We start from the raw sequence: 67877 nt of genomic DNA, 5'->3' as shown, positions 1-67877 counted from the left end.
TCAAAGCTTGATAATGAATGCTTTCAACACTTAGCGTTTCTCAACGCATCAATTTTTTATTGACTTTCTTTTAGCTGAAATTTTCAATCTAACACCATTTTTACCTAATTTCTTTAATTTGGCCAATTTCTTGTAATAGAATCAAAGGATATATTGGATATGTCTGAACAATTATCATGTACTCTAGAGTCTTCTTTATAATTATAAATTTTTATCTACTAATTTTATTCGCAAAAATTGAAAACACTTAAATATTCTGTTGTTCTAACTTTTTACATCAATAGGATAGAAATCAGTAATTAAGCATGCACTTGGTCTCTGAGGTTTGACAATCTATTATAATATTTTGTATTGTCGTATGTTTGCGGTTGTTTCAGGGATTCAAAGTCCACCGTAGATTTAGTGTTAATGTTAGAAAATTGTAACGGAGATCTCAGTGTGAGACTTATACAAAGATCTAACATAGCGGAAAATCCTTCAAAGTGAAAAGAGACTAGATGTACCCTTGATTTAAAAGAGGAACTAGGATAATCTTGTGTCTATTTATTTACTAGCATTTTAATTTTCTGCAATATAACACTTTATATTGCTAAGAACGTTTCTTTTTCATATCCGAAAAAAATTAAAAACATAATGCTAAATCGAAAAAAAGCGGACAACCTTAATTCAACCACCCCTCATCTTAGGTTGCATCTCATAGTTCCAATAAAACTATACAAAACATATATATCAAATTTTTGATGACCAAACCTCTATTTATAGATTTCCAAAGTTGTCTTCATTCATTGGACCAGTTGTCATTCACCTAGTGAATTTCCTTTAGGGTTAATTAGCATTAAAGATTTACATACTGACTTGTTTTTACAAGCAACTATGTAAAAATTACAATCTGATGTACATATTTGATTTAGTAGGCTTTTACAAGCATAATAATATACTAGTAGGAAACCCGTGCTATCGCACGAGTCTGACGGGACTTCACATTACATGTATCTAATTATGACTTGAAAAGTTCCTTTATATATATCAAACATATATATTTAACTAAAATGCAACCCAAATTTAGTCATGTTAATCCCAAAAACTTAATAGTTAAAAACAAAAGTGCTAATAATACATCTAAACTTTTAGCTCTTTAAATAAAACAATAAAACATATAGATGGTACAATCTTCAAATGCTATATTCTTAAATTATCATAACCAATCAGTAACAAAGCCTGCAACATATAGTTGCATAGTAAAATGCATAAAATAAGATGTATATTTATCAAAACTTTGGAAAAAAATAAATAAAGTGTAACATATATAGATACAAAGAATGGGTAACATTAATATATTTATAACTTATAATCATTTATCAAATTTTAATTCACGTGTTAGGAATATCAAACATAATATAACTTGTTATGTCTTCATAAATATTCACATAATTTCAATTATATATTAATAATATGTACCAACTTCATATTTATAATAAATGGTACAATTATTTTTATAACTTCAATTTTATAAAACAATAACAAAAGAAACAGTTAAAAGATAGACATTAATATGATCAATCAATAACTGGTATCTCATAGATACGTTCACATCTACCCGTCAATTATTTTTATAACTTCAATTTTATAAAACAATAACAAAAGAAATAGTTAAAATATAGATATTAAAATGATCTGTCAATAACTGTATCTCATAGATACTTTCACATCTACCGTCAATTCAAATGAGTTTAAGAAACCACATTTGAATCCAAATGAGTTGATTCTTAAAAAATTTAAACCTATTTAAGATATTAGCCTATTTTCCCAAATATAAAATGTATGACAGCTCCTGTCAAATGCTTAAAATTTCTATATTTAATGCATATTATTATAATATAAAAAAATATAATTTATAAGTTAAAAAATATATAATTTTAATTAAGAAATTAGACATAGTTAGAGAATAAAATTTATTAAACCTATTTGAGATATTAGCTCGTTTTTTCAAACCAATTATAATAAAAACTCTACTTCAGCCTACATTTTAGGAATTAAAATAATAAAAAATAAAAACACATAAAAAAATTAGAAAAAACTATAATCCAATTATCCCATTCACCCCAATAAAACTCGCGTAGAGAAAATCTCCAAAATAATCTCCAATTTTGGGAGTTTCCCCTCCTTCACCTTTCTCTCTCCAATTTTGGGAGTTTCCCATCCTTCACCTTGTTATGGCTTCATAGAGCTTCAAACCCTAAAACAAATAACAAAATCAATAGATTTAGAAAAAAAATTGTAAAACGAACAACCAATAGATTAAAATTGAAAAAAAAAAAAAAAACAAAGAACTCATTAGTGGCGAGTCACGCGAAGAGATGGAAGAGGGAACAAATTCAATTTTGGAATTACAAAAAAATTGCAGCAACAAAAAAACAGATTTTCAGATAGGAAGAAGTGATACAGTTGCTTTTGGCTGCAAGAACAAAACAAAATTCACTTGATTTTTTAAATCAAAATCAAAACCAAAAATAAAAATTGTACATCTTGTAAAACAGATAGGCAGAACAATGAGAACCTGAAAAAAAATGGAGTGAAGAGTGGATTTTCATTGGTTTAGTAGTAGATATATAACCTAAGAAATGTATAGAAATTTGGAAGACCAAAAGTTATTGTATTTTTCGGTAAAAGAGGATTTTATGTTTTCAACGAAGAACGTAAAAACTGTTGATCAAAATCATGGGAAAAGTATATGTATTTAACATTAACATTTAATAGCAACATTAACATTTAATAGCTAATAGTGTTTTGTAATATATATTTTAGAAAATAAAAATAAATATAAAATACCAACAAAAATTAAGAGGGTGACACATCACCCGTAATTAATGTCAAATCAATAATATTGAGTCTTTTCTATCCATGGAATAAGAAAAGTTTTAGTAGTTTTTTCAGAAGGCTTTTAGTGTAATTTCCAGGCACTTTTGTTTTTATATATTAATAATAGAAGATGTATATTTATCAAAACTTTGGAAAAAAATAAATAAAGTGTAACATATATAGATACAAAGAATGGGTAACATTAATATATTTATAACTTATAATCATTTATCAAATTTTAATTCACGTGTTAGGAATATCAAACATAATATAACTTGTTATGTCTTCATAAATATTCACATAATTTCAATTATATATTAATAATATGTACGAACTTCATATTTATAATAAATGGTACAATTATTTTTATAACTTCAATTTTATAAAACAATAACAAAAGAAACAGTTAAAAGATAGACATTAATATGATCAATCAATAACTGGTATCTCATAGATACGTTCACATCTACCCGTCAATTATTTTTATAACTTCAATTTTATAAAACAATAACAAAAGAAATAGTTAAAATATAGATATTAAAATGATCTGTCAATAACTGTATCTCATAGATACTTTCACATCTACCGTCAATTCAAATGAGTTTAAGAAACCACATTTGAATCCAAATGAGTTGATTCTTAAAAAATTTAAACCTATTTAAGATATTAGCCTATTTTCCCAAATATAAAATGTATGACAGCTCCTGTCAAATGCTTAAAATTTCTATATTTAATGCATATTATTATAATATAAAAAAATATAATTTATAAGTTAAAAAATATATAATTTTAATTAAGAAATTAGACATAGTTAGAGAATAAAATTTATTAAACCTATTTGAGATATTAGCTCGTTTTTTCAAACCAATTATAATAAAAACTCTACTTCAGCCTACATTTTAGGAATTAAAATAATAAAAAATAAAAACACATAAAAAAATAGAAAAAACTATAATCCAATTATCCCATTCACCCCAATAAAACTCGCGTAGAGAAAATCTCCAAAATAATCTCCAATTTTGGGAGTTTCCCCTCCTTCACCTTTCTCTCTCCAATTTTGGGAGTTTCCCATCCTTCACCTTGTTATGGCTTCATAGAGCTTCAAACCCTAAAACAAATAACAAAATCAATAGATTTAGAAAAAAAACTGTAAAACGAACAACCAATAGATTAAAATTGAAAAAAAAAAAAAACAAAGAACTCATTAGTGGCGAGTCACGCGAAGAGATGGAAGAGGGAACAAATTCAATTTTGGAATTACAAAAAAATTGCAGCAACAAAAAAACAGATTTTCAGATAGGAAGAAGTGATACAGTTGCTTTTGGCTGCAAGAACAAAACAAAATTCACTTGATTTTTTAAATCAAAATCAAAACCAAAAATAAAAAGTGTACATCTTGTAAAACAGATAGGCAGAACAATGAGAACCTGAAAAAAAGATGGAGTGAAGAGTGGATTTTCATTGGTTTAGTAGTAGATATATAACCTAAGAAATGTATAGAAATTTGGAAGACCAAAAGTTATTGTATTTTTCGGTAAAAGAGGATTTTATGTTTTCAACGAAGAACGTAAAAACTGTTGATCAAAATCATGGGAAAAGTATATGTATTTAACATTAACATTTAATAGCAACATTAACATTTAATAGCTAATAGTGTTTTGTAATATATATTTTAGAAAATAAAAATAAATATAAAATACCAACAAAAATTAAGAGGGTGACACATCACCCGTAATTAATGTCAAATCAATAATATTGAGTCTTTTCTATCCATGGAATAAGAAAAGTTTTAGTAGTTTTTTCAGAAGGCTTTTAGTGTAATTTCCAGGCACTTTTGTTTTTATATATTAATAATAGAAGATGTATATTTATCAAAACTTTGGAAAAAAATAAATAAAGTGTAACATATATAGATACAAAGAATGGGTAACATTAATATATTTATAACTTATAATCATTTATCAAATTTTAATTCACGTGTTAGGAATATCAAACATAATATAACTTGTTATGTCTTCATAAATATTCACATAATTTCAATTATATATTAATAATATGTACCAACTTCATATTTATAATAAATGGTACAATTATTTTTATAACTTCAATTTTATAAAACAATAACAAAAGAAACAGTTAAAAGATAGACATTAATATGATCAATCAATAACTGGTATCTCATAGATACGTTCACATCTACCCGTCAATTATTTTTATAACTTCAATTTTATAAAACAATAACAAAAGAAATAGTTAAAATATAGATATTAAAATGATCTGTCAATAACTGTATCTCATAGATACTTTCACATCTACCGTCAATTCAAATGAGTTTAAGAAACCACATTTGAATCCAAATGAGTTGATTCTTAAAAAATTTAAACCTATTTAAGATATTAGCCTATTTTCCCAAATATAAAATGTATGACAGCTCCTGTCAAATGCTTAAAATTTCTATATTTAATGCATATTATTATAATATAAAAAAATATAATTTATAAGTTAAAAAATATATAATTTTAATTAAGAAATTAGACATAGTTAGAGAATAAAATTTATTAAACCTATTTGAGATATTAGCTCGTTTTTTCAAACCAATTATAATAAAAACTCTACTTCAGCCTACATTTTAGGAATTAAAATAATAAAAAATAAAAACACATAAAAAAATTAGAAAAAACTATAATCCAATTATCCCATTCACCCCAATAAAACTCGCGTAGAGAAAATCTCCAAAATAATCTCCAATTTTGGGAGTTTCCCCTCCTTCACCTTTCTCTCTCCAATTTTGGGAGTTTCCCATCCTTCATGGCTTCATAGAGCTTCAAACCCTAAAACAAATAACAAAATCAATAGATTTAGAAAAAAAATTGTAAAACGAACAACCAATAGATTAAAATTGAAAAAAAAAACAAAGAACTCATTAGTGGCGAGTCACGCGAAGAGATGGAAGAGGGAACAAATTCAATTTTGGAATTACAAAAAAATTGCAGCAACAAAAAAACAGATTTTCAGATAGGAAGAAGTGATACCGTTGCTTTTGGCTGCAAGAACAAAACAAAATTCACTTGATTTTTTAAATCAAAATCAAAACCAAAAATAAAAATTGTACATCTTGTAAAACAGATAGGCAGAACAATGAGAACCTGAAAAAAAAAATGGAGTGAAGAGTGGATTTTCATTGGTTTAGTAGTAGATATATAACCTAAGAAATGTATAGAAATTTGGAAGACCAAAAGTTATTGTATTTTTCGGTAAAAGAGGATTTTATGTTTTCAACGAAGAACGTAAAAACTGTTGATCAAAATCATGGGAAAAGTATATGTATTTAACATTAACATTTAATAGCAACATTAACATTTAATAGCTAATAGTGTTTTGTAATATATATTTTAGAAAATAAAAATAAATATAAAATACCAACAAAAATTAAGAGGGTGACACATCACCCGTAATTAATGTCAAATCAATAATATTGAGTCTTTTCTATCCATGGAATAAGAAAAGTTTTAGTAGTTTTTTCATAAGGCTTTTAGTGTAATTTCCAGGCACTTTTGTTTTTATATATTAATAATAGAAGATGTATATTTATCAAAACTTTGGAAAAAAATAAATAAAGTGTAACATATATAGATACAAAGAATGGGTAACATTAATATATTTATAACTTATAATCATTTATCAAATTTTAATTCACGTGTTAGGAATATCAAACATAATATAACTTGTTATGTCTTCATAAATATTCACATAATTTCAATTATATATTAATAATATGTACCAACTTCATATTTATAATAAATGGTACAATTATTTTTATAACTTCAATTTTATAAAACAATAACAAAAGAAACAGTTAAAAGATAGACATTAATATGATCAATCAATAACTGGTATCTCATAGATACGTTCACATCTACCCGTCAATTATTTTTATAACTTCAATTTTATAAAACAATAACAAAAGAAATAGTTAAAATATAGATATTAAAATGATCTGTCAATAACTGTATCTCATAGATACTTTCACATCTACCGTCAATTCAAATGAGTTTAAGAAACCACATTTGAATCCAAATGAGTTGATTCTTAAAAAATTTAAACCTATTTAAGATATTAGCCTATTTTCCCAAATATAAAATGTATGACAGCTCCTGTCAAATGCTTAAAATTTCTATATTTAATGCATATTATTATAATATAAAAAAATATAATTTATAAGTTAAAAAATATATAATTTTAATTAAGAAATTAGACATAGTTAGAGAATAAAATTTATTAAACCTATTTGAGATATTAGCTCGTTTTTTCAAACCAATTATAATAAAAACTCTACTTCAGCCTACATTTTAGGAATTAAAATAATAAAAAATAAAAACACATAAAAAAATTAGAAAAAACTATAATCCAATTATCCCATTCACCCCAATAAAACTCGCGTAGAGAAAATCTCCAAAATAATCTCCAATTTTGGGAGTTTCCCCTCCTTCACCTTTCTCTCTCCAATTTTGGGAGTTTCCCATCCTTCACCTTGTTATGGCTTCATAGAGCTTCAAACCCTAAAACAAATAACAAAATCAATAGATTTAGAAAAAAAATTGTAAAACGAACAACCAATAGATTAAAATTGAAAAAAAAAAAAAAAACAAAGAACTCATTAGTGGCGAGTCACGCGAAGAGATGGAAGAGGGAACAAATTCAATTTTGGAATTACAAAAAAATTGCAGCAACAAAAAAACAGATTTTCAGATAGGAAGAAGTGATACAGTTGCTTTTGGCTGCAAGAACAAAACAAAATTCACTTGATTTTTTAAATCAAAATCAAAACCAAAAATAAAAATTGTACATCTTGTAAAACAGATAGGCAGAACAATGAGAACCTGAAAAAAAATGGAGTGAAGAGTGGATTTTCATTGGTTTAGTAGTAGATATATAACCTAAGAAATGTATAGAAATTTGGAAGACCAAAAGTTATTGTATTTTTCGGTAAAAGAGGATTTTATGTTTTCAACGAAGAACGTAAAAACTGTTGATCAAAATCATGGGAAAAGTATATGTATTTAACATTAACATTTAATAGCAACATTAACATTTAATAGCTAATAGTGTTTTGTAATATATATTTTAGAAAATAAAAATAAATATAAAATACCAACAAAAATTAAGAGGGTGACACATCACCCGTAATTAATGTCAAATCAATAATATTGAGTCTTTTCTATCCATGGAATAAGAAAAGTTTTAGTAGTTTTTTCAGAAGGCTTTTAGTGTAATTTCCAGGCACTTTTGTTTTTATATATTAATAATAGAAGATGTATATTTATCAAAACTTTGGAAAAAAATAAATAAAGTGTAACATATATAGATACAAAGAATGGGTAACATTAATATATTTATAACTTATAATCATTTATCAAATTTTAATTCACGTGTTAGGAATATCAAACATAATATAACTTGTTATGTCTTCATAAATATTCACATAATTTCAATTATATATTAATAATATGTACCAACTTCATATTTATAATAAATGGTACAATTATTTTTATAACTTCAATTTTATAAAACAATAACAAAAGAAACAGTTAAAAGATAGACATTAATATGATCAATCAATAACTGGTATCTCATAGATACGTTCACATCTACCCGTCAATTATTTTTATAACTTCAATTTTATAAAACAATAACAAAAGAAATAGTTAAAATATAGATATTAAAATGATCTGTCAATAACTGTATCTCATAGATACTTTCACATCTACCGTCAATTCAAATGAGTTTAAGAAACCACATTTGAATCCAAATGAGTTGATTCTTAAAAAATTTAAACCTATTTAAGATATTAGCCTATTTTCCCAAATATAAAATGTATGACAGCTCCTGTCAAATGCTTAAAATTTCTATATTTAATGCATATTATTATAATATAAAAAAATATAATTTATAAGTTAAAAAATATATAATTTTAATTAAGAAATTAGACATAGTTAGAGAATAAAATTTATTAAACCTATTTGAGATATTAGCTCGTTTTTTCAAACCAATTATAATAAAAACTCTACTTCAGCCTACATTTTAGGAATTAAAATAATAAAAAATAAAAACACATAAAAAAATTAGAAAAAACTATAATCCAATTATCCCATTCACCCCAATAAAACTCGCGTAGAGAAAATCTCCAAAATAATCTCCAATTTTGGGAGTTTCCCCTCCTTCACCTTTCTCTCTCCAATTTTGGGAGTTTCCCATCCTTCATGGCTTCATAGAGCTTCAAACCCTAAAACAAATAACAAAATCAATAGATTTAGAAAAAAAATTGTAAAACGAACAACCAATAGATTAAAATTGAAAAAAAAAAACAAAGAACTCATTAGTGGCGAGTCACGCGAAGAGATGGAAGAGGGAACAAATTCAATTTTGGAATTACAAAAAAATTGCAGCAACAAAAAAACAGATTTTCAGATAGGAAGAAGTGATACAGTTGCTTTTGGCTGCAAGAACAAAACAAAATTCACTTGATTTTTTAAATCAAAATCAAAACCAAAAATAAAAATTGTACATCTTGTAAAACAGATAGGCAGAACAATGAGAACCTGAAAAAAAGATGGAGTGAAGAGTGGATTTTCATTGGTTTAGTAGTAGATATATAACCTAAGAAATGTATAGAAATTTGGAAGACCAAAAGTTATTGTATTTTTCGGTAAAAGAGGATTTTATGTTTTCAACGAAGAACGTAAAAACTGTTGATCAAAATCATGGGAAAAGTATATGTATTTAACATTAACATTTAATAGCAACATTAACATTTAATAGCTAATAGTGTTTTGTAATATATATTTTAGAAAATAAAAATAAATATAAAATACCAACAAAAATTAAGAGGGTGACACATCACCCGTAATTAATGTCAAATCAATAATATTGAGTCTTTTCTATCCATGGAATAAGAAAAGTTTTAGTAGTTTTTTCAGAAGGCTTTTAGTGTAATTTCCAGGCACTTTTGTTTTTATATATTAATAATAGAAGATGTATATTTATCAAAACTTTGGAAAAAAATAAATAAAGTGTAACATATATAGATACAAAGAATGGGTAACATTAATATATTTATAACTTATAATCATTTATCAAATTTTAATTCACGTGTTAGGAATATCAAACATAATATAACTTGTTATGTCTTCATAAATATTCACATAATTTCAATTATATATTAATAATATGTACCAACTTCATATTTATAATAAATGGTACAATTATTTTTATAACTTCAATTTTATAAAACAATAACAAAAGAAACAGTTAAAAGATAGACATTAATATGATCAATCAATAACTGGTATCTCATAGATACGTTCACATCTACCCGTCAATTATTTTTATAACTTCAATTTTATAAAACAATAACAAAAGAAATAGTTAAAATATAGATATTAAAATGATCTGTCAATAACTGTATCTCATAGATACTTTCACATCTACCGTCAATTCAAATGAGTTTAAGAAACCACATTTGAATCCAAATGAGTTGATTCTTAAAAAATTTAAACCTATTTAAGATATTAGCCTATTTTCCCAAATATAAAATGTATGACAGCTCCTGTCAAATGCTTAAAATTTCTATATTTAATGCATATTATTATAATATAAAAAAATATAATTTATAAGTTAAAAAATATATAATTTTAATTAAGAAATTAGACATAGTTAGAGAATAAAATTTATTAAACCTATTTGAGATATTAGCTCGTTTTTTCAAACCAATTATAATAAAAACTCTACTTCAGCCTACATTTTAGGAATTAAAATAATAAAAAATAAAAACACATAAAAAAATTAGAAAAAACTATAATCCAATTATCCCATTCACCCCAATAAAACTCGCGTAGAGAAAATCTCCAAAATAATCTCCAATTTTGGGAGTTTCCCCTCCTTCACCTTTCTCTCTCCAATTTTGGGAGTTTCCCATCCTTCATGGCTTCATAGAGCTTCAAACCCTAAAACAAATAACAAAATCAATAGATTTAGAAAAAAAATTGTAAAACGAACAACCAATAGATTAAAATTGAAAAAAAAAACAAAGAACTCATTAGTGGCGAGTCACGCGAAGAGATGGAAGAGGGAACAAATTCAATTTTGGAATTACAAAAAAATTGCAGCAACAAAAAAACAGATTTTCAGATAGGAAGAAGTGATACCGTTGCTTTTGGCTGCAAGAACAAAACAAAATTCACTTGATTTTTTAAATCAAAATCAAAACCAAAAATAAAAATTGTACATCTTGTAAAACAGATAGGCAGAACAATGAGAACCTGAAAAAAAAATGGAGTGAAGAGTGGATTTTCATTGGTTTAGTAGTAGATATATAACCTAAGAAATGTATAGAAATTTGGAAGACCAAAAGTTATTGTATTTTTCGGTAAAAGAGGATTTTATGTTTTCAACGAAGAACGTAAAAACTGTTGATCAAAATCATGGGAAAAGTATATGTATTTAACATTAACATTTAATAGCAACATTAACATTTAATAGCTAATAGTGTTTTGTAATATATATTTTAGAAAATAAAAATAAATATAAAATACCAACAAAAATTAAGAGGGTGACACATCACCCGTAATTAATGTCAAATCAATAATATTGAGTCTTTTCTATCCATGGAATAAGAAAAGTTTTAGTAGTTTTTTCATAAGGCTTTTAGTGTAATTTCCAGGCACTTTTGTTTTTATATATTAATAATAGAAGATGTATATTTATCAAAACTTTGGAAAAAAATAAATAAAGTGTAACATATATAGATACAAAGAATGGGTAACATTAATATATTTATAACTTATAATCATTTATCAAATTTTAATTCACGTGTTAGGAATATCAAACATAATATAACTTGTTATGTCTTCATAAATATTCACATAATTTCAATTATATATTAATAATATGTACCAACTTCATATTTATAATAAATGGTACAATTATTTTTATAACTTCAATTTTATAAAACAATAACAAAAGAAACAGTTAAAAGATAGACATTAATATGATCAATCAATAACTGGTATCTCATAGATACGTTCACATCTACCCGTCAATTATTTTTATAACTTCAATTTTATAAAACAATAACAAAAGAAATAGTTAAAATATAGATATTAAAATGATCTGTCAATAGATACTTTCACATCTACCGTCAATTCAAATGAGTTTAAGAAACCACATTTGAATCCAAATGAGTTGATTCTTAAAAAATTTAAACCTATTTAAGATATTAGCCTATTTTCCCAAATATAAAATGTATGACAGCTCCTGTCAAATGCTTAAAATTTCTATATTTAATGCATATTATTATAATATAAAAAAATATAATTTATAAGTTAAAAAATATATAATTTTAATTAAGAAATTAGACATAGTTAGAGAATAAAATTTATTAAACCTATTTGAGATATTAGCTCGTTTTTTCAAACCAATTATAATAAAAACTCTACTTCAGCCTACATTTTAGGAATTAAAATAATAAAAAATAAAAACACATAAAAAAATTAGAAAAAACTATAATCCAATTATCCCATTCACCCCAATAAAACTCGCGTAGAGAAAATCTCCAAAATAATCTCCAATTTTGGGAGTTTCCCCTCCTTCACCTTTCTCTCTCCAATTTTGGGAGTTTCCCATCCTTCATGGCTTCATAGAGCTTCAAACCCTAAAACAAATAACAAAATCAATAGATTTAGAAAAAAAATTGTAAAACGAACAACCAATAGATTAAAATTGAAAAAAAAAAACAAAGAACTCATTAGTGGCGAGTCACGCGAAGAGATGGAAGAGGGAACAAATTCAATTTTGGAATTACAAAAAAATTGCAGCAACAAAAAAACAGATTTTCAGATAGGAAGAAGTGATACAGTTGCTTTTGGCTGCAAGAACAAAACAAAATTCACTTGATTTTTTAAATCAAAATCAAAACCAAAAATAAAAATTGTACATCTTGTAAAACAGATAGGCAGAACAATGAGAACCTGAAAAAGAGATGGAGTGAAGAGTGGATTTTCATTGGTTTAGTAGTAGATATATAACCTAAGAAATGTATAGAAATTTGGAAGACCAAAAGTTATTGTATTTTTCGGTAAAAGAGGATTTTATGTTTTCAACGAAGAACGTAAAAACTGTTGATCAAAATCATGGGAAAAGTATATGTATTTAACATTAACATTTAATAGCAACATTAACATTTAATAGCTAATAGTGTTTTGTAATATATATTTTAGAAAATAAAAATAAATATAAAATACCAACAAAAATTAAGAGGGTGACACATCACCCGTAATTAATGTCAAATCAATAATATTGAGTTATTTTGTTAAAAGTCTTTTCTATCTATGGAATAAGAAAAGTTTTAGTAGTTTTTTCAAAAGGCTTTTAGTGTAATTTCCAGGCACTTTTGTTTTTATATATTAATAATAGATATCACTTTTAACTCACAGTATTTTTAGAAAATTGAGCGAGATATGATCAAGGAAACTAGTTAGGCAACAAAGTCATCTCAAACTTTTGAGAGATTTTGTATAAAAAGTTGAAGTTTGTTGCAGTTGAGTCGTGAGTTTTTTTATGAGGTCATATTTATGCGAAAATTATCTTTGAAATATGTGAATGGAAACTTTTTTTATCATAGTTTAATCGTGAAAAATTGTGAGGTCTTATGTTGTAGGTCGTCTAATACACTCTCAAAGATGGCCTTGTTGGACAAGTTCATCAAAATACTTAGTTAGAAAAACTCATAAAAAATTAAATGATTATGTGCAAGAAAACTAGCAAGCCGAGTTCATCGTATGCTTTGTGAGAAAAAAACATAAAAATTGAAGGATTATGTGCAAGAAAACTCTCAAGGCGATATAATCATCACAAATTTTCAATGGTTATGTAAGATCAAGCTTGCAGAGTAATTTATTACAATATAGTTACCCGTGTGGATGAACAAGCAGGGTGAAGAAAGTTTTGCTCGAGAGGAAAGCATGCATGGCAAAATGTCACTAACTCAGAATCTATAAATTGAAGACTTATATCAGAATTGAAGAAATAGAAAATTGGAAAGGGATAGAGTAGCATCTCAGGATTAAAGTGGAGCTCATCAATCTTTTAAGATTCAAAACGTTGATGCATTTGCATATTCTCTTTATTTTTGTGTAAAATTATCATTAGTATGAGTTGTTAAATTTTTTTCTTTGGACTAGATGTAATCAGTTATGACTCTATTTTAAAATTTATGTTTTTCTATGTATATGATAAGATTTTCTTTACTCTCATGTTAATTATAATTGGTTCTACCTATTTGATATTTCTTCATGTATATGATTGCTATTAATTTTAGTTCGAAGTAGTTATCACTGAAAAAAACTGTATTGGAAAAAACCAATGACTCTCATGGACAGAAGAGGGTATTGAGAGTTATTGGTTTCTTCCGATACAGTTTTTTCCGGTCCGAAACCACCCAATATCCATAATTGGATATATGATTGAAACTAAAGTTCATATTGAAAATTTTGAGTATCATGTCTTGAATCATTTCATACAATTCATATTGTGTCATAGTTGTTTCTATAGCTTTCATTTAAATAATCTTCCAACTCCAAGCTCAACTTAACTACTAACTTCTTGAAGATAAAATTTATAGTAGAACCACAACCCTGCAGAGTGAACACGAGTATGTCTTCCAAGTACCTCCAAACTTTGAAAATTTGATTTCAAGTCAACCTCTCTTTACTTTTAGAAGACAATTGGAAGCTTTTGTTCTCTATGGCCAACTCTTGATACCCTATTCTTCTCCATCTTTATATATCTTTTTGGTTATTTATATTAATACTTACTGAATCGGTTTACACATATGCTCAGGCCTCCACTTTTACCCGTATTTAAAACATAAACCTTTTCTACATTTTTTATTTCCCTCCCCCACTCCAATGCTTCCCTCTATTGGTTTTTGTTCAAGTTTACTCTTATGATAAGAGTAAACTTATGCTTCACAAATGTGTGCATAAGTGCGTCAAATTTGATTCTCCTTGCTTCGGCACAAGTTCAATAGAAGTACATCAAATTTCTCAAATTCAATAGAAGTACATCAAACTTCTAGAGTTTCCGCATAATATAAACAAGTTCCGGCATGAAATAAGCATGACACAGGATTATAAGTTTTAAATAAAACAGAATATCACCATTTCCCATTTAAAATATCAATGATCTTCTAAATTTCTGGTAGTCAACAAGACAGAAATTCAAATGACCCTGCAACTACAGCAAAAGAAGCAAAGCAACGGTGTCATTTCACGCTGAGTTAGACGGAAGCGATTTTAAACTACTACAATAAATAATTCCAACTACGCGTCATTTAAGGTATGATCAAATTCTCACTCTCAAACTACACATTATTTTAACAGCATGATCAAGTTGTTATACAAAAACTTCAACCAAACAAGATGATCGTCGTTAGGGCTGTTATCGGTTCGGTTCAGTCCGGGTATTTACTATCCTAGAATCGGACAGAAACAATAATCGGGTAAATCCGGACCGGACCGAAACAATGATGGATCATTTTTTTGGACCGAAACCGGACCACTTCGGATATCCGACAAAAGTATCCAATAAATATCCAATATAGTATCCATTTTTTGTATCGGATAAAAAAATTATCCATTCCTGGACCGAGTAACATTTCGGCCAGTCCACTGGTCCGGTTCCAACGGTCCGGTTCTCAGATCCAGAGGTCCAATAACAGTCCTAATCGCCGTTAAGATCAAAGCAAATGCGAGAAGAAAATGAGAATAATTAGAACGAGAATTATGCCATATTCGACAATGTATTGTTAACACTTAAGATCATTTTGCCCTACAAAATGTCGTGGTTACAAGACAGACATTTAACGGACAGATTCCAAAGATCGCCTGCTCCCATTCAACAAACTTATCCTCTTCCTTGGACCAAGTGAGGGACCAGAAAGAGCCAATGACGGTACAAGGCTATTCGGGAATAACAATCTTCACTTCAAAAAATATCACAAGGACATTAGGAACAACACTAGAGTTGGCCAGAGGTCAAAAAAGGAAGGTCTGATTGTAAGGCTCAATTCATAATATCCACGTAACATGTAGAGAAACAAGTGGAACCTCACCAAAAGTTGGAACCTAATTTTGACAGCTACTGCATCGTCTACTCTCAGATCTGATCAACCAGCTATTCGAAACAAAAAATGGTTAACCTAAGTTTCACATCAAAACCTTGGATACAGTGATTAATTAATTAAACCAGATTGTTTTATAACATAAGAAAGTAGAGTGCGTCAATTCATAAACAAACAGCAAGTATTGTGTGGACTAAATATAAAAGGATTTCATTAACTCATGACAAAGAGAGACATTAGGAATTACATTGCTAGCTTGTTATACATTAGAGAAAAAGATAGAGTAACGCCTAGACTAAGATTAAGATATATCAACACAGAACATAATTCAAAGTCTGTAAATCTATCTAAGCTTTCTTGGGAGATTTCTTGGCCTTTGATGGGGATTTAGGTTCCTTTGAAGCATTTTCAGTCCTCTTAGGCAAAAGAACAGGGTTGATGTTAGGAAGAACACCACCATGAGCGATGGTAACACCAGCAAGTAATTTACCGAGTTCTTCATCATTCCTAATAGCCAACAACAAATGCCTTGGATTAATACTCTTCCTCTTGTTGTCACGTGCTGCATTTCCAGCCAACTCAAGAACCTTCACAAAGAGTAAATTTCAAAAATTAGGATCTCAAATTTAAAATCCTAATTACAAGCAATTAAAAATGATAAAAAGAGAGGGACATTGTAATTTACCTCAGCAGCAAGATATTCAAGAACCGCGGCCAAGTAAACAGGAGCACCAGTACCAACACGCTGGGCATATCTTCCTTTCTTCAAAAAACGACCGATTCTTCCGACGGGAAATTGAAGTCCGGCTCTAACAGATCTGGTGACCGACTTCTTCCTTGGTCCTCCTCCTTTCCTTCCACCTGCTCCTTTCTTCACCTTTGTGCTTGCGTCCATTTTCTGATTCTAAATTAATCGCTGTGTTTTAAGAATTTGAGAGAATTGTGAGACTTGGAGATAATGAATGAGATATCAGTTCATTGGGTTGGCGAGGTTTTATACTTTCGCGGTCATTGTGAATATCTTGCTTTGAAAGTAAATCCACCGTTGGATTACAAATAATCTATGGCTCACTATATCTTATCCGGCTATCCGTGTCTTTTAAAACTAACCAATGGGAAGCCAGTAAGTTGGAATGTACTTTTCTTTTTCTTTTTTAAATTTCGCTTCATGTAATTTTGTGAAACTTTCCCACCCCTCTAAACAAAAGATTCAAACTCACTGTATCTCTATTATCTATCATCTCATTTAAATTGACATTAATATTTATTTTATTTTATTTTTGTAAGTGTCACTTTAGCATAAAATTTTTCAATTTAGACAATAGATTATTATAGTTATTTTTTAGAAGGTTAATAGTCATTTATCCTTCTATCATATAGGTGAGTTTTGATTTACTCCCTTTAAAAAAAAGTTTTAAATTATCCCCTATAAAAAAAAAATTTTAAGGGGTAGTAAATCAAAACACGTCTATATGACAGTAAATAAATGGCTATTTTTTTTGGAAATCTTGGTATCCGGCCTTGCGACCGACTAATCCAAGAGGGGCCAATCCCACCGTCCACTAGCGGGGGCCCCAAGAGGGACCAATCCCACCGTCCACTAGCGGGGACCCCCTTTAAAGCCAGAACAAAGTTCTGTATGGACTGGCCCACGCAAGGATTGATAGCACCCAGCAAGATTCGAACTCAGGACCTTGAGAGGAGCACACTCTCAAGACCCAAGCCTCCACCGCTAGGCCAACCCTTGGGGGTTAAATAACCCATCATTTATTTTCTCTTGACAAATAAACTAAATCATTTTTTTTCAATAACTAATGAAAAAATAATTAATTTTAGAGTTAAATGTTATTTTATCCCCTGCCATTTGGGGCAAATTCCAAAAACAACCATGTAAAATAAAACACATATTTTCCTATTTTGCCCCCTCGCCGAATTTTGTCAACAAAAATGATAATGTGGCGTGCTGTATTGAATTTTTTTAATTTTTTAATTTATTTATTTGCTGACGTGGCTGCCCCCTGGAATTTTTTATTTTTTTATGATAAAACATGATAAAATACTCAAAAATTGCATTTAGTGGGAGTTGAACATACCACATTCACATTACAATTCCAACTACATACCCACTATGTAACGCCCCGAATTTAATTAAAATTGGTTAATTAAATTATCAAATAACATCCATTAGCACGTGAGCATGTGACATGACCACTTAGAAACAAACAACAAGCAATACCACAAAATTTAAGACAAAATTACAACAAAATACTATGTTTTCATGAGTTAGAAGTAGTGAAATGCAACACACATGCCAAGCCAAAAATGTTGCACTATAATGTTACTAAAATAGCCCCAAAACTCACTAAAATCACACATAAACTCAAGGCAAAAGGTTCATGGCATATAGCACAACATAGCACACAATTAGCAAATTGAGCTTAGCATGAAACATGATTTTCAAGTAACACCAACACCAAATTCTCAACATTATATCAAGTTCATGCACCAAATTTTATGTAAAGTTTATGCACCAATTTTCATCATCAAAGTAACTCAACAAATGGATGTAAGGATTAACAAGTAACATGGATATGGTTCCACAAAATTCAAGCACCAAGAAATATCAATAAAGTTCATGTTCATGTCATATTGCAACTCAAGAATCAACAAATGTCAACAAAACTCGTGTTCAAATATTAGCAAGCAAATTTGAAGCCTAACATCAACAACAATAACCAAATTCAATAAGCTATGTTAGTGTCAAGTTGTTAGTATGAGCGTAAAAGTAAAAGTTAGCTTTAGAGTTAGAGAACAAACTACAATTTAATAGTGCTATCACAAGTTAGTAGACAAACAAGCCAAAAAAACTTAGAGTTAGCATAAGCTAAACTTAGTGAAGCAATGACAAAATAACACAATTACAAGCAAAAAGTCATAACATGCACATGTTGCAAAAGTGAAGATTTAACAATGACACACCATTAGAAATTGCCCGGAATGAATTAACAAAATTATCGAAACCTATACACACGCAAACGGTTTCAAAAATGCGGTCGACTCGGTCAAGTTTCACCCGAAAAGTCAAAATCTAAAGCGGCCGCAGTAGCAGAAAAATCGGGTGAAAATTGTCCAAATTGAAAAACTGTTCGCATGGAGAACTTCGAAACGATGAAGATAATTAGTTTTCATTAATATTTTGCGTTAAAACAATTTATGGTTAAGAAGTTAGGGCAAAGACAAGAATTATGCCACTTTGTGAGTTCACACAAGCATTTGAACAAACACTTGACATGCACATTTTCACCAAGAAATTTCTCTAATAATCAACATAGCAACAACAACATTATCATTACCTAATCAATTTTCAATAATCAAGCATATCAAATAATCAATCGAATTCAACAACAATCAACATCATCATCATCAATTAATCACAACAACATGTGTATTCAACAAATAAGAATTGAAGAATTATTGTGTCAACGAAATCAAACGAACTCGAACACGAAAAGTGAATCTGTGCAAAGAGAGGGAGGGAGGCGCGCTACACCATGGAGAAGAGAGAGATCACGAGACTTCGATGATCGAAGAATAAAAGAGATCTTGATTCTTGTGCTTTGATTATTGATGAATGTTGTTCTTGAGATTGGTGAAGATTTTGCTAATATTTGGGGGTTTTTTGATTTGAAAGATTTGAGAGAAAATTGAGAGAGGAGATTATGAGGAGAGAGAGTGAAAGTTGATGAATGAATGAAAATAGTGTCAACTCGAAGATGACTAAATTTGTGACTCGTAGTCGCGAGATTCGTCTTCATACAATAAGCGGTAAAAAAGTTATGCGCGTTTGAATGACGAGAAACGTCGATTCATCTGACGCGACAGTGCATAATTTTGCGAGTACCGCTCAAAGAACGCGATCAAACTCATCCTTCGGCTCGAAATCTGAATGAGCGTGTTTGACAAAGAATCATAGATAACAAAATTTCAAAGAGAATGCCGCCGGAATGGACTTCATACGATAAAAATCGAAGAAGTCATGAATTTTCAAACTCGCCACGACGTACACGAAAACATACTTTTTGCTGAAAAATCACGACGCTCTTCAAAATTCTGGGAATTTTATGTGCGTTATTAATCTTCAGCTTGAACATATGAAATGTCGAGAATAATGAGACGAAGCTACAGTTAAAAATGAGCCAAATCGGGCGAGCGGATTGTGAGATATGAATTTTTAGCGTCCAAAAACCTGCGGTTCAGCACCGTTTTTCCTTGTAAAAACTCATGTAATTTACGAGTTTGAGGACCTTTTTCATAGAATACATTGTTGAACCTAACAAACTAAAAGAAGTAGACCTTAAGACAGAACCTTTGGCACAGGTCTCGCTTCAAAACAGTAACCCAACAAAGAGATATGAATTTTTGAGTATCCGAAAGACTAGAGTGCGGCGAACCCGAAGTTTCAAAAACAATTAATTCCCACCACTTTCCTTTATGAATTAGCTTTCAGCCCGAACACAAAAGATGTAGAGAATATCAAATCAGTCACGACAACACGGGAATCAAACTCATAGCACCTCCCAGACGATACTTGCAAATTTTTATATTTCCACCTTATAAATCGAATTTCGCACCGTATTTTCTTGAAACCATGAGAACTCTTTATTATTTTTCTTCAATTTTCGAATGAAGAAATAAACGTCATCCATAACTTATATCTTAAATAAAGAGGGAACATTTTGGGGTGCAACACATTGATTCATCAATTTCTGGATATTCTTCTTTACAATTCCACATCCCTCTTGATGGGTGGTACACTCAACACAATCATGCTCCTCTTTGATCAAGCCTGACTCCACCAAGATTGCATGTAATGTTATCAAAGGAGTTTTCACTTTTACTATCTCTCGTATTATGAGATACACTACTACAAATAACTATTGTAACGTCAGTCGCAAAATGCGTTTAACTTAAGTTACCTAGGCGAGGTAACGAATGGCGTTATGAAAAGCTAGCACTTAACACCTTGGTGTTTTAAACACCGGGGTTAAAGTGTTAAAAGGTCATGGATTCGATCCCAAGGAGTTGCATATTTTTATTTTCTAAATTGTTGCACACGTCATAAACCTTGGGTAATAATTTATTCTTTTATTTTGGTTTTATGTGATAACATAGGGGTTTAATCTTATTTTTTTGTAGTATTAGTACCAATTTCACCGACATATTTTTTTTGGCTAATCATTTTCACTGGCGTGTATCGTATCATTCTAAATCTATTAACTTGCATGTATCATTTTTTACATAGAAACTACAAAATAAGTAACACAGTTGGAATATATCATATCATTTTAAACAAAATGTACATATTTACTTGTTATCATCATCAAGACAGAATACATACATTTGACATTTACATTGTTGTACATAAAAAATGACAAAACCTTTGTTCATATACAAATCAAAATTGTAGCAACCAAGAAAAAACTATTTTTATTGCATCAAAGATTCATAACAAGATAAGAATACACTGGTCCAACGTGATCGAATGTCATCAATTTATTTGGAGTATGGTATTAGGTTGTTAAGCTTCTATAATTAGAACAAAATTTAAAGTATGATAAGTTAAAAACAACAACATTAACTTATAAGTATATGTGTGTGTATATGGATTAAGCTAATACCTTATTCTTCATCCATCCATTTGTAATTCATCCAGATACAATATGGAACATAAATCTCATAACATAGTATCCACAAGAATAGCTATCGGCAGGCATGGCAACAAAACCCATACCCGCGCGTACCTACCCAAACCCGCCCCGAAGTTGATGGGAAAACTTACATTGACTGAGTTTGGGTATGAGTTTTCCTCGATTACAAAATATGGGGACGAGTCGGATAATGGATACACTAGTAACCCACTCAAATCCTCCCCAAAACCCGCCCCGTTTATTTCAATATGTATATTATTATTATTTATTTAATTTTGATAATTTAGAATATTAAATATGTGACCAATATTTTGATATTTTGATATTTTGATTTGTATTTATTATTTAAAATATTTGAAATCTATGTATGGAATATTTTGAAATTATTTTATTTTATTGTTTACAATATAATATAATTTTGGAAAAAATGAGTATTTCTATTTTAAAAAATGATTTCACTAAATAGATGATGGTGGGGCAGGGATATCCGAACCCGTTTGGGTCGAGTTTGAGTTTTAATTTTCTATTCCTGTTTGGGTTTGGGGCGGGGAACAGGAATTATTTGGGATTCAGGTTTGGGGGAGGTAATAACCGTCCGCGACCCGCCTTATTGTCATCCCTAGCTATCAGGTTGTTTTTACCACTTCAAATAATTTTGATTTATTTATGTCACACTAATACACACGAATAATATAATGTCAAAAACCACAAGTAATATACTTACTCTTGGTTGAACATAGAGTGGCTTTTTACCAATAAGATTCCTTTTGCACGCATTATATTCCTCCATCGCTCTACTCATGTCGGTTAAAATTAAACATGAATAAAAACTATTCCATTCTAAAGTTAAATATGAGTATTGAAAATAATACCACTTACCCATTCAATCATAACTTCGGACACTCCAGAGTGCAATGAGCAAAATACAACTATAGTATTTTTCTTCTGACATATGACTAGTAGTTGCCAATGTCGACTACATAAACATTCAAAATAATTAATAATATGGATAAAATTGATTTATAAATGAAAACAAAAATGAATATATACTTACTCACGGTAAAATGGGGCCTAATAACAATATTTGGTATTTCTTTTCTCTATCAACTTGTCTTGCAAGTAAACTCTTATTTCGTTTCCTGGAGAATCCCGAGTAAGAGCAATCTTCGCAGAATCCAAAATACAATACTTGTTTAAACGCTTCCTTTCAACACAAAACTCATGGATGTGTCTGCAAGGGCAAATCTTTATGTTAAAGTACAAGAAAGTATGAATATAAATAGAAATCAACGTAAATATTATACTTACGAGGACCAAAATTGTAATACGAATTTGTCTAGCCACTCATTCCACTTCAAAAATTCATGTACAAAAAAGAGCTTAGAAAATACGAATATCTGCTATGGATCATGACTTAATGGAATACCTAAGATTGAGTCTTCAGTAATACTCTCCATCATCGTCTCTAGTCTCTGAACGCTATTTTGATTTGATGGTGAAGGTTCAACATTGCCCTTGTTGGCAAAAAAACTTTGTGTCGCGCTTGTACCACCCGTAACTTTCTCAACCACATTCTCTCGAATTTCCAACTGATTTAAATTTGTGTGGCTGAATATACCCAACGAACTCAATTTTTGCATCATAAAAACAACACAAATACATCCAAAATTGAAAAACACATACAATAATAACAACAACTTACAACTTATACCTCGAAAACATCACGAGTACCCTTCTCGAACATCTTCTCCTCATTCATCCTATCTCGTTCCTCTTGCTCCTTTTGGACACTTTCCCGCACCTGCAACAACTTCTCCCTCTCCCGCTCCAAGAACTTATTCTGCACCATCTACAATAACTTCTCCCTCACCTCCTCCAAGAACTTCTCCCACACCGTCAGCAACAACCTCTCTCTCTCCTTCTCCAAGTACCTCACTCTCTTCGCCTGCTCCTCCTTCCAGTTCTCCATTTATTTCCCCTACTCAACAACAATAATCTCTTCAACCTCTCTCTTACTGATTTTCTCTCTAGATGATTGAGAGCGTTCAAAATGTACCTTGAAGCAAACGCCTCTACCAAGACCACAGACACGCCCCTGATGCTTCTCTGTTCCAATCGCTTCTACCAGGGTATCATGACGACCTTGTGAAGTGAATTTGCCGGCCTTGGTTTGTTGAACAAGTCCTACAACACATAAAATTTTATCTTTACCAACTTGATTTAACTAGAATAAATATTGTTGGAAAAAGTATATACTTACAATCCTTTGAGCCACTTCGTGTGTAGTATCTGATGTGTACTCGTCGTCTTTTCTTTGGCGTGTCCTCTTCCATTTCTCATGTCGTGATGGTGGAGATGGAGTGCGATCAAGACTTATAGAATCTCCTAGCTCTTCCTCCATTTATTTACTTTTTTCTTCAATCAAAATTTTTTCAAGTCCTTTGTTGATGCTCTGTTTGTTCTGTATTATTGTCTAATGTTTGGCTAAAACATATAATAGCAGCAAAAGGTTTAATTGTGAATCTTGCAAATATAAAAAGAACAAAACAGGAACAAGCAAGATGTTAGATGGAATGTCATGACATCGCGCCTGTAGAACTGGAAGGAAGATTCAGTTTGTACTCAACAGATACAGGATATTCGAAAAATATTTTGTAATCCTATGTGGCGCAAATTTAAAGGTCAAAAGAATATTTGAAGAATCAGATCAGAAGATTGAAGATTCAGGAAGAATCAGATCAGAAGATTGAAGATTCAGCAGTTTCTAATTTAGAAGATAAATTAGGAAACTCATGATTAAAAGACCTTATTTGTAGCAGAATATTTCTGCATCTTTGTAACAGCAAGGAGTGTTGCGATTTGTAAGCCCAAGTCCAATTGGGATCAAGTTATAAATAGGGAACTTTGTAACCTAGTTTGATATAGAAAACCTTGTTTAGAAACGATGTAGTCATTAGGGTTTCTATAGGTATACCACCCAGGTTGTGGGATGGCTGCCATGTCCTTCTCGAAACCTGTAGGTAAGAGAAGTGATTGTTCTCACTCGAAACCTGTAGGTAAGAGTTGAGTATTGTATTCTTGATCGAAGTTGTGAAGCAAGATCAAGTTATTGTTCATTGTTAATTGTGTAAATAGTTGTTGCAGGGTTGTAGCAGTTAGGTATCACTAGGGAATGAGCAGAGGTTCTCTTGTCTTGGATGGAGTTCTGAGATAAAGGTTGCATTGGGTAGTGACTAGGTAAACCAGAGGTTGTTTATCTGTAAACCAGAGGTTGTTTACATAAAATAGTACTACTGATAGTGAAATCTTCTTCCTGGCTTGGTAGCCCCCATAGTAGGTAGTTAGACTGAACTGGGATAACCATTAACTGTGTTATTTATCTTCTACATTGTTTGTTCAGTTATGAATGTTATGACATCGTTTATAACATCATGTTCAGAAGTGTTAGCTGTTCCTGAACAGAACCATATAAATGTTACAATCTGGTTATATTTACTGAACATGTGTGATCTCAGGTCTCATTGACTCCGGTTTAGGAGTAATTAATAAATGAGGGATCTTTCTATTCTGCCTCTGCTACATTAATAACAGATCAGATGTCTTGACATCGTGAATGACATATGAGTCTGTCATACCAGAATTTCATCCTTGATATCCTCCACGAGACAACCTACGTGGATAGACATTTCTAGCTCGATTTTCCTTTCCTTTTTGGCTCTTTTCCAAGAAATGGGGAGTGTTGCGAGACTCTACAGATTTCTCCCAAGTAACTTTATCAATAAATGAATATACCTCCTATGGAGGATATTCTTTATTTGCTCCATTTATAATATAATTATGGGTGAGTTGTGTCTTAAACCCCTCCAACGCTCACCAAAATAAGCAAGGATTTTTGATTTCATGTACTTATCATTTGGAGTAACAATGAACACATCCTATGTTTACACAATATAGATGTTATTAGTATTGCACAAAAAATATACTTGTAAAATAAATGATAAAATGAAAAATAAATATCATAATATTGGTCCATAGGTTGTCTTTTAATCATTCATCAACAACATACCAACTATCTATAAAAATACCTATTTTACTTCTACCTTGTAAGGCAACGTAACCTAAAAAATCACCAGCATGTTCACCAAAAGTCATGTCGGTTTAGGCATCAACTCTAACGGGGTGTCGAAGACCAGTTTCGTGGGCTTTTTTCAGCTTTGTGTACATCGTGACACCTCTAGTTTTTCTTTTATGTGTATTAATAGAGTTTGCAATAGATGTTGCATGGGAGGTGCTAGTCGAATAGGCCATAACTATTAATATGAATCAAACAAAATGATCAATAGACAAACTAACGATAAAACCCTAAACAACATGATCAAGAGACTATTTTAGCGGAAAAGTAATGTTGATGAAAATACAAAATAACGCTTCAGTGAAGAAAAAATTTACTTAAGAAAATGACGTTTGATGAATATCTTTGGGAAGAGTTTTGATGAATATCAGCTTGAAAATCGCCTAGGGTTTTTTTGCAAACTGAAGTTTAAGTGTTGATAGGTTTAAGTGTTGATAGGTAAATGAAAAGTTAGAAACTAGATAGTACTCTGAAATATTTCATGCAAAATAAGTGTCGCGTCATTTTTACACAAAGACCAATTGTAAACATATGAAATATAAAAAAAATCATAACGCCATATTTGTGGGAATTCATTTAAAAGATACACCACGCCGACTTTTCTATAAGATTTTAAAATTAGTATTATGAAATTGTTAATGCAAAACCTCTCAACTAGAACAAATAAACAAAAATAAAAACTTCATTAGAAAGGGACAAAGTGAGAAGTACCTATTAAACAATTGAAAAAAACATAAAATGCAGCAACTGGGTGTTAAACTGGGATCCCTTATTGTTAACTTACCTCGGTTTTACTAAATATACGAGGGCTAAAGTTTTTTATTAAAATAAATAAATAAAACATGACGCTCCCCCGACCCATACCCTTGTTTTTTCACTGTTCGAGGTGTAAGTTTCGTCATAAAAGGCGTTATTAATCGTAGTGATGGTTTAATTTTTCATTAGTAGCGGTGATGGTCGGGCCACCGTGTCCTGGAAAAAGACTGCTTTTGACATTCTGGCCATTCTCTTTGAAAGTAATAATCTTCTTGTTGATCAAATCTCGCACCTTAGCTTTCAGCGCCATACAAGTTTCCAAGCAATGTCTTACTGCCCATTCATGGTACTCACATGTAACATTTGGGTTGTATCGTGCCGGGTATGGTGCCGGGCAATGTCTTAATTGTGAGTAGAGTTGATCATACATAATAGGAATTGGGTCGAAGCGAGCCCTGTTCCACTTATTTTGATTTTGGTTCTAGTTTTGATATTAAGGATTGGCAAGCGCTGACTGAGGTTGGTGAGCAGGCGTTGTTGCCGCATCGTAATATATTTTTCCACCTTCGACCATAATAACATTAGTTTCTCCTTCTTTCTTCTTTTGGAAATTCCCAAAGAACATCTTCACGCCGCTTGATGCCCTAGTAGCACCAAGAGGAATCTACCCGCTCTTCAGCCTATGCTTAATTCTTTCTCCTATGGTCACCAAACCGGAGAATCCAGATGATACGATACCAATCATTTTCTCATAGAATAGAGATGACAAGGTATCAATAAACAAAACCGACCAGCTCCCGTTTAGCCAGGGGTGACTCCACTTGAGCAGCTAACTCTCTCCAACATTGAGCATATTCCTTGAAAGATTATTTATCTTTCTCAGCGATGTTTTGGAATTGTCTCCTGTCTGGAGCCATGCTCAAGTTGAATTTGTATTATTTCCTGAAGGCCTCTGCCAAGTCCCTCAATGGTTGAATATGACTCCTTTTAAGATTCACGTACCATTAAAGAGATGCCCCATTTAGGCTATCTTGTAAATAATGAATCATTAGCTTATCATTGTGACAGTGCGATGCCATTTTCCTACAATACATTGCCAAAGTGGCTTTTGGACAACCGAGTTTTAATATTTTTCAAAGTCGACGACTTTGAATTTTGGAGGGATGGCCATGTTTGGGACTAAGCACTCATCTATAACAACTCTCAACCTCTTTTCCAAGACTTGATATTTTCCTTCAGATTCATCACTCTTGACTATCACCCCTGGATGTGTATCTTGGGGACCCATTGTGTGGAATACAAGATAAAGATGCTCGATGGCCCTTGGTGTGCTGAAAATATAGCAGGATGCACTTCAGTGACTATCAAAATCTGTATGGTCTGTTGAACGGATGTACCACCGTTAGTAATGTTTGTGAAGGGTGGAGTGTAACCCATGTGGTGTATCAAAAGTGAGAACTGAACACTCGCCCCTCGAAGAGCAACACCGTCAATTTCAGAATCTAACATAACAAATCAACACCCATTCTAATTTCATCATAAAACAAAATCTTTCATGTCACTCCTTGTGGATCATTTAGAAAGATAATATATATATATATATATATATATATATATATATATATATATATATATATATATATATATATATATATATATAATTTGTTATTGGAGTTTTCATGTATATATAATTTGTATTGTTGGAAGTAAATTTTGTTATTAAAAAAATAATACTTATGAGTTTAAAGGTAGTGTACTGACAGTGTAAACTAACTTTACACATACAACCAATCATAATCCTTATACTTATCATGTCATATTAATTTTTTAAAATTAAAATTATGTTTTAGTTGGATACATGATTGTGATTGGTTAACAGTGTAAAAATTTTTTGTAATACTATCCATAAATAAATCTAAAATATAGAAATAGAATTTGTTAAAAAAATGAATATTAATGCCAATCTAAATGAAATGGTAGAGATACCGTGAGTTTGAAGCTTTGAATAGAAAGAATTTGCCAAGAATTTTTATTAGTTTAGGGGGGAAATAAAACAAAATTATATGAAGCGAAATTCGAAAAAGAAAAGAAAAGTACGGAGCACCTTACTGGCTTCCCATTGGTGAGTTTTAAAAGACACGGATAGCCAGGTATTTCACATCGAGCCATAGATAAGTTGTAATCCAACGGTGGATTTGTTTTCAAAGCAAGATCTTCAAAATGACCGCAAAAGTATAAAACCAGGCCAGCGCCTACAGCAATTATATCCCATTGTCTTCAACTCTCTCAATACCCTCAATTTCTTAGAACACAGCGATTAATTTAGAATCAGAAAATGGACGCAAGCACAAAGGTGAAGAAAGGAGCAGGTGGAAGGAAAGGAGGAGGACCAAGGAAGAAGTCGGTGACCAGATCTGTTAGAGCCGGACTTCAATTTCCCGTCGGAAGGATCGGTCGTTTCTTGAAGAAAGGAAGATATGCTCAGCGTGTTGGTACTGGTGCTCCTGTTTACTTGGCCGCTGTTCTTGAATATCTTGCTGCTGAGGTAAGTTACAATGTCCCTCTCTTTTTATCATCTTTAATTGCTTGTAATTAGGATTTTAAATTTGAGATCCTAATTTTTTGAAATTTACTGTTTGTGAAGGTTCTTGAGTTGGCTGGAAATGCAGCACGTGACAACAAGAGGAAGAGTATTAATCCAAGGCATCTGTTGTTAGCTGTGAGGAATGATGAAGAACTTGGTAAATTACTTGCTGGTGTTACCATTGCTCATGGTGGTGTTCTTCCTAACATCAACCCTGTTCTTTTGCCTAAGAGGACTGAAAATGTTTCAAAGGAACCTAAATCTCCATCAAAGGCCAAGAAAACTCCCAAGAAAGCTTAAATAGATTAATAGACTTTGAGTTTCTTTCTGTGTTGATATCACTTAATCTTAGTTTAGGCGCATCTCTCTCTCTTTCTCTAATGTATAACAAGCTAGCAATGTATTTCCAATCTCTCTATTTCATGAGTTAATGAAATCCTTTTGTTTATGAATTGTTGCACTCTACTTTCATATAAAACAATCTGGTTTAATTAATTAATTAATTAATTTGATTTTTTAAAAAACATTTAATTAATTACTGTATCCACTATTTTTAATGTTAAGATATATTATAACATGGATTTCTTTTCGTTTCTCAACCGAATAATTACCAAGATGATGGTCTTCTATTTTTCATTTTTTTTATCTAATAGTATGTTTGGATTGGTGTTATACGATGGAATGAAATGAAATGGTTCTATTGTTTGGTTTTGCAAATAATCAATGGAATGGAATGGAACATGATGGAATCAATTCCATCCTATTTCATCCAATTCTCTATTTTTTGTTCCATCCAATTTGGGGTGTATGGGATGGAATGAAAGATTTTTAAAAAATTAATCAAACAATGGAATGTGATCTATATTCCATTCCGCTCTGCTCCACTCCGCTCTGTCATATTATGCTCCGTTATGTTCCATTAATCCAAACATAGCCTAAGAGTCGAACTACGGTATCTAATTGTTACTATGTAAATTTAAAGTTAAGATCTGATTGATTAGGATTAGATGGGGAAATAGAGAAATTAGAATTAATTTGAATAATAAAGAGATACACCGGTATGTAATGGTCCGGTCGGACGTTGGAAATTTAGTAACCTACCAACGCAAATTGTAATTTTAAAATATCTTTCCGTAGAAATCATTCATTTAAAAACCTTCCTCTCACACTCTCGTGTTTGTTGATTCCGATCTTATTATTGAAACTAAGTGAGCGCTCTCGCGGTATCAATTAAAAGTCCAAAATAATTTTTGAGAACAAATGAAAACTAATTAACCTTAAAGCGTTCTCGGTGTAATTAAGGTTAATGTACAATATTTATTGTATAGTTAAAAACTCAAACTCGTTCTTATTGATTTTGACTTCTATCGTTTTTAACTCTCGTTACAAAACGGCTAATAGATAATATTAAAGAATTGAAACCAGAAGAAATATTTATTTAGAGATTGGTTGATAATGTTACTATCTTCCCTCGGTTACATGACTTACATACAGGTATATTATATTTAGCCAGACATATTTTTAATAAACAAATCACAGCAGATATAACATACAAATATTATTCCAGACATGATTTGATAATATAGCATAAATAATAAACAATAATTAATGCTGAAAATAAAAACCTGAATTAAATTGTGGGACTGAAAGTATCAATCTGATAGTACCAAATCTCGATCCGGAACAAAAATCAAATAGCAGTAGTAAAATTTATACCTAAATCTAAAACTAATTCTGAAGTTGGAAAAAGACAATCAATTGCAATAGGTTCCCAATATGAAAAACTAGTGCTAACTCACCCAAATTTTTTCTACAACTCCCATTCACAATATCTCGAGGAACCGCACCCAAATTTCCCTTATGATTCCCATTCCCAATATCTCGAGGAATCACAAGAACCCCATAAATTCGGCCTCGAAATATTATTGGAGAATTTCAACGCGTCACTACCTGATTCTCACCCAAGCTACCTCTTCAACCACCAACCCCAACATTTCAAGGAGTCTCAAGAATCCCATAATTTAAACCTCGAATCATCTATTGAGGATTTCAATTCAACACTAACTTATCCTCAACCGAATTTCCTCTACGATCACCACAACCAACATTTCGAGGAGTCACCTGAATCCCATAAATCCGACCTTGAAATATTAATGGAGAATTTTATTGAAACGCAAACTCTTGCTAGGCTAGAATCTACGATGACGGAGTGCTTTGTGGAAACACAAAATGCGATGCTAATCCACTTTGAAGAACCACAAGAATCCCATAATTTCAACTTCAAAGCATCAATGGAGGATTCCGATGAGGCGCTAACTCACTCTAGGTTAGAATCGATGTTGGAGCACTTTGTAGAGACACAAACCGTCCAAAACCAAGAGTTTATCAAACAAAGTCTTCAAAACAACGAAACCCTTAGGCAACTGACCACTATGGTTGAGTCCCTCGCGACTCACAACATGGCAATAGAGACTCAAATCTCCCAACTTGAACAAAAGCCACTAGGACACTTACTTGAGGAGTATATGGAAACAACCATTAGTGAAACACAAATTGAAATTCCTGAGGAGAGTGATTATGAGGAAAGTAATTACGAGATTAAGGAGAGTGATAGTGTGGTTAAGGAGAGTTCTAGTGAGAAAAGGATGGAGATTGAGAAAAATCCACCAACACCAACTGAAAGGGAGGATGTAGAAGAAGTAGAGAAGGAAGCACATATCGTTGTTCCTCCTCCCTATACCCCACCGATTCCTTTTCTGCAAAGTTTTATGGAAGCTACAATAAACTATGTGAAGGTAATGGAAAATACCCACACCAATGCATCCTTGTTTGAAGTCTTGCATAAAAAGAGAAAGTTCGAGGACCCTGAAACTAGGGATGTTATCACTATTAAGAGGGGAAGGTTAGCATTTTAGGTGATGGCTGAAATCACTAAGCTCAAACTTGAAAAGCTGATACTTAGGATAGATCCAGAAACACCACCACAAGATCAAAAGAATGAACCACCCCACAGAAGAAAGAAAAGAAAAGGTGAGGGATATGTGAGATGGCTCGATAAGTGGCCATGGAAACCGACGATTACTAAAAGTTCAACCGAGGAGTTATTCTCGAGAGAACCACCTTGAATGCTTGCACTCTTAAGCCGTCGAGCTATAGACATTAAACAAAGCGCTGCGTGGGAGGCAACCCACGAGTTTTTAATTTAATGTTTTTCTTTTAATGTGTGAATTTGCAAAAAATAAAGAGTTGGATCGTTTGTCACATCTTTGCTACCTCTAGGCGAAGAATCTCTAGATCACAATCATGGAAATGAGCAAGGTGCCCACGGACATTCCTGCGAATGTCACTGCTGGTGGTGTCACCGATATTAACAACAAAAGCAAAATCAGAGAGGATTTGGCACACAGAAGATCTAACATTCACACAGGTTCTATTTTTCCTTTTCCACCTTTGTTCAAAACATTGAGGACAATGTTTGATTTAAGTGTGGGGGTGGAACTTTACCGCTTTCATTTATTGCTTTATTTACTGTCTTCTAGTTGTGTTGTCGAGTCTTTATACGTGATTTTTAGTTGCTATTTAATTTCCCCGAAATTTTAAAATTTTAACCACCAACAAATATTTTCTTTTTTGACGCACAGCATGCACACTCTGAAAGTATATGGATCGTCACACTTTAGGCTTTGTTAGAAAGACTTAAGGATGTTTCAACAACATCGATACCGTCCTGACACCCTAAACCCCTTATTATGTAATATCAATTTGAGTACCCATTATGCCGAGACCTTAGGCTCAAGTTTTCAAAGTAGCTCTTAAGTAGTTTATATTAGCAGTCAGCACCATCTTAAGCACAAACTACGTAGAGAGCCGATGAATATAAGTGAATGATCCTGAAAATTTTTCAGTGAAAATTAAAAGATTACATCGACTAAGCTAGGTGACCCTCACCCGGTCATTTAACCCAAAGGACGTGTATCTCGCGGATTACAATAAAGAAGCCTATTGTCGGTTGGTTCAAAAGTATCTGGTGTTGAACTTGGTAGGGCGAATTACGGTTCGATCCCCCGCAGCCTACAATTGGTAAAAGAAGTGGGTACCACAAAAATGTGCCAGAGCCCCGTGTTAATAAGGATCATAATCACTAACCGGTTACTCTAATATGTGCGTGTACGGATAACGGGCTTAATGTGATTGCGCTTGAATGAAAAGAGTGAAAGAAAAACGAGAGATATAGGTTAAGTTATAATGGCATGATTCGAATTGGTTTGTATAAGGAGGGAGTTTTTGAACATTGTGTCATTACGGTATCCTTGGTGTCGACACTCATACCTATCAATCTAACGTTAGCCTAGCAGCCGAATATGACTAAGAGTCGTGTCGTGCCTTTGTTTCAAAAACCATGCTTAATCATTTTCTCTTACCGTGTTGGTTGATTGCTTGAGGACAAGCAATGGTTTAAGTGTGGGGGTGTTGATAACACGTAAATGTATCGTATATTTGATTCGATTTACATAAATTATATCTTTATTTTCATTTAATTTTGTTATTTTATTTTGTATTATGCCGGTATTTCTATTTGTTTTTCAGGAATTTGTTTAATCGGAGCTCGCAAAATAAATAGTCGGAAAAAGGACTTAAAATGGAGAAGAATTGCTTAAAAGAACATTTAAATAAGGAGGTGCAAATAACAAGAATAACCAGGCCCAAACACACGCAAGCCCAACGCACAGGAAGTGGATGCACGTGGCGTGGGGGCACTCTGAGGCACCTGCCGGTCGGCACCTACCCACTTACGCCGTTCGACACCCCCTTGAATATTAGTGTGTGACGTTAGTCACACACCCAGGCCCAGAAGAGACGCAGTTTTCAGCCTCCGCCATTTTCTACACCGAAAGAACAGCAAGAGACGAAAACAAACTCCACTCTGCTCCAACTCTATAAATACCCTTCAAGAATTATTGATAGGGTGACGAATCTTAACCTAACGCCGTTTTTCTCTTCTTCGTCCATTTTTCTTTGTTTAGTTTTTAGGCAGATTTTCTACCATGTAAAAGTGGTAGTTTCTCACATCGAGGAACTACCACACTATTAAATTTAGTTTCTGTTTCCTTTCATTACGCGAAGATTATTTCAGTAGTTAATTCCAGTACTGTTTATTTCATTATTTACAGGTTTCATTTTATTGCTTTATTATTATTTTCATTTATCATTGTTAATTCAATTTCCATGTTGCTCTTAATTTCAATCTACACGTTTAATTTGTTTACGCTTAATCCTATGTCCAACTAAATTGTTTTGCGTCCGGTATGTGAGGACCGTCGTCTCCGACGGGACTCGATAATTATTTTATTGGTTTAAATTATTATTATTAATTTATATTTTGGTTTATGTTTTTAATATTAATTTAGGTAACCTTGTCACGAGAGTGAGAGGTTACCTACCACGATTTCCTCACGAGAGTGAGAAATCTATTAAGGTTCGAACCGGCACTGCGAGAGCGTGGGGGTCGAACCAGATAGTAAAAACTAGGTATTAATCCTAAACACAGCGAGAGCGCTTTAGGATTAATTAGAACTTATTTAGTTTTCAAACCGCGTTCCTTGATTTAAGTGGGCGAGCGAGAACAATATCCTACGGTTGAAGAGCGTGACTTTATTGAAAACCACCAGAGTGTGAGGTTTAGTCTTTAAGCTAATATTTTCTACTAAATATGTTTTTAACATTTTTATAAGCCAACTAATTACAGAGTTCCCGAAGTACGCAGAATCACATTCCGATCTCTCTTCTCCTATATTTATCTTAATCTTAGTTTTATTTCAGTTTTAGTTCTTAGGTTCCCCTTAATCAAATCGTTCATTAGCCTTAGCTTTACAAAGCGACAATAGATTACAGTAGGTTGACATTGGTCTCTGTGGTTCGACAATCTTTTATATTACTTCGATATATCCGTGCACTTGCGGACGCATCAATAGTATCATATGGAAATACCTAATGGCGGGGTTATGAATTTCTGAAGAAACTCGGAGATCATTCTGATGTCGCCCAGAGATATTACCCCAAAAGTAATCAACTATGTTATCGAGGAAGTAATCATCATCAATTTCCATTAAAGCGTCCATGCTTTTAGAAAATCCTAGTAACTCGGCCAACTCACGGGTGGTGAAGCGGTAGGTGAAACCAAACAGCCTGAAAGAAACTATTCCTCTGTTGAATCCTAATCCAAGGCCAGGCTCATAACGAAGGAAACTCATAAACTCTAAAGTCAGGTTACGAAAAGTTGGGGCACGACTGGTAAGGATATCTCCCCAACCAATCTGATGAAGCATAAAGTGCACACTCTCCCTGATACCTAGAACAGTCAAAGTCGCATCATGTGCGAAAGTAGTGAATCCCATCTCACGCTGTGTCAAAGTCTCATAACGTCTCTGCTGAGCTTCACTCCCAAAAGTAACTACCATGCTGTCAGTAAACTCCATCTCTAATGTCAGAAAAGAAGTTAGTAGTCTGGAAGTTATAAAATCAAAGTAAAATTTTAAGTTAGTATTTTAAAAGCAATGATAATATGTTAGTATTTTAAAAACAATTATAAAGTATGGATTTTGAAAATAAAACTAAGTTAAAAGGTGGATTGTCTCCCACGAAAGCGCTTTGTTTAATGTCGTAAACTCGACGAATCAACGATTAGTTTTGCGATTCGGCGGTAAACTCTACGAGTTTAAGACTATCGGAATAGTCCCTATTTTCAATAATATGATAATGCTTTAGTCGCTGCCCGTTTACAATGAAAGGATCACTCGACTTTCCTTTAATTTCGATGGCGCCACTTGGAAATACCTTACTGACTTCGAATGGGCCAGACCACCTTGAACGAAGTTTTCCTGGAAATAATTTGAGTCTGAAATTGAATAACAGTACCACATCTCCTTCGTTGAACTCTTTTCTAGAGACGCACTTATCATGCCATTTCTTTGTTCTCTCTTTGTAGATCTTGGCATTTTACCCAGCCTGATCTCTTCCAATTCGTTGATGTCTAATAGTCTCTTTTCGCCTGCGGCAGTGTAGCTCAAATTTAAGGTATTTACCAAAAATATAATAGGGCTGAACTACGGCGTGCATAGGTAATTTTGGTATGTTCATTTTTTTCTCGACATTGCGCACGATTGTATTTTGATCAGTCAGAGCCTATTTATCAGGGTATTTTTATTTGCAATTTTGATATGAACCGAACCTTTTTAGTAAACTTTTCACTCGCCTCAACGACACAAACCAATTTTTACTTTTCGATATTCTTGCACCTTTTCATTAAGCTTATGACCATGACTGACTTTTACTTTTCAAAATCGACTTTTTATTTGGGTAATAAAAAATTATTAAATTAATATATTTTCATTTTTTTCTTAGTTGATTAAAATTAAAATTTTAATTTATTTTATTATTTTTAAATGCATTATTTATTAATTAATTATGATTAATTATATTTAAAATTTATTTTTAAAATAATTAAAAATAACATAAAAAAAATAAAAAAATAGAAGAACTCCGTGTTGAATGGCGGCCTCTTGAAGAGGAGACAAGATCTTCTCCATTTTCTTCCTTCTCTATTTTGTGCATTATTAAAGTTTTAAAAATATTAATGTAATGACGTGACACATAATGTGTACATTAATTTTTTATGTCTTACATATATATTTAAAACTATAGTAATAGAGAGAAAAAATGGAGAAGATTCTATCTCCTTGAGTTGAAGAGATTATTATTTTATTAAAAAAATTACTCAAATGACATATTGAAAAATATATTTTGATAGGATGGTAATTGGAGAATATTTTTTCCAAACGTGGCCTATGGGTCAAAATTCCGAGTGTATTGAGCGGCGCAGGTTAAGCAAAGGCGCACCCTCCGGACATTCTAGAATTCAGTTACATGTGTTTACCGTTTCACACCCAAAACCCTAGCTCTCACTCCCTACTATTTATAAACACCTCTTTACCCTCAAATCAATCATACTCTCTATTTGATTAGGTTTCCCCATAGCCGCAACGATTCTCATACTCTCTGTTATCTGTTGTTTTCGTTCAATCAAATTGATTTCATATTTCAATCTCGATCGAGTTTGAAGTTGACGATGACGAATTGTGATTAGGTCTCGTTCGTCGTAATGGCCAAATCGGCCTTGCCGACCATCCTGTTATATCACCACCCATATTCTGAGTCTCTTCTTTCCTCAATCCTATTTTGTTTTACTTTTTTTTCGTTTTTCAATTTCTTGAAATTTCTAATTCTTTTATTTTCAATTGGCCGATGATTAAACTAATTAATAGACAAGCATATGTCTGAATACATTCATGTGGAAAATCTAATCTTTTCTATGAGGCCTCTTTTTATTCTCTTAATTATGCTTAGATCTAGTTTTAGTTTAATTTTCTCCCATTTGTTTCAATTTTGTTCTCTGTTATTCTTTTTCCAATGATGAGATAGATGGATAATGTGTTAGGGTATGAATATTAATGATTATTATACCATACTGCCTTCCTTCTGAGGATTCATAGTTTTATCTTTTTGTTTAATTTTTTTGCTTTCACTTTGAAGTTAAATAACATAGTTGATGGAGATTCATGTGATGATCAATAGCATAGTTCAACTGATCAATTCATGATTAAACAAATCTTTTAGTCTTTCGCTCCTATCTGATGACTCTCCAATTAACAGAATTTTCAATTTTGTACGGTTTAATTAATTTAAATGGTTGTTCATTGTCTAATTTGTTTCTGATTTCTTTTGGGAAGAAGAGTTAATGTGTTGGATGTGTGAGATGACTGATATTTTGTTGATTCATTTGTGAAATTTTGTTTGCATTTTGTAGAGTGTTGTTTTAATTTTGATTGTTCAATGATGATAAATCTAAGGCTTGTTTCTCAAAACATTCGCAGTGGCCGACTAAGAGCTTTCGCCTTCGCCAGGCTTGAGAGCTAATGCTGCTTTATCCTTCCTTGGATGTCTGAGACTATCGTTTGTTTTGTTAATTTTAAATTAGTGCTTTTAAAGTTTTATAAGCAATTTAATTTATATATTTTGTGTGTTTACTATGTTTTTTTAATTGAGTGCATTTTATCTAAATCTCCATCAAAGGCCAGGAAAACTCACAAGAAAGCTTAAATAGATCTATAGATTCGAGTTCTGTTCTGTGTGGATATCTCTTAATCTTAGTTAGGCGCACATCTCTCTTTCTCTAATGTAAAAGCAATGTAATTCCGAAGTCATGAGTTAATGAAATCCTTTTATTTCTAGTCCACCATGCTTCTCTGTTTGTTTATGAGTTGATGCATTCTACTTTTTTTTTTTTTTTATGTTATGAATCAATCTATTTAATTTATTAATTACCGTATCCACTATTTTGAAGTTTTGATATATAACATGGACTTTGTAGCGTTTGTAGCGTTTGTCAACGTGCCTTACAAATACAATGGATGTTAATTTGAGTTAAAATTCAGGCTCAAAATTTTTCTATATCGATTACTTTAATAGATGTTCTAGATTTGTTACATCTACTGCAACAGAAATCTGATTATGGTTGTTTTGGGATAGATAACAGCAATCTGTTAAAAAACAGATGTAATAAAATCAAGACCCTTATTGTCTATGGATGTCTTTGGTTTCTTTGGAATGGTTTTGTTGGTGGCAAGTGATTTGATCACGTTGTTGAGCTGTTAATTTTTGGAATGGTTCCTGACCCTTTCCTCCCTTCTTTCCTATCTCGATACGTCTGTTATAAATATACTTTCCTTGCTCTTAAACCTTCAACCTTTCTCACTTTTGTATGCTAAGTGTTTGTAGCCAATGAGTTCTGTAAGCATATCAGGATGTAGTGTTAGACCTGTATTTTCCCATCTACTTAACTTTCTTAGCCTCCACTCCACTGCCTTACCACTCTCTGTGAAATGATCTCAACAATACATTGCGAATATGGTATCATCTTCTAACAATGCATCATCAAATCTGTTATCTATTTTGTCAATGCATCATCAAATCTTGTATCTATTTTGTCTTTTTGAAGCTCTTGTAAAACAAAATTCTTTTTTGTAAAGGCCAAAATATGAATTTATTGCTAACAGGAATATGTCAAATACAGCAGCCAACACCCATACACACCATTACAAATTTTAGCACAAATAACACCGGTACCCTTGCCTATTACATAGTTTTATACCACACTACTTCACAGTAAGACTCCCAGCCAACCACTCGCGCTGGCTGCATACTGCACAATTAAGATGAATCAACAAAGAGAACACAACTACTGTGAAGAGAGGAACAAACCAATGCTCTGCAAAAACTGAACTTGCCACGGAGCCCCATCCCTGAGCCAAGACTGTATCCGCCATGCCGCAACAGCCAAACTAGCAAAACTGCTATAATAATTCTGCTCAGACCAAAAATTACAACAAGCCATGGCATAAATCACAACTAGTATACATTCTGAAAAGGCAAAATCAAAGATAAACCCATCCTGACTTCTGTTCAAAGAACTCCTCTAATACCATAATGATATTGTAGTACTAAAACTCGCACTTCTCCTCTGGCAACTAACTGCCTCTACGAGTATGCCAATCGCTAATAATAGCTCTATCCTGAGCACTCCTTTGGGTTCGAAATCCACTGATTTGGAGTATATTTTTATCTCTTAGCCTTTAACCATCTCTAGGAGATTGCCTTAATGTCTTCAATACTGATTATTCTACATCGCTATGAAGTTTCGAAAATCCTCTCGTTTCTCCTATTCCAAATAGTCCAGATACACGCGAACCATATGACGAAAAATCTATCCTTTAGAACTCTATCTCCTTTGTTTATACCTACAAACAAAGTTTAAAACTCTGCACTACAGAATTGGGAGACACATAAAGGAAACCTAGCCATCTTAGGACCTCGCTCCATGCAGACCAGATTATCAGACATTTAAAGAAAATGTGTGCGACACTTTCCTCTCTACCGCAATCATAAAGACATGAATTTTGAGAATCAACCAAGATGCCTCTACTAACTAAGTTATCTCTAGTAGGGAATTTGTTTTGCCAAGCTCTCCACACAAGAACCTATACTTTCAAGGGGACTAATTTATTCCAAATCGCTGCTCCCTAGATTCTCCTACAGGGGTTACAATCCCCTCAATAATCAAGGAGTTGGCTTCTTTAACCATATACATTAACATTGTCCTTCATAGAAATTCTTTGGATCCAGTCTATAATTTCCACGACTCTCATTTCGTTTGCCTTCTCTAAATTACCCTCCCAATTATCATTCCAAGCTAAGCCCCCGCTCTCACTCTGAACCCTGTCTCTCACTGAAATTTTCTTATCTCGAGCTATCTTCTACAAATCCGGATATAAATTCTTTAAGCTTCTTCCTTCCAACCAAGGGTCCTCCCAAACTAGAGATTCCTTTCCGTCACTTACATATCTGGCTAAGTTAGTTTCAAACCAATTTTTCCTGAAGTTTCTCTCCTCTTTGTCTACAGATTACAAGTCTCTCCATCACAACGAGCTAAATTTCTCAACCTTGCCTCCTCCATACCCAATTGTCCCGTACTTACATCTAAAATTTTAACCCACAACCTCTTCTTCTCATTAAGAAGCCTCCGCTTCCCTTTTCCTTACAAAGCTAAGTTAAATGCTTTTAAGTTTTTAATTCCCAACCCTCCCTCTTCCTTTTTCTGACAAATCTTGCCCCACTGGATCCAATTCACTTTTCTACTCTCCGCTCCCCCACCAGACAATTTTTTTTAAACAAAGATTACAGTTTTAAGATAATACTTGTCAGAACTTTGAAGAAAGAGAGGTAGTAGACTGATAGCGCGACCATGATTGACTTTAAGAAGATGATACGACCACCAATTATTGTTCCAAGATGTCAACCTGCCTCTCACTATATCAAGTACCGGTTTCCAAGCTCTCTCCCTATGATGATTCCAGTCAACATACATCCCTAAATATTTGAACGAGGTACCTTCCACCTTACAAGTATTAACCGACGCCGCCTCCTCCAACCATTTTAGGGGAATATTAATGCCAATTAGAGAGCTCCTATGAAAATTTACTTTTAGGCCCGACACCGATTCCGACCGTTGCAAGGTTGCTTTGATAGCCCAAACATTTTTTCAACTTTTCTGCATAAGTCTTTACGAAAGTAAAGGCAAAATAAATACCATTCATATGCTGAAAGGTGTGACTTTGTATTCAAATGAGAAATACCAGACAACCGAGTTAAGGCAATGAAAGTGTCTGAAATTCGTTTGAGCAAGTCTTATTTTCATAGATGTAGTTAAAATTGGTTATGAAAAAATATTCTACGCTGATGAAAGTGGATACAATATTTAATAGAATAGAGAAAAAAAAAAGTGAGCGTTATCCATTATTTTCGATGTTTCTACTACTTAAATTTGTTTTTTCATAATAAATTGGAACTTAATCAATAGATGATTTTAAGTCTTGCTCTTAATATTTCTATATTTAAAAGAACATTATCATTCTAAAATCAAATCATCGATCATCTTAGCTAAATAAAAAATTATCAGAATTCGATACTAAAAAACTAGTCTAAGAGAAACTATACTCTTATTTTATTACTTCAATATATGAGTGCACTTGCGGCGTGTAAGTAAGCTTCTGGTGGACAGAAAAAAGTTTCACTTATAAGATTAACACTCTAATGCCTAAGTCACCCACCGAGTGAAAATTAGTATGAGAGTAAATTATAATTTCAACATTCCTCAAGTATTCTCTGTGATCACTTATATGAGGAACGATTAAATATCTCTTTATTTTACAGAGTGGTATGCGGAAAACTATTGGATGACAACTAATGATGAAAGACAATCTTTTATGTGAATCAAATACATGTCTAATGATCGTGTATGTACTGTTCCTTTAACATCTAATGACTTTGGATTGCTGGTTGAATTTTTTCATCATTAAGCGTTATTGAGATTCGGGTTGTTCGGAACAACTTATAATTTATTTATTTCCTAAAATGACATAATAAAAAATAATATTAATCTCATCATTTTATTCCATGTAATTAATTATTTAGTGAAAACCGCAAACAACTCAAATCTAATATTTAATATAAAATTGATAGATAGATTAGATATTAAGATATGGGTTTAATGGATATACACTGTCGGTGTAAAATTCTTTACACAGTCAGTGCATCACAACCATTCACATATATTATTTAATAAATAATTAAAATAAAAGTCAAAATTCAATAAATATTTAACGGCTACGATTCACTGACAGTGTAAAACTGCTTTACATATTTCCATTAAATCCTTAAGATATATACATAGAGCCTATAATTACAGCATTCATGTTCGTCGTATCTGCAACCAATTTTAAAACTTGCGCCAAAACTGACTAAAAAATGGAAAGCATCATTTTTATGCTTTCAGTTTTGATTCCTCTTTGTCTTCGTGCATATTTTCTCCATTACCAAACTCTCTACTTTTCATTGTTATTACCAAAAACAAAACATCAAATTTATATTCCTCTTTTCCACACAAATTTTCTCCTTCAATCACACAAAAACACCATTCCGCAAAACATGGGAACTAGTCTTATGTTAATTTCTCCACCACTTCCAACCAAAACTCACCAACTCACACCTTCAATATCCCCTCTCTCTAAAACCCATAAAACAATATCACTTCCATCTTCAAGAAAAAATAATACAAAGATCCATAGCACTAGAAAGTTTGGAAATTTTCTTGACTTAAAACCCGAGTATCAACCCGAAGACTTAGACTTCGACCTTCCGTGGCATCACTCTTCCGATCGTAATCAATTCGACGTGATCATTATCGGTGCTGGCCCGGCGGGCATTCGCCTTGCGGAGCAAGTTTCTTTCTATGGAATCAAGGTTTGTTGTGTTGATCCTAACCCTCTATCTGCTTGGCCTAATAACTATGGTGTGTGGTTGGATGAGTTTGAAGGTCTTGGACTAGAAGATTGTTTGGATAAAACATGGCCTATGGCTTCTGTATATATTGATGATAATAATACTAAGTATTTGGATCGTTGCTATGGAAGAGTTAGTAGAAGTAAACTTAAGGAGAAATTGGTTAAAGGTTGTGTTTCTAATGGGGTTAGATTTTATAAGTCAAAAGTATGGGAGATTAGGCATCATGAGTTTGAGTCTATTGTTGTTTGTGATAATGGGAAAGAGTTGAAAGCGAGTTTAGTTGTTGATGCTAGTGGTTTCGGTAGTAGGTTTATAGATCGCGATGATCATAAGTTGAGAAAGAGAAACTATGGTTGTCAAATTGCTCATGGTGTTTTGGTTGAAGTTGATTTTCACCCTTTTGATTTGGATAAAATGGTTTTGATGGATTGGAGAGATTCCCATTTGGGGAATGAACCTTATTTGAGAGAGGGCAATTCTAAAGTTCCTACTTTTATGTATGCTATGCCATTTAGTTCAAATTTGATTTTTCTCGAAGAAACTTCACTTGTAAGTCGTCCGGTTTTGTCGTACATGGATGTGAAGAGAAGAATGGTTGCAAGGTTAAGACATTTGGGGATCAATGTGAAAAGAGTATTGGAAGATGAAAAGTGTTTGATTCCAATGGGAGGACCTTTACCAATAATACCTCAAAATGTGATTGCATTTGGTGGAAATTCCGGCGTAGTTCATCCTTCAACCGGTTACATGATAGCTAGAACAATGGCACTTGCACCTATTGTAGCTTTTTCGATTAATGAGTGTCTTGGTTCCAACAGAATGATAAGAGGGAAACATCTTTATGCTAATGTTTGGAATAGTATGTGGCCTATTGAGAGAAGATTTGTGAGGGAATGTTATTGTTTTGGAATGGAGACTTTGTTGAAGCTTGATTTGAATGGGACTAGAAGCTTTTTTGATGCATTCTTTGACTTGAAACCTTATTATTGGCAAGGGTTTATGTCTTCAAGGTTGAGTTTAAAGGATTTTGCTTTGTTAAGCTTATCACTCTTTGGAAATGCCTCAAATTCTTCTAGGTTTGATATTGTCACAAAGTGTCCTGTTCCATTGGCTAAATTGATGGGTAATATTGCTTTAGAATCTATAGGATGATGTAAGGTTATGAATACAATTTCATTCTGTTTTTTCCTTAATAGCTGAACATGAAGATTTGTCTGTTGAATTATACATAATTTCATAATTTAGTAGTTGAAAAATATTACATTTGACTTGAATTTGTTACAAACATTTACTGCTTATGCATATTATATGACATTCCCTTTGTCAACAACAACAGATTCAAACTCATGATGCTTAATGTCCCATACCTTAGACTTATAAAATCTAACCCCATTAAAAACACAACCTTTAACCAATTTCTCCTTAAGTTTCCTCCTGCTAGCCCTTCCATAGCATTGATTCAAATGTTTGATGTTGTTATCATCGATATAAATAGAAGCCACAGGCCATGTTTATCCAAACAGTCTTCTAGTCCAACACCCTCAAACTCACCCAACCACACACCATAGTTATTAGGCCAAATAGAGGGTCAGGATCAACACACAGTAAACTTTGATTCCATAAAAGGAAACTTGTTCTGCAAGGCGAATACCTGCAGGGCCAGCGCCGATTACAACCACATCACATCGAAATGAGAACGATCTGAACGGTTGTGCCATGGAATGTCAAAATTTAAGGCTTCATGTTGATACTCGGGTTTTAAGTCAATGACATTTTCAAACTTTCTGGTGTTGTGGCTCATGGCTTGGTGTTTTCTTGAAGATGGAAGATTGGTTTTGAAAAGACGGAAAATTGAAGGTATGTATGAGTGGAGCAAAAGTTGGTTAGTCTTGATGGGAGGGTTTGGAGAAAATAACTTAAGACAAGTGTTCATTGTTATTTAGAAGGTTTTCTTTTGTGATTCTCATATGAGTGAAAGAATGACAATATATAGTAGTAAGTAGGGATGACAATATGAGTGCCGACATGCCCGTTTTGACTGCATTTTTTTGTGCAGGTCGAGTCAAGATTTTAGATCCACATCCTTTGTTATGCTTGTTCTGGCCTGCAACATTTTTTTGGGTGCACAAACTTATGGGGCAGACATGAATTTTTGCAATTTTTAGAGTTTAAACTTCATTTTTGGTAGGAGAAGCCTAGGTTTTAGGCACACATCCTCTACTATATCCACCCGATTCTTTTACGAGACCGACCTAAGCGGAGACATGCTCGTTTGCAAGTACAGAAAGATATTGTTTTTTAAGAACTAGTACACCATAACTTTTTAGTTTATTTAAATACAGATGTATATAGAACAAATAAATGGCTAGAGGAATTACTACTCTTTTAAAAATAGTTATGATTGTTCTGGCGCATTTTTGTAAGGTACCTTAGAAACAAAAAAATAGTGTAAAATATTAAATTGTTGAGCTGTATTTAGTTTATACTGAATTTAACACCTCCATGATTTACATTGATTTAATATAGACTTGATAAAAATTGAACAAAATTTATATTTAACAGTCATTATATTTGCATGACCTTCTTTCTGCTAGCAAACTCGATTGTTTCAAACTAGATTACTGAACAAGATCAATGGCCAATAAACACATAAGCCTCCATCAGCCACTAACACAGCAATAGTCAAATGCAGAAAAAGAAATCTATAGATCAAGTCCAAACAGCAGAAAAATCCACTAAGTAGCTGTAGATCAATTCAAAGTATTTTAGTAGAATGAATTCAAATTTTGTATTTCACAACCTTTAATCATCTTAAGAATTCTAAACAAATATTGCCAATCATTTTAGCCAATAGCTTTGGACATTTTGTGGCAATAGCATACCTAGATCGATTTGAGGCATGTGCAAAGAGTGACATGCTCAACCACACAATATCATTTAAACTCAAACTTGAAGAGAGGTACCCTTGCAAATAATTAGGCTTTAACTCAAAGAATGCATCAAAAAAGTCCCTAGTTTCATTCAAGTCAAGCTTCAATAGAGTCTCCATTCCAAAAGTGTAAAATTCTCTAGCAACTCTCCTCTCAATAGGCCACATGCTACTCCAAACTTTTGCATAAAGATTTTCCCCTCTTATCATTCTATTGGAGCCAAGACACTCATTAATAGAAGCAGCTACGATAGGTGCTAGAGCCATTGTTCTAGCCATCATGTATCCGGTGGAAGGATGAACTATACCAGAATTTCCACCAAATGCGATCACATTTTGAGGTATTCTTGGTAGAGATCCTCCCATTGGAATCAAACCCTTCTCATCTTGCAATATCCGCTTAACGTTAATTCCCAAATGCCTTAACCTCGCAACCATTCGCCTTTTCACTTCCATGTGAGACATGGCAGGACGGCTAACAAGCGATGTTTCTTCAAGAAAAATCAAAGTTGAACTAAATGGCATAGCATACATAAAAGTAGGAGACTTTGAAATTGAATTACCATCTCTCAAATGGGAATCTCTCCAATCCATCAAGACCACTTTGTCCAAATCAAAAGGATGAAAATCAACTTCAGCCAAAACTCCAAAAGCAACTTGAAAACCATAGTTTCTCACTTTATGATCATCACGATCTATAAACTTACTACCAAAACCACTAGCATCGACAACTAAACTCGCTTTCAACTCTTTCCCATTATCACAAACAACAATAGACTCAAACTCATGATGCTTAATCTCCCATACCTTTGACTTATAAAATCTAACCCCATTAAAAACACAACCTTTAACGAATTTCTCCTTAAGTTTCTTCCTGTTAATTCTTCCGTAGGAACGATCCAAATATTTGGTGTTTTTATCATCAATAAGAATAGAAGCCATAGGCCATGTTTTATCTAAACAATCTTCTAGCCCAAGATCTTCAAACTCATCCAACCACACACCATAGTTATTAGGCCAAATAGATAGAGGGTTAGGATCAACACAACAAACCTTGATTCCATATAGTGAAACTTGTTCCGCAAGGCGAATACCTGCAGGGCCAGCGCCGATAATGATCACGTCGAATTGAGAATGATCAGAAGAGTGATGCCACAGAAGGTCGAAATCTAAGGCTTCCGGTTGATACTCTGGTTGTAAGTCAAGAAAATTTCCAAACTTTCTAGTGTTGTGGCTCTTGGCTTGGTGTTTTCTTGAAGATGGAAGATGGGTTTTGAAGAGAGGGAAAATTGAAGGTATGGATGAATGGTGGACAAGCTGGTTAGTCTTGGTTGGAGGGTTTGGAGAAAATAACATAAGACAAGTGTTCATTGTCATTTAGAAGTGTCTTTTGTGATTCTGATATGAGTCAATGAATAATAATATGTGTAGAGGTTACTGCTAGCTGTACTATATGTTGAAATTTTGATCATTATTATAAAAGTAAAACTTGTATTATACTCCTATTCATTTAAAAATGTTAATGATTGTTTTGGTACAAGTTTAAAAAATCATATGCTGAATTCTTAAGCAAAGCTCTAGGAAGCACGAAAAAACAACAAAGAGGAAGAGTTGACGAACATTGCTACAATTGGCTATGCAATTTATTTTAAGTGGTGCAAGGTAGATAGTACATATTATTTAGGTAGATATTTATGATATTGCAAGTGGGGTGAAAGTTGACTTTTAATATATTGAAGTAGGGTTGGAAACAAACTTGTTTAAATAGAGAAAAATAAACTTAATTGTAAAGTAAATACAAATTAATGTGTAATATTTACCACACTTCTCCTTAAATTTGTGAATGAATATCATCCATTTCAAACTTGCAAGTAAGTTGGTTGAATCATCGTTTAGTTGGTAAATCATTGGTTAACATGTCTGTTGGAGTTATCAAACCAATATCTTGCGTTTCTTTAATGAAATATCAATCAATTTCAATGTATTTTGTCATGTCATACTAAACAAGATTAGGTGTAATATTGATAATTGATTTATCCTCACACCATTTTCATAGAGCTTTCATATCATATCTTCAAATTTTATAGAACTTGTTTCATCCACATTAGTTAAGAAATTCCTTATGCCATAGCTCTAAATTATGCTTTAGTGCTTGATTGAACAACACAATTTGCTTCTTACTCCTTCAAACAACTAGGTCTCCACGCAAAAAAGTACAATAGTTTGAAGTAGATTTTTTATCAGTCACTAAACCTGCATAATTAACATTAGTGTAAGTCTTCATATTTAGACTTCCATTTATTTTAAACGAGAGTATTCTCCCTATAGTAGTTTTGAGATATTGTAGAACATGTTTTACATCTTGCAAGTGTCTCACCTTTGAATCATGCATAAATTGGTTGACAACATTGACTGCATATGCCAAATCCAACCTAGTATGCGTCAAATAAATCAATTTTTCCACTAATCTCTGATATTGACCCTTGTCAATTTCAACATTTTCCTCCTCAAGGTTTATCCTATGATTTTTCGTGATGGAAACACTTACAGGCTTGCATCCAATTTTCCATGTTTCCTGCAAATGGTCACGTATTTTCTCTGATGGATAAATATGCCTTGTTGTGAGTTTGCTACATCAATTCCCAAGAAACACTTGAGTTTCCCAAGATATTTCATCTCAAACTCTATTAATAATGTTTCTTTAAGTATTTGTCTCTCAGTCAAATCATCTCATCTGACAATAATTTGTAAATATTTTGAAGAACAAAGTGTGATTTCCTTAACTTTTCTTATATCCCAAGCACACCATGGACTTTGTAAATCTTCCAAACAAGACACTAGGTGATTATTTTAACTCATGTATGGTATTCTTCAATCGACACGCCTTGTTGGTTCCACCCATGATACTAAAGACAGATGAAATCTCCATATACACGTTATCCTCTATGTCTCCATATAAGAAAGTATTTTTGACATCAAACTAATGCAGTTCTCAACTGGAGTAAGCAGCGAGAGATAATATCTAAATAGTATTCATCTTTATCTCTAGAGCAAATGTCTCCTCAACAATCTCTTGATTCATTTTTTTCTAATGCTTTCATTTTCTCATTCATAAAAAAATAATTAAATAACTCGAGCACAATCATCTATAAAAAACAAATCATTTTTTCAACAAAAATATTAGAGGTAGTGATAAGTCCCCATTTTTAATATTAAATGGTTCAAAATTTTTATTAAAACTAGAAGGAAAAGAAACATTCTTGTTTTATTTTCAACTGACAAACATCACACTTAAAAGAATTAACATAATATGGTAAGAACAAAGGAGGATGACTAAGTCACTTGTGTTGATACCAAATTTGTGAGATAGAATAGGAAGTAGTTGAACCCTTCACTTTCTAGGAAGTAGTTGAACCCTTCACTTTCTTTAGCAATTTCAGTAATCCTTCAATTTGCTTAAAAAATAAATTTTTAGAAATGTGATTCGAATCAAGGTTATGTATGATTTGAATAAATAAATGAATATGGAAACCAGGTTTTTCCTCTGCTAGAGTTATTTGAATCTCAGGTTTTCTTGATTTGAATTAAATGCAAGCTTGATTCGAATTGCACTAAAGGTTAATTTGAATCAATAATTTATTTCAAAAACTGGATTTTGATTATGTCACAGTGATTCAAATCAAGAGATTCCTGGACTTTTGAATCATTGTCTTGAATCATTGATTCGAATCAAATGGGTAAAATTTGAGTTTCAATTTTTGATTCAAATCATTTCCTCATTTCAATTCAAATCAAAAAGTTTTTTATCTTCATCTTCAACTTAATCAAATATTCAATCCTTCTATAACATCATTCTTCAACTTAATCAAATATTCAATCCTTCTATAACATCATCTTCATCAAAGTATTCCTTCTATAACATCATCTTTATCAAAGTATTCATAGAAGATGATGTTATATAAAGATGATGTTATAGAAGGATTGCTAAATATTTTGAAATTAGCTCTTACAAAAATAGTTTAGTCCTCTTCTTCATATCCAATTTTTGTGCCTATTCAATTTTTTATACCAACCAAGTAAAATTGTTTGTTAAGTAAAAAAGTTTAGCATTTTTATAGTAATTACATTAAATTTTAAACATATTCAATTACTCATTACTTAAATATATAATAATAATAGTATGAAAATAACAAAATATTTAACAGCTGTGCTATCTATACACCCATTTTACCTTACACCGTAGCTTACACCCAAAACTTAACAAAGAAAAATACTTTCTGCACAAAATTCAATGCAAAATAATAGAACTTATACATGCCGTATGAAAATACGGTGTTGGTGTCATAAAATGGTGTAAGTTTATCAATTCTCAATATTTAATACTAGATTTACCCTTTGGGTTTGGGCCATAGAGATCAGATTGATCAAATGAGAGTGCCCAATTGTCGTAACCAGGCTTGGGGCAGACACCCAACTCGCATATTTTGTGCGAGACTCGACCACTCATCATATCTCATTACTGCCTGAAGAATCATTAAGTATTAGCATTGTAATTTTCTATTATTATAGCGGTTATGTATTTCTATATATCTTCTTATCTTCGATGTGGGACTAAAACGCGAAGCTTTTTCTCTTCACAACTCAACACTCAATTCCATGTAGCAACAAGTTACAGCACCACTTCCAATTTTGTTGTGCAGCACAATGTTGCATTAGTTTGGCTGCAGATTCAAGGAATCTATCAATAGCTTTAGGTTCTATCTCATGGACCAGATTTGGCTGAATGTATTTAATCTTTTTCTTTTCTAAATCTTTTACATGATAAATCTGCGTATTATCCATAAAATTCACCCCTATCACAGACAAAACCAAGCTCACATAGACCAGCAAATATCAAAACAGGCACATCATATGTGTTACATTGCAGAATCCAACCAACAAATATACAAAATCATTACTATTATGCAGTAGCGCAATGCCGTCGAAGAGATTAAGGCAACCAAACCCAACGTAAGCGACACCTGAACTAGAACTGCAAACAATCGAAACTCAAAGAATTCCAATAAAAACATTGACAGGGACAGGAATCTGACAATTCGGTAAAGATGAGCCGGAACAGCTATGCGCAGCAATGACAGTTCTGATATAAACGGCAATCCCAAACTGTTATCGCAACATCACCGAATCTGCCGAGACGAACTTTTATGCTGAAAAATAAAATTGCAGTTCCAATAATAATAACAAAGAAATAACATAAAAAATCAGCTTCACTCTAACTATAAAAAGACCAGCAATCCAGTGTCGGATACTGTATCAGCGCCCAACAACAGCAGATCGCCGACATATAACTTCTTTCTCTAGCAATGTAACAGAAAAAGCATGTCAGTATACAGCCTAACAGTGCAGTTGATGAAAAAACATACTAGAATCGGCTTTGCTAACAAAGCCAAAAAAGCTCCAACCTGACAACACTTCCAACTCCAAGACCAGATATCTTGCAAGACATTTCTAAATGGCACATACACGGAAGAGATAATACAATCAAGAGTCTATGATTCCGAGGCACGCCTTAGGATTCGAAAACCACGATGAAATATCATCCAATTTTTTTGTCTCTTCAGATATATTTTTGTAGTGTTATATTTGTAAAAGGACTACACTAAGGCGATGGTTATAGGATGCCCAAGGAGAGGCGATAATATGTCACCCCAAAGGGGAGGTATCGCCTCGCCCCCAAAAGTCTTCTTATCGTTCAGGCATGGGAAATGTGGGAAGGACGTTCCTATAGCAGAAAGAAGTCAAGATCATTAACTGACTCACGACCTCTTTAGAAATAGGAATTCAACGGTCTACCATTGATTGAGTGGGGGATGACCCTTCTTAAGAGAACCTTAGGCCTAAAAGACCTTTATAAATACACCTCTTTCAAGGAAGGAATGATATAATATAACTCATACAAATCACACCCCTCATACGCTTATATCTAAGCACATCGATCATCTATAGAGCCTCTCACCTCAAGTGAGCAGGACTCCTAAAACCACCATAAAACACCACCGTACAGGGCTTCTCACTGTCGTGTGTAACGCCCCAAACTGTTTTTAGGATTATCGACTAAGCCCACAAACCAACACGAGTATTTTCACCATGTTTTGTCCTCACTCACACGCTTTCCGAGAAACTTCCCAAAAGGAAGCGATGTAAGGATAGTTCTTGAGGGACTTGACGTTATACTCATCGAACAGGCGCTAAAGTTCGAGCTCATTGCCAGCAAGTATCAGGCGGAGTACAAGGCTCTCATTGCTGGAAAGATCCTCGCCTTAGAAAATGGGAGCCTCCAGACTAAAGGCCAAAAGTGACTCTCAACTCGTCGCCAACCAAGTCTCTAGGCAGTACCAAGTCAAGGAGCTGCAATTAATAAAATATCTACAAATGGTACGGAATATCTCCTCTCGCTTCACCTCTTTTGAAATAGAGCATGTCCCCCTCAAGCAAAATTTCAGAGAAGACCTCCTGACCAAACTGGCAACATCGAAGACAACGAGGTTTAACATAACAGATATCCAAAAGACTCTTGCCTCCCCCAACATCGAGGTGGATGAAGTGTACTCTCTGGAAGTTATCCTTGAATCTAGTTGGATGTTTCCCATACTACATTAACTATAGTCTTACGAATTTCCATTTGACGAGGGTAAAGCAAGAAATATTCATAAACAAACTGCCAAGTACACCTTACTCTCTAGAAAACTCTACAAAATAGGGAGGGTTTCTCCCATGTCGCCATGCCTTGACGAACACGAGACCACCTTGGTACTTGCAGAGGTACAAAAGGGAGCCTGCAGCAGTCACATTGGCGGAAAAGCCCTTACCCACAAATTGTTAAGGGCAAGGTATTATTAGTCAACTCTAATGAAGGATAACATCTCATTTGTCAATAAGTGCGATCAATGCCTAAGACATGTTGATCTTCGTCACGCCCTAACTGAACTTCTCCAGTCAATGACTTTGCCCTCGCCTTTCTACCACTGGGGCGTAAACATCTTCGGCTCGCTCCCCATGGCGCGAAGTTAATTGAAGTTCATAGTTGGGAGTCGATTACTTCACCAAATGGATAAAAGCAGAGGTAGTTGCCAAAATCGCGATAGAGAGAGTTCATCGTTTCTATTGGAAGAAGATTATATGTAGATACAAACATCTTGGAGCCATTATCTCCGACAATGGGACCCTGTTTTCCAGTGCAATGGTCATTGACTTTTACAAAGACTTGGGAGTATAAACGAAGTTTGTGTCTGTTGTGCATCATCATGCCAACGGTCAAGCGGAGTAAACAATTAATGTAATTTTGAAGGGACTCAAGACGAAGCTAGATGATGCCAATGGTTTGTGGGCGGAACTATTCCATGAGATATTATGGTCATACCTCACCACTCCGCATTCCACCACCAAAAAAACTCCGTTTATCATGGTCTATGGAGCGGATGCCCCTATATGTGGAGATCGACACGCCTTCTAAACCAACTCAACACTGAAAAAATGGTTTAGAGTATATTTTTCTTTTATTAATTTAATATTTAAAATGTGTGGATTAGGATGGAGGTTTTTAGAGATGCCAACTTAATCGGAACGTCTGTATATCTCATTTTATATATATATATATATATATATATATATATATATATATATATATGGCATATCATATGAGAATGTCATATTTATATGAGAATGTGAGAATGAATCTGAACCATTGGATTTTAAAATAAATGGTGGTGATTATGGGTGAATCTTTTTTTTCTCTCTCCTACATTTTGAAATAAATGATGTAGGAAAGAGAAAAAAAGATTCACCCATAATCTCCACCATTTATTTTAAAATCCAATAGTTCAGATTCATTCTCACATTCTCATATAAATATGGCATTCTCATATGATATGCCCTATATATATATATATATATATATATATATATATATATATATATATATATATATATATATATATATATATATAGGCAAAATACCATTTTTGGTCCCTTATGTTAACCTCGGGGTTCACTTTAGTCCCTTAACTTCAAAATGTGTCATATTAGTCCCTTAACTCTTCAAAAGGTGTCATTTTAGTCCTTTTTGTCATATTAGCGACTGATTTAGCGACCGATTTTTGAGTTTTTCCGTCGCTAATGTGACAAAAAGGACTTAAATGACACCTTTTGAAGAGTTAAGGGACCAATATGACACTTTTTGAAGTTAAGGGACCAAAATGAACCTCGAGGTTAACATAAGGGACAAAAAAAATATTTTACCATATATACATATATATATATATATATATATATATATATATATATATATATATATATATATATATATATATATATATATATATATATATATATATATATATATATATATATATATATATATATATATATATATATATATATATATATATATATATATATATATATATATATAAAAGTAATAGGTATGACCCGAAAAAAGATATTATTCAATTTACATCTAGCCAACCCCTTCATACACTACTTTATTTTCTAATATTTAATTTATGCTTTAGACAACTTATGCAATCACTACACAAAAGTGGTATAAGGATATACAAATATAAGTATTATTTATTTATTCTTTGGTTTCACAAATCATTCATATGTTTAGTTAGTGGTTTAGTCATATTGGTGGCAGGAACCTAACAGTAGCACATTCAAAAATGGAGCAAGTGAGTTTTTAACAACTCCTTCATCATTAACCTTATCATAATTAAATTTCTAAACCAGCTTCTTTCCACATCTATATATACATAAGTAACAGTTTCACCATTACATATACTATTACAACAAAGTATTCTCCATATCAGCATATCCTTCAAGAGTGCATTAACAAAATTTGATTCAAATGGACACAGGAAAAGAGGTTGAGGAATCATCAACAGCTCCCATCTTAGAATCCAAGAGGACAAGAAGCAATGGCAAAGGGAAATCCATTGTTGGAGATGCTCCTCCACGTGCAGTTGTTGTTACAACAAAAGCTACTCCACTCCGTAGAGGTGGAGCAAAAAAGGGAATAGCAATCTTAGACTTCATTCTCAGGCTTGGTGCCATTGGTTCTGCTCTTGGTGCTGCTGCTCTTATGGGGACTAATGAACAAATACTTCCATTCTTCACTCAGTTTCTTCAGTTTCATGCTCAATGGGATGATTTTCCAATGTTTAAGTAAGTTATAGTTACATAAAAGTGTTTTTCAATACAATAATAGATTTAAGTATTATACTTTCCAGTCTGTAAATCCTAGTTCAACTGGCAAAAGTCGATATTGCTAAGTTAGACGTCATTAATTATCCGGGTTTGAACCCTGATACTCACGATTGTGAGTCTGAGTTTCTATTGATTATTACCACTTCGTCTATAACCAAAAATAATATCATACTTTTCATGGATCAGGTTTTTTGTGGGAGCAAATGCAACAGCAGGTGGAATTCTCATCCTCTCGTTACCATTCGCAATTGTCTGCATTGTTAGACCCCTTGCGATCGGGCCACGGTTTCTACTCGTGATCATTGATTTAGTAAGCTTAAATTCATTATAAGTAAAGATAATGCATAATCATCATGATTATCTATTCAAATAACAATCCAATGATTCAATACTTTACTAGAAAAAAATACTAACCGCAATGCAATTGTAGGTATTGATGCCTTTAGTTGTTGCATCTGCTTCAGCTGCTGCAGCTATTGTGTACTTAGCACATAATGGAAGTCAAGATGCTAATTGGAATGCCATTTGTCAACAGTTCACTGATTTTTGCCAGGGTTCAAGTTTGGCTGTGATTAGTTCTTCTGTGGCTGCGGTTTTCTTAGCTTGTTCGGTTGTGGTGTCTTCGGTTGCTCTTAAAAGGAGTTAAAAAGTAATATTGAAGTTTGATGGTTGATGGAAGCTAGTTCTTCTTTGTTTTAATGTGTGGTAAACTTGGTTGAGTTTGTGGTTTGTAAATTTGTAATTGATGTTTATATAGTTGAAGTGAAAAATCATGTTCAACGCTTGTTGTAACAAATTCTAGCATTCATATGTAAGGGCTTCACCACCCATCCATTGCACAACTTTCTGTATATGTTCTTCTTCTATACAGTCTATGGCTAAAATGCTTCTTTATCTTCTTATTCTTTATAGTCTAGGTAAAGATGGGGTGTCAAATTTCATTAGTGTGAATAAGTGGAAGAGCCAAAATTAAAAAAAAAAATTGAGATTGCAACCAAAATAAACTATTACAATCATTTATAGATCAAATATTCAAATTATAATTTATATAAAATAAATAAATTGCAGTAATAAACACAAAATTAAACATTCAATAATTTATTTATTAAAAGAATATGCATCCAAATTACCAATAATATCCTTCATTTTAAAATTTTTTACATTTGAAAAAGGTTAAGATAGTAAAAATCTAATCTCTCAAATAATTCATTTCTACTATCTAAGAGTATAATTATCGATGTTATTTCACCATTCCTACACAGGTTTTTATGCCACAGTGTCAGAAGCCAATGGATAATTATATGAAAAAAACGTTCTTTAGTTCATAAACGTACTCACAGTAAACAACGTTTTTCCATTATTTATTTTTCTTTTTTTAAATTTTTTAATGAAAAAGGAGCCAAAATTAATACAGGTGAGGTATATTCTGGAGTATAGTGGAATCCATTTTAAAATTTTTGAAGAGTTGAATGGATATTTATAAAATGTAGATGAGTTGTTTAACTCATTGAAAAGAGTAAAATAATATTAAAAATTGAATGGATCCCATTTAAAGAACTCAAATGGGTTTGATGTAGGGGTGTTCGCGGTGCGGTTTTGGCGGTTTTGACGAAAAAAATCATCCGAACCGCAAGAGAAAAAATTGTGCGGTTTGGTTTGGTTCGGTTGGCTTTTAAAAAAAATCCAAATCAAATCAAACTAATGCGGTTTGGTTTGGTTCGGTTTTTTACAAATATTTTATTGAGTCATACATACACATATAGATGACAACATAATTTTGTATTTAGACATTCATACACTATCAAATAACAACAAAACTCGTCATATTTTGACAATAATTTTTCATTTAATATGTAAAAATTAAATTAGACAAAAGTGGAATATTTAACATAAAATAATAGCATAAAACAATATAAAAATTATTATAATGAAAAAAAATATAAGAGACAAGAGATTAATGAAGGTGAAAAAGAAAAAAAGTGTTGAGAGATTAGAGGAGAAGATGTGCGATAGAAACGAAACTGAAATACGGAACATTTACATAAAAATGAGAAGGTGGAAAAGAAAGAATATAAGAGAGTAGAGATTATAGAAGAAGAATGAAGATGTATGTGGCAAAGAAGGTGCGATAATGTTATTAGAGATTTGAGAAGATCGGGACTGAAATTATATGTGTAAGGATGAGAAAATTGTTGGTAATAATAAGGCTAAGGTATAATAGGTTTAAGTTTGGGTTGGATGTCAGTTAAGTAAAATTTAGGTTGTAACATAATGCGGTTTGATTCGGTTTGGTTCGGTTTACAAAATACAAACTGCAAACCGAACCAAACCGTGCGGTTTTGTTAAAAGATGACCCAAACTAATCCGAACCAAATGCGGTTTTTTGCAGTTTCGATTTGGTTTGGTTTGTGATTTTCTATTGGGTTGGTTTGGTTTTGAACACCCCTAGTTTGATGGATGTGGGTGCTCTAACAATAACAAATCTACTATTTAACAATAACCAACCAATTGCATGCACTATCAAATTTGTCATTTTCATTCAAATTTTTTTCACTTGGATCAAGGCGAATATGTATTTGATAAATAACGAACATAATACACTTCTCTATCAATCACATGTGACACATGGCAAACTAAAATTGCACTATTTCAAATTTAAATCACACTATTACATAAACTTATTCTCTCTCTTCATTAAAATTTCAAATCTCTTTTATATTTCCTTTTCTCACACTTTCTCATTTTCATTTTAATTTTTCTACTATCTAACAATAACAAATCAACAATCAACAATAACAAATCAATTGCATGCACTTCCAAATTTGCCATTTCCATTCAAATTTTTTTACACTTGCAAAAGGGCAAATATGTATTTGACAAATAGCCAACATAATGCACTTCTCTATCAATCACATGTGGCCACATGGCAAGCTAAAATTGCACCATTTCAAATTCAAATCACACTAGTACATACATTCATTTTCTCTTCATTAAAATCCCAAACCTCTTTTATATTTTTCTTTTTCCCACACTTTCTCATTTTCATTTTCATTTTTCTCTCTATTTATTTATTACCACTAAAAATACTAATAATCTATTTTTTATTTTAATAAAATTAAAAATTTATTTATCCCGTATCAATATAATATCTATTTTATTTTAATAGACTATTATCTTAATTTATAAGACAAAATCCTTATTTTTAAAAGACAATATCTAATTTTCAATACAATTAAACTTATATAATTATTGTTCATTTTACAATTAAATAAGTCATTTCAAGTTTTGCATTTGTATCTAAATACATTTTACATTATGTCAAATAATTTTTTTATCTCACGCGGCATTATCAGCATAATGTCTATTTTATTTTAATCTAAAATTATATTTATTTGAGAGACAATTTTTATTTTCAAATGTTAAAATTTCTTTTTTTTTTCATCTCACAAATCTTTTTTTATATGATTATTTAATACAATTGAGTTTATATGATAATTGTTCATTTATAATTAAGTCACTCATTTAAAATTTATATGGATCTAAATATATTTTACACAATATCAAATACATTTACCTTAGCTGGAGCACGAGTATCTTACTAGTTACTTTAACTAAATACTACAAAGTGTGAAGTTCCAATACGATACTTTTTTAACTTTCATTTTTTCTTCCACTTCTCACTCCTTCATTCACCATCTCATTCTTCTTTCTCTTTTCATTTTATTATTTTATATTTTCTACCGAATTATTTTATTTTTTCATAATTATTTTTAATATATTAAAATGTTTTCTTATAATATATGATTACCATATTAAATATTTATTGATATATGAATGTATACAATATTGACATTTATTTTTGTTTTTACGATAAAATTTATTTAATTTAATTTAATTAATTATTATTAAAAATATTAATTAATCTATTTTTAAATTTTAATAAAATTAAGAATTTATTTTACAAAATTGAATAATACTTAATAGCCATACACACAATTAACTTTCCATCTAATAGATCAGTATTAAAAAATATCTATTGTATTTTAGTTAATAATTTTCAATATTTAAGATACAAAATTTTAATTTTTAAATGTCAATAATTATTTTTCACAGATCACCATCAACAAAATACTTATTTTATTTTAATTAACAATTATATTTATTGAGACACAAAATTTTTATTTTTAAATGACAATATTTTTTCCTTACTGGTCAATATGAGCAAAATATCTATTTTATTTCAATTAATAATTATCTTTATTTGAGGCACAAAATTCGTATTTTCATATGTCAAAATTTTCCTTTTTCTCACGGACTACTATCAACAAAATATATTTTATTTTTAAATAACAAATATCTTTATTTGAGACACAAAATTCTTGTTTTTAAATGTCAAATTTTCTCTTTTTCTCACGAGTCACCATCAATAAATACCTATTTTATTTTAATTAACAATTTTTTTTATTTGAGACACAAAATTCTTATTTTTAAAATTTTTCATTTTTTTCTTTCTCTATTTCACAAGCATTTTTTTCTTTTTGTTTGATTATTTAATACAATTGAGTTTATTATTTTTATTATAATTCATTTTATAATTAAAAAGTTCATTTCAAATTTACATGTATATCTAAATAAAATTTATATCGTATTAAAAAAATTTATATGTGCAAACACACTGGTATTTTGCTAGTTAAAGATTAAGAATTTGTATTAGGCATGACAACAAAATCAGTACTCGCGAGTGCCCACTCAAATACGCTGCGAAGTTGCCGGAGAAAACCCATTTTGACTGAGATTGGATTTGGGTTTGGGTTTTTCCCGATTACAAAATATGGGGGACGGGTTTGGTAATTGAGACATTAGTACCCTCCCCGAACCCGTCCACGAATTCGCCTCGTTTATTTCATTATGTACATTAGTATTTATTTTTTATAATTAGAATATTAAATATGTGACCGATATTTTGATTCATATTTATTATTTAAAAATATTTGAAATGTTTGTATAAAAATTTTTGAAATTATTTTATTTTATAATTTTTAATGTAATTTAATTTTTTTTTAAATAAGTATTTATATTTAAAAAATACATTTTATTAATAGATGGAGATGGGACGGGGATACCCGAACCTGTTTGAGTCGGATTTGGGTTTTAATTCTTCAACTCCATTTGGGTTTGGGGCGGAGAATAGAGATCATTTGGGAATTTGGGTTTTGGGGAGGTAATAATCTGTATGCATACAAACTATCAATAATACTCTTCATTTTAATTTTTTTTACCGTCACAAAAGGTTAAAATAGTAAAAACCTAATCTATCAATTATTTCACCTTACTTCAACCAAATGCTACTAAGTGTCAAGTTCCTGTTTCATATTTTTTCAACTTTCACTTTTTCCTTTACTTCTCACTCATTCTTCTTTCTCTTTTCATTTTATTATTTTTAAATGTCAAAAAATTTCTTTTTCGCACAAGCCACTATCAGTAAAATATTTATTTTAATTAACAATTGTCTTTATTTGAGACACAAAAATTTTATTTTCAAATGTAAAATTTTTTATTTTTTTCTTTCTCTATTTCACTAACCCTTATTTAACACAGTTGAATTTATATTATCATTATTTATTTTATAATTGAAAAAGTCATTTCAAATTTACATGTTTATCTTAATAAATATATATTGTATAAAATAAACTTACCTGTGCGAACACAGAGATTTTTGCTAGTACTTTAAAATAATGTTTTACGATCTTTTTTTTTTTCGGCTTTATACCACCGGTTTATTCCGGTTCGGGGGCGAGTTCTGGCATCAAGTGGTTCCATCCCCCTCCCGATCGTAGTTGCGGGGGATCGAACCGTGGTTCTCCCTACCAAGTCCAGCGCCAATCACCACTGGACCAACTAACGATCTTTGAATAAACTAAAATCATCAATAATAGGCTCATAATCAATACTTGTAGTAATTTTTCATTCAATAGTAACCATCATGAAATCATCAATAGTTAACCATCAATAATTGATTGGTTATTGTATGTAATTGTTTATATAATTCTTTCACAAGGTGAATTGTATAAAAAAATCGTGTTGATCTACTTTTTTCAGGAAAAACTTTTTTTTTTTTGCTTCATTACAACAAAAAGGTAGATTTTGTAACAAATTTTCAACTCGGACAAAGTATCTATTGTGATAAAATCTATTCGATTAAGCATGTCTTTTTATTCTTAACTTTTAAGCCACATTTCACATTGGTTAAAGATAACAACTATGGTGAAACGTGGTGTGTTCCTTTTTTTATTTTAAAATTAAAATTAAATAACTTTTCCCTATGGTCAGATTTTTCAACCGTGAGGAAATGCCCCTTAAGGACACGCTTCAGATCTTAGCACATACATTTTAGTTTTTGTGAGATTTTGGATCGAACTCTAGTATGGCCGAAGGGTAGCTTCTTGGTTCGACAGGGTTAAGCATGAAGTCGAAGGTTGTTCACATGCTTGTGTCGAAGATGCTAGGGTTGTTAGCATGTTAAATTAGGTTTTAGTGTTTAAACCCTAATTTGTTAAGTTAGCTTGTTTATTAAGTTGACTTGTGTAATGGGCCTTGTGGAAAAAGCCCATTAGTTAGTATGTTAGGTTTTATTATAAATAGCATACTAGTCTCTCATCATTGCTAAGCTGCAAATCCTAATTTAGGGTGAGAGAGGTTATTTGTTATTCTTGTAAACTTGTAATCTTGTTTTAAGAGAAAGTAAAAGAATAACGGTTATAACCAATTATTGTGTTCTTCTTATTCTCTTTCCTCTTCTTCCTTGTTTTATACTTTGTTCTTGGCATTGAATTCACAACAAATTGGTGCGGTGAGCGTGGAGAAGATGCCTTCAACAAAGTATGAGATTGAAAAGTTCACCGGAGTGAATGATTTCGGTCTGTGGCGCTTGAAGATGAAAGCCCTACTGGTTCAGCAGGGTTGTTTGGAAGCGTTGAAGGGAGAGGCAGTCATGAATGCAGAATTGACGGCAGCGGAGAAGACAAATATGATCGAGAAAGCACACAGCGCAATTTTGTTGAGCCTTGGTGATAAGGTTCTCCGGCAGGTATCAAAGGAGACGACGGCATCAGGGTTATGGGTGAAACTTGAAAGTTTGTATATGACCAAATCGCTGGTAAATCGACTCTACCTGAAGCAAGCTTTGTATTCATTCAAGATGATTGAAGACAAAGTATTGGCTGAGCAGTTGGATATGTTCAACAAGCTGATTCTTGATCTTGAAAATATTGATGTGAAGATCGATGATGAAGATCAAGCGCTGTTACTATTGTGTTCTTTGCCTCGATCACATGCTCACTTCAAAGAAACTCTCTTGTATGGAAGGGAGTCCCTGACGTTTGAAGAAGTTCAATCAGCCTTGTACTCTAAGGACTTGAATAAACGAAAGGAGCATAAACCTTCGACTGTTGGCGAAGGTTTGGCCGTTAAAGGAAAACTCTTACGAAAGGATGGTAAGTTCGACAAGAAGAAAGGCAAAAGCCAGTCGAAGACTTACAGTGGCGAAGCATCTGGCATTCGATGCTACCATTGTAAGAAGGAGGGTCACACAAGAAAGGTGTGCCCTGAACGCTTGAAATATCATGGAGGTAAGGATAATGGCAACGCTACCATTGTTCAAGATGATTTCGAATCATCTGATGTTCTTGTGGTTTCAAGCAGTGACTCTAAGAAGGAGTGGATTATGGATTCAGGTTGCACTTGGCACATGACTCCAAACAAAGACTTGTTCGAGGAATTATGTGATCAAGATGGTGGATCAGTATTGCTGGGAAACAACAAGGCTTGCAAGATTGCAGGTGTTGGATCTGTGAGATTCAAGCTCCATGATGAGTCAATAAGGTTGTTGACTGAAGTCAGGTATGTTCCTGATTTGAAGAGAAATCTGCTTTCTCTTGGTGAATTCGACAAGAAAGGATATGTTTTCCAAGGAGAGAAAAGTATCCTAAGAGTCATGAAGGGTTCGAAGGAAGTCTTGAGAGGCGTGAAGAAACAAGGCTTGTATACCCTTGAGGCTGAAGTTGTAAGTGGTTCGACAAATGTTGTATCCACGAAACCTTTGTCGAAGACAGAAATCTGGCACATGAGATTGGGCCATGTTAGTGAAAGGGGTCTGGCCGAATTAGGGAAACAAAATCTGCTTGGTGGAGACAAAGTCGAAAAGCTGAAGTTTTGTGAACCCTGTGTACTTGGAAAATCTTGCAGAGTGAAGTTCAACAAAGGCAAACAAAGAACACATGGATCCCTTGATTACATCCATGCTGATCTTTGGGGGCCTGCAAGGTGTGCATCACATTCAGGAGCAAGGTATTTTCTATCCATAGTAGATGATTATTCCAGAAAATTATGGGTATTCATCCAGAAGACTAAGGATGAAACTTTTGAGAATTTCAAAAGTTGGAAGACTCTGGTTGAAAATCAGACTGGCAGGAAGGTCAAGAGGTTGAGAACCGACAATGGCCTTGAATTTTGCAATGAGGCATTCGACAGTTTTTGTGCTGCCTTTGGTATTGCAAGGCACAGAACTACTGCAGGTACTCCACAGCAAAATGGTTTGGCTGAAAGGTTTAATCGAACTATTTTGGAGAGAGTCAGATGCATGTTGACTAGTGCGGGGTTAACAAAGGGGTTCTGGGCTGAGGCTGTTTCGACAACAACATATCTGATAAACAGATGTCCTTCGACAGCGTTAGATATGAAGACACCTGAAGAAGTTTGGTCGGGACATCCACCAGATCTCGACAAACTGAGAGTATTTGGCTGCGTAGCCTATGCTCACATTAGGCAAGACAAGGTCGAACCTAGAGCTCTGAAATGCATGTTCATGGGATACCCTGAAGGAGTCAAAGCTTATAGGCTATGGTGCCTAGAGCCAGGTCACAGGAGGTGTATCACCAGTCGAGATGTAGTTTTCAATGAAGCTGAAATGGCTTTTAAGAAAACTGATGATGTTGGTCGAAGTACAGAAACATCTGACGAAGAGCTGGAACAGGTAGAGATTCCTGTTGAGGTGGAGCATGTTGATGCTGAATTGCATATCCCAGATGAAGTCGAATAGAAGCAGAAGATGCTGAAGTTGAGGAAACTGACGATGACTACCTATTGTCGAGAGATAGGTCGAGAAGAGTCATCAAGCCACCTCAGAGACTTGGATATGCAGATCTTATAGCTTATGCCTTAATCTCTGCAAGTGAGGTTCTAGACGAAGAACCTGTTAGACGCTGGCCTAAAGATCTAGAGGGGGGGTGAATAGATCTCACTGAGTTTTTAAGGATTTTTCTACTGACTCGAGCGAAAGCGGTTCTGAATCGACTTGCGTCTATTCTGGACCGCTATTGCAAAGGTCGTATGTGTTTCAAAACCAAAGAGTAAGTGGAATTGATGGTGAAGTAATATGATAGCTAAACAGTACGTTTTACAACTGAAAACCAATTAACTTCTAGATTGACAATTTTGATTTTCAATGCAGTAAGATTGGATTAAGCAAAAACACAAACACTTGGTGATACGTTCAAATTGATAGTGATTCAAGTTGTGGTGAATTGTGATGTTTGTGCAGAACTTTAATTCACAATTTTAACACTCGAATCGTTGATCAATTTTGCACTTATAACCAATTATGAACAGAAAGTAAAAGAGAAAGTAAAAGCGACAAGAACACGATATTTGTTTAGGCAGTTCGTCGATCGTCCTCGCTACGACTACGTCTGCCCCCAATTCCAAATTGAAATTGGGTAATCTTTCATTAATGTTGAAAGAAGTATATACAAAGAAGATAACAAAGCGATAAACGATAAACCAATTATGTCGATCCTTTGAATCTTCTTCCCCCTTAATCTTGACCAAGATCAAGGTTATCCAAGAGCTTCACTTTGATTCCCTTCTGCAGTGTCTTGATTCCTTGAACTCCCCGTTCCTCAATCGTTACACTCAGCCGAATCCTCAATGAACGCCTCTTGATAAAAACCCCCAAGAACCACCCGTCGTGGAGGACAAAACCCGCAGATTTTATTCACCAACAAACCCCACAAACCTTCACCCACTAGGAATCTTCAATTCCGTTCCATGGACGTTATCGAACTCATCACTAACCCGCAACGCAAGAATGATTATGTGTAATTGTGTTGGAGATGATGAAGAACGAAGATGAGAAGCATTTGTGTATCTTTCAGTCGTTGGTGTTGCTTGAATAATTACCCTTGCACAATATATATGATTGCATAACAGTTAGAACCAAGAAAAACTGATTTTTGAACTTTCTTGATCAGTTAGGTCGACCACTTGTAGTGCTTAGGTCGACCTAACAGAGCTTGCAGAATTTTGCTCCCAGTTAGGTCGACCTGTTGAAGGAGTAGGTCGACCAGAATCCTCTTCTGATGCATTCTGGGGACATTTTCACAGATTAGGTCGACCTAGTTGCCATGTAGGTCGACCTAGCAGACTGATATGAAGATTTCTTCATTTTGAGTCGACCTAAATGGTCTGTGAGTCGACCTAGCAGAGGTATATGGATTTTCCTTCATTTTAGGTCGACCTAGGTTGACAGTAGGTCGACCTAACTGCTGATTTTCTGCATTTTTCATGTCCAGCTTGTGTTGAGTCGACTTATATGCATAGTGGATCACCTTGTGCTTTCATGAGTGATCAAATGCTTTGCTTTTCTGATTCCTCCTTGTTGTTTGAATGCTCATTTGAGTTTGCCATAAATCAAAAACATCTTTGAGTGTAATCTTGTATTCACATACTCCCCCTTTTTGATGATGGCAAACCAATAGTCAAAATCTGACAAGGACTCAACAGAGCTCCCCCGTACATCCAGCTTCTATCTCTTCAACAGGGCAATCTCTCACCAAGGCTCCCCCGTACACTCAGCATCTATTGTATCTATCTCCCCCTTTGACAACATCAAAAAGAGAAACAAAGAGAGCAGAGTAGGAGAGAAACAAGAAAAATAAAGAATACCGGTAGTCATAGAGATAGATAACATGTAAATGGTGAAATCATAAGAGCTAATCATGTTTTAAAGCAAGCTAACAACATACATAGTGGTTCAAGAGAATTATAAAAGAGAACATAGAGTGCTACATCATATAATGTTTTTAACAACAAAACAAAACAAAAACAAACTTAATGGCATGAAATGCAATGAAATGATGATATGATAAACGATATGTCCTAACGCCTGCCCCTTCTTCCTCTTCCTCTTTGAAATGTGTGAGGTCGATCTTCTTCAACCTGTTCCAACAAATCCAGCACAGACATGTTAAGAGTGTTGAAGCTTTGGCTGATGTTAGCATGACGATGCAATGCCGTTTCCTCAAACTGATTCTGCCTCAATATGGAGTTGGATGCAAACGTCTCAAAATCGTTCCTTTGTTCCTGAACCAAGCCGTACAGAGATTGGTATTGCCGTTGTTGTTCCTCATATCTATCTTGTTGAAGCTGCTGCATTGTTTGAAATTGAAGTTGTTGAGTTTCAAAGTTCTGCTGTTGTTGAAGTTGCATAGCTTCAAGCATAGATATTATGTTAGATTGATCAGGAGGAGGTGGAGCAGTGTATCCCCAAGGAACTTCTTCCTGTTGAGACGGAACATATTGCCAATTTGGATCTGTGTCATGAGCTATGTCTTCCATGGTTTGATCCTCCTCATTTGCTATTTCTTGATCGTTTCCTTCTTCCTCATTTCCTACATTGTTTCCAAACTCCGTAGGATCATCATAGTTGTAGATAACCTTTCCTGTTCCTTTTTGAATGAGATAATATGTTTTCCTCACAGGATTCCAATGATATCCCATAAGAGTCAAGGTGGTTTGTGAGAATTCCTGGGATTGATGTACGCGAGTGTAGTGTAAGTGATCAAGCCGCATACCAAAGTGATTGACAATTGTTTGAATGATTGAACCATAACATAGGGCTGTAGTTTTCTGTTTGACCTCATGAAACTTAGCAGCAAGGAAGTGAGGCCAGTGTAAACGCGTTCTGTTTTGCAGCAGATACATGAGCACCACTTCATTTCTTTCAATTCTCGAATATCCTCCAGCCCTTGGTCGAATGATTCTTGAGATTACCCAGTTCAAGAGCCTAGGATCTCGCTTTAAATGACCAGCAGTTATTGTTTCATTTGATCTGTCAAATACGGAAGGATCTTTGAGGATTGACTTCATGTAGGCCTCATGATCATAGTTTCCCGGTACATCCCCGTCTACCATACGGAGTTCATCACCAACGATTGTCAGACCAAAGATACTAATCCAGACCCGTTTGTCAACAACATGCGATCTAGATCCCATTTTGAAACGGAAGTTACAACCGTCTCCTTTTGTAAATCCTGCATAGAAAGCCCTAACGGTATTTTCACAGTACGGGGTATCACATTGCAATAAGGGATGAATATTTTGATGTTCAATTAACGCAGCGACATCAGGGATATGCATGTTTTCGACAAGATTTGGATCATAAGTATATTGCTTAA

General features: G+C 32.8%; 5 protein-coding genes and 5 non-coding genes across 10 annotated transcripts; 7 read left to right on the top strand and 3 right to left on the bottom strand.

Moving 5' to 3' along the window:
- Positions 1-16203: 16203 nt before the first annotated feature.
- LOC131647885 (histone H2A.2-like) lies at positions 16204-17002 on the bottom strand. The gene is made up of 2 exons (XM_058917701.1): positions 16722-17002; positions 16204-16623 (listed from the first exon to the last, which is right to left on the bottom strand). The coding sequence occupies exons 1-2, from the start codon at positions 16929-16931 to the stop codon at positions 16384-16386; spliced, it is 450 nt and encodes a 149-aa protein (XP_058773684.1). The 5' UTR covers positions 16932-17002; the 3' UTR covers positions 16204-16383.
- An 11900-nt stretch (positions 17003-28902) lies between these two features.
- Positions 28903-29668, top strand: LOC131647884 (histone H2A.2-like). Its single transcript, XM_058917700.1, has 2 exons — positions 28903-29177; positions 29277-29668. Exons 1-2 carry the CDS (start codon positions 28968-28970, stop codon positions 29514-29516), a joined length of 450 nt encoding a protein of 149 aa, XP_058773683.1. The 5' UTR covers positions 28903-28967; the 3' UTR covers positions 29517-29668.
- A 7668-nt stretch (positions 29669-37336) lies between these two features.
- LOC131654457 (small nucleolar RNA Z43) lies at positions 37337-37431 on the top strand. Its single transcript, XR_009299494.1, has one exon. It is a non-coding gene; the product is annotated as a small nucleolar RNA Z43 (small nucleolar RNA).
- A 246-nt stretch (positions 37432-37677) lies between these two features.
- LOC131654476 (small nucleolar RNA U83) lies at positions 37678-37759 on the top strand. The gene has a single exon (XR_009299507.1). It is a non-coding gene; the product is annotated as a small nucleolar RNA U83 (small nucleolar RNA).
- A 65-nt stretch (positions 37760-37824) lies between these two features.
- LOC131654455 (small nucleolar RNA snR60/Z15/Z230/Z193/J17) lies at positions 37825-37915 on the top strand. Its single transcript, XR_009299492.1, has one exon. It is a non-coding gene; the product is annotated as a small nucleolar RNA snR60/Z15/Z230/Z193/J17 (small nucleolar RNA).
- Positions 37916-38100: 185 nt separating this feature from the next.
- On the top strand, positions 38101-38222 carry LOC131654231 (small nucleolar RNA SNORD14). The gene has a single exon (XR_009299277.1). It is a non-coding gene; the product is annotated as a small nucleolar RNA SNORD14 (small nucleolar RNA).
- A 4492-nt stretch (positions 38223-42714) lies between these two features.
- Positions 42715-44466, top strand: LOC131647882 (capsanthin/capsorubin synthase, chromoplastic-like). The gene has a single exon (XM_058917698.1). The coding sequence runs from the start codon at positions 42816-42818 to the stop codon at positions 44322-44324; it is 1509 nt and encodes a 502-aa protein (XP_058773681.1). The 5' UTR covers positions 42715-42815; the 3' UTR covers positions 44325-44466.
- An 882-nt stretch (positions 44467-45348) lies between these two features.
- On the bottom strand, positions 45349-47528 carry LOC131647883 (capsanthin/capsorubin synthase, chromoplastic-like). The gene has a single exon (XM_058917699.1). The coding sequence runs from the start codon at positions 47476-47478 to the stop codon at positions 45979-45981; it is 1500 nt and encodes a 499-aa protein (XP_058773682.1). The 5' UTR covers positions 47479-47528; the 3' UTR covers positions 45349-45978.
- Positions 47529-50512: 2984 nt separating this feature from the next.
- LOC131654453 (small nucleolar RNA Z279/snoR105/snoR108) lies at positions 50513-50616 on the bottom strand. The gene has a single exon (XR_009299490.1). It is a non-coding gene; the product is annotated as a small nucleolar RNA Z279/snoR105/snoR108 (small nucleolar RNA).
- Positions 50617-54954: 4338 nt separating this feature from the next.
- Positions 54955-56236, top strand: LOC131647881 (casparian strip membrane protein 4). Its single transcript, XM_058917697.1, has 3 exons — positions 54955-55323; positions 55552-55675; positions 55796-56236. Exons 1-3 carry the CDS (start codon positions 55007-55009, stop codon positions 56009-56011), a joined length of 657 nt encoding a protein of 218 aa, XP_058773680.1. The 5' UTR covers positions 54955-55006; the 3' UTR covers positions 56012-56236.
- Positions 56237-67877: the final 11641 nt, after the last annotated feature.

This window comes from Vicia villosa, linkage group LG2 (assembly GCF_029867415.1).
Source record: "Vicia villosa cultivar HV-30 ecotype Madison, WI linkage group LG2, Vvil1.0, whole genome shotgun sequence".
Taxonomy (NCBI): domain Eukaryota; kingdom Viridiplantae; phylum Streptophyta; class Magnoliopsida; order Fabales; family Fabaceae; genus Vicia; species Vicia villosa.
The sequence above is the reverse complement of the archived record's forward strand: the minus strand, read 5'-3'. Positions and strand labels throughout refer to the sequence as shown.

What these genes read in the sequence shown, in the direction of transcription:
- LOC131647885 (XM_058917701.1), bottom strand. Translation starts at nt 16,931, where the DNA reads ATGGACGCAAGCACAAAGGTGAAGAAAGGAGCAGGTGGAAGGAAAGGA. An exon ending in TTGAATATCTTGCTGCTGAG is followed by an intron (nt 16,624 to 16,721) that starts GTAAATTACAAT and finishes CTCTTTGTGAAG; the next exon opens with GTTCTTGAGTTGGCTGGAAA.
- LOC131647884 (XM_058917700.1), top strand. Translation starts at nt 28,968, where the DNA reads ATGGACGCAAGCACAAAGGTGAAGAAAGGAGCAGGTGGAAGGAAAGGA. An exon ending in TTGAATATCTTGCTGCTGAG is followed by an intron (nt 29,178 to 29,276) that starts GTAAGTTACAAT and finishes CTGTTTGTGAAG; the next exon opens with GTTCTTGAGTTGGCTGGAAA.
- LOC131647882 (XM_058917698.1), top strand. Translation starts at nt 42,816, where the DNA reads ATGGGAACTAGTCTTATGTTAATTTCTCCACCACTTCCAACCAAAACT.
- LOC131647883 (XM_058917699.1), bottom strand. Translation starts at nt 47,478, where the DNA reads ATGACAATGAACACTTGTCTTATGTTATTTTCTCCAAACCCTCCAACC.
- LOC131647881 (XM_058917697.1), top strand. Translation starts at nt 55,007, where the DNA reads ATGGACACAGGAAAAGAGGTTGAGGAATCATCAACAGCTCCCATCTTA. An exon ending in GATGATTTTCCAATGTTTAA is followed by an intron (nt 55,324 to 55,551) that starts GTAAGTTATAGT and finishes TTCATGGATCAG; the next exon opens with GTTTTTTGTGGGAGCAAATG. An exon ending in TACTCGTGATCATTGATTTA is followed by an intron (nt 55,676 to 55,795) that starts GTAAGCTTAAAT and finishes ATGCAATTGTAG; the next exon opens with GTATTGATGCCTTTAGTTGT.